Genomic DNA, 72,089 nt, shown 5'->3' on the forward strand with positions numbered 1-72,089 from the left:
CTGGAGCTTTCTCTTTCTCCCTGGTTCCTGTCTGCAGTGTGACTGCAGCCATTGCATGTGACTGCAGAGTTCTGAGAAAACTCAAGGTAGAAGTCACACAGTGGCCTAGACCCGGATGCCGAAATTTGTACCATGTTTCCTTGGCCACATTTTACTGGCCACAGGAAACCCCCAGGCCATCCTCTTTTCTGGAGGGTGGAGAAACGGGCTCCACCTTTAAAGAGAGGAGCAGCAATGCTGTGTTACAAAGCGGCAGGGACACAGAGAAGCATGAGTCGTTAAAGGCAGACTTGTCAGATTTGGTAAATAAAAACACAGAAAACAAACATCAGGGGGAAAAACAGGTTTTTTTTTAAAGTGTAAGTATGTCCCAAATATTGCTTAGGACATACATAGAGTGACAGAAGACTGTAATTTTCCTAATTATAAATATAATAGGGCATTTATCTTGAAACCTTAATTGATGGACATTACTAGAATGGTTTATTGCAAACACAAAATGTGAACCTGTACATGACAGTCATAGCTTGATTTTGGAAATCTTAATCTATAACTATGGCCAACAAAAAGTGAACCAAGAGGCACTTTAAAAGTGTAGGCGTGAAGGAGTTCCAGGCTCTTTCTGAGCAGTGATAGCTCACACATGGAAAAGTGTCCAGGCCAGGGCTGAGATTTCTATTTTACAGTTTTGTTATCTTTGAAGACCTGGCTCTTCCATTTAGCAGACCAACAAGTTCACAGACAAGATGTGCCCATTCATTCAGCATCACTCCCATTCTCATTTCTCTTCCCAGTGCATTCAGGCTAAAAGAGGCAAGGCCAGAGCTGCTGTGGTGAACAGATATTCCCATAAACTCTCCCTGTTTACTCCCCACGACGTTCTCCTTCCAGTCACATCCTCCAGGCTGCAAGGGAGCTATTTGGCTCCCATTCATGAGAGGAAAACCATAGCGCTTCTGATAGAGAACAGAGCTCGTCAACCCATTCACTGGTAGACTTGTGGAAGCCGGGCAGAGCGGCTTTCCAGGAAGATCGGATAGATTTTATGATATTTCTAAGAGAACTTCATTCTAGTAAGAAGGAGTGCTTCATTTTATCTCTGCTAAATATGTATTTGTTTAATTATGTAGGTCTCTGATTTCTGTAGCTCTTTTAGTCATGGTATTATTGAATCCCTTCAGGGTGTATAATTGTTTACCAGGCTTGAGACGCCCTTGGGAGACCCCTGTTCTTTTGTTTTTAAGATTTACTTTATTTCTTTTTAAGGCAGAGTTGCAGAGAGAGGGAAAGACACAGAAAGAAAAAGAATCTCCCATCTGCTGATTCACTCTCCAAATATCTGTAACAGCCAAGGCTAAGCCAGGCTGGAGCCAGGAGCCAGGAACCTCACTGGAGTCTCCCATATGAATGGCGGGGCCCAAGCGCTTGAGCCAACTTCTGCTGCTTTTCCAGATGAATGAGCATGGAGCTAGATGAGAAGTGGAGAAGCCAGGACTCAAACCAGCATTCATATGGGATGCTGGCATGGTAGGCAACAGCTAAACCCACTGTGCCATCACCACAGTCCCCAAGACCCTTACTACTTTTTTTTTAAAGATTTATTTATTTATTTGAAAGTCAGGAGGCCGGCGCTGTGACGCAGTGGGTTAACACCCTGGCCTGAAGCACCAGCATCCCACATGGACGCCGGTTCAAGTTCCGGCTGCTCCTCTTCCAGTCCAGCTCTCTGCTGTGGCCCAGGAGTGCAGTGGAGGATGGCCCAAGTGCTTGGGCCCCTGCACCCGCATGGGAGACCCAGAAGAAGCTCCTGGCTCCTGGCTTCAGATCAGCGCAGCTCCGGTCATTGCGGCCATCTGGGGAGTGAACCAGCAGATGGAAGAGCTCGCTCTCTGTCTCTACCTCTCTCTGTAACTCTGTCTTTCAAATAAATAAAATAAATATTAAAAAAAAGAAAGTCAAAGTTACGCAGAGAGAAGGCAAGGCAGAGAGAGAGAGAGGTCTTCCATCCTCTGGTTCACTCCTCAATTGGCCACAATGGCCGAAGCTTCGCCAATCCGCAGCTAGGAGCCAGGAGCTTCTTCCAGATCTCCCATGCAGGTGCAAGGGGCCCAAGGTCTTGGGCCATCTCCCACTGCTTTCCCAGGCCATAGCAGAGAGCTGGATCAGAAGTGGAGCAGCCAGGTCTCAAACCAGCGCCCATATGGGATACTGGCACTTCAGGCAGCAGCTTCACCTGCTATGCCACAGAATTGGCCTCAACCCTTATTCTTAAGAAATAATATTTCACAGACAGGGAAAACATTCACAAACCTAGATATAAATATATAAAGACAATAGCATAGAAATCATTTTTCTAAATGCCAAAGGAAAAGAGTGGCTGAAATCCAAACGGCCTTTGGTGAAGTGAGTGGTTCACAAACTGAGACTTAATGGGGGGGATCCCTGGGCAGACTGAGCAGGAAGAGGAGTCCAGTGGAAGGGAGGACGGGTTGTTCTCCAGCTCCAGTCTCTCCTTCCTTCCTTAAAGAATCCTCTGGGTTTAGCTGGATATGTCGTCACGTGGAATAAAAAATACCACTCCCAGACTCCACTGCCGCCAGATGTGCACCTTTGGTTTACGTTTAGCTGACAGAACACAAATGAAAATGTTGTGTACGATTTCCTGGAAACGTCCATAGAGGGAGGAGGGTCTTTCTTCAGCCCTTCCGATGTCTCGATGACTGGAACACTGACAAAATGGCGGCCGCGGCAGCAACAACAGACATCCTGAAACAAGAAGTAGAAATGGTGTACTGAGGCCAGTGGGTACCAGAACTGAAGGCGCTGAGGGCAGTGGGTACCAAAACTGAACGCGTCTGGGTCTCTGACACCACACAGTGCATATGCACCTGAAATGTGCACCCCCGGAGTTCATTCCCACGAGAGAGAAATGGATACCTGTTTTCTTGAAACCCCCCCCCCCCTTTGGAGGTTTCCTACCAGTGGAAATAGCATCTACTCATAATAGACATGTAAGTTCATAACAAAATCAACTGCCTAATAAGAAATCAAAACGGCAGATACCAGAACGTATTTCCAAAGGAGTGATCAGGTAACGCAGTTAGAGGCTTGTTACTCCTCAGGGCCAGGCAGACAGGTTTCCAACTGGAGACCAAGGGGATGGGGAGAATATCTGAGACCAGCTCTGAATGAGGCTGTCATGCTTTGCAGAGATTTATTTTCAAGCAGAGGTCGCAGGGTCGAAAAAGAAAAATAAGGATCGTTTCCATGAAATAGCTCCAGCCAATTCCCACCAAACTGGGCTAAAAATAACTACAAGCCAAAGTTGCAGGGAAATTAAACATAACTCCTGGTCCATTTTCTTAACCCTTAACGACTGCTATCATTGAGTTGTAAAATAAGCCAACAAAATATCAAGCATGTGAGAAGTCACCACCCCTGTTACTATTGCATTTTGGAAAAAAATGATAGGCAGACAAGATAAAAGACATCAAGTTTGTTTTTTAAAAATATGAGATTGCTGTTATTTTTCCTGTGTCTCAAAAGAGATATTTGAATTTTTGGAAAAAAAAAAGCACATCTAGTATGAAACAGTATTTTCTTAAATATCAGTCTGTACAATGATGGTAATTAAATTACTGTACATTTAGTAAATATGATTTCCTGGATATTTAACTCATTCTTTCTCCCCCCAACTGATGAAGATCAGTAGATAATCCCCATTTAACTTTTTTACTCTTTCTTATGTCTTGCGTTTTAAAGTTCCATTTGGGATGGGCATTTAGCGAAGTGGTTAAGCTGCCACTGAGGACATTTGCATTCCATGTCAGAGTTCTGGGGTTCAAGTCCCAGCTCCACTTCCAATACAGATCCTGCTTATGTATATCCTGGGAGGCAGCAGAAAATGGCTCGAGTAGTTGGGTCCATGCCACCCACCTGGAAGACCTAGATGGAGTTCCTGGCTCCCAGCTCCACCTAGCTATGCCCCAGCTGTTTTGGGTATTTGGGAGGTAATCACCAAGTGGAAGATCTCTCTCTCTCACTCTCTCTAGCTCTTTCTCTGTTTTTCAAAGAAATAAATAAAACTCTAAGAAAAAAAATTTTTAAAAAGAAAGATGCATACATTTGCTAGAGTGGTGTTCCCATCAATATATAAATCTTCTTAGCAGGTACAGCATTGGGACATACAGGTAAAGCTGCTGCCTGCATCACCGGCATAGCATACCAGCACTGGTTTGTGTTCTGGTTGCTCCACTTCTATTCCAGCTCCCAGCTAATGCCTGGGAAAAGCAACAGAAGATGGACCAAGTGCTTGGCCTCTGCAACCCATGTGAGAGACCAAGATGAAGATCCTGGCTTCTGGCCTCAGCCCTGGCTGTGGCAGGCATCTGGGGAGTGAACCAGGGAATGAAAGATCTCTCTCTCTCTCTCTCTCTGTAATTCTGACTTTCAAGTAAATAAATAAATGAATCTTTAAAAAAATCTTCTTAGGGTCCTTTATAGTTTGACTTAAATAATATATTCTAACTCAATCACCATCTATAATACAACATCTCTGTGCTTTTTTTTTTTTTTTTCAATCATCCCAACTATTCACTCTGGATTACGGGTTATCAGTAGTCACTTCATCAAGAGATCCACCAGAAGTTTATCTGTCCTTGCTTAACCTGACCTTTCTGTGCTCTCTGACAATGATCAATACTGCCTACTTCCAGAACTTTCCTTCTTTCCTGGTCACTGTATCCTTACTTTCTCTCTGCGTGTTCCTCTTACCTCTGAGCAATTCTTCTAACTCACCTTCGCTGGTCCCCTCTTACAACAGTCTCTAAAGTGGTAACCTTCCCCCGAGCCTTGATCTTGGCATTTTCTTGCATTACACATTTCCAGTGTTCAAGGACCACTCACGTGTTAATGATTCCCAATTATACAACATCACTGTCTCTGGACTCTGTCCAGATAGTCACTGCTGTCCACCTGTAGTATTCTGCATGTTTCACCCTGAAGATCCCCAAAGAAGTAAAACTTGTTCAAAATCAAACTTACTCCTGAAAGCTCTTCCTTCCTCTTCCCCACACTTATCCACACAACTCCTATTTGTCCTACATCTAAACATCTCCACATTCACCTTGAACTCTTAATCCCGGTTCCCGCTGTTCAACAATCCGCTGCACCATTGCAAACATTACAACAGAAACAAACAAAATGGGTGTTCTTCCTGCCTTTCATTTCACCCCATTTCCATTAAACATACCACTGCTTGGGGAGTTCTTCCAAGACTATGAAGAGAGCCACTTTCCTATCCATACCTTACAAGGGCCACTTCTCCTCTGGTTCAGCATACTCATCCTCAGCAGGGTATAGGACGCCGTTCACAAGCTGAGCACCTGCCATTCTGACTCCTCCACCACCTTCCACATATTCACGCATGCATGTTGCACCCTCCTGGGATACCATGTTCACTAAGTACATTAGGGTCTTTGTCTCTTTACTCACGCATATCCCTCTGACTACAAAATTTTTCCCTTCTTTTTCTGGTTGGCAAATTCCCCCTTGAGAATTCAGTCTAGTAGCCTCCCTGCTGTGGCTATGTGGAAGCCCGCTTTTCCATGCAGTATTCCATATGCTCTTTCTTGCATTTCCTTGGGCATTCTGTACATGCTTTCATTACAGCAATTGCCACCATGATCTATAGGCATTTTTTCACAGGATTCCTTTCTGAGGAAAGTCACCATGCCTTAATCACTTCTCTTTAACAACCACCAGGCACAATGCCTCAATGTTTCTGTTATGGATACTAAGCAGAGAAGATGGGTAGGCAGATGAAAGATATATGGTCCTGAGTTTCTAAGAAATAATATTAAAGATCAAAAGATTTATTTTGTAGGCAATATAAAATAAATTTGCTAGCATTACACCATATGGTAGAACCACAAAAATTTACAAAGAAGCAAATTTTCGTTTAATAAAATAATATGCTCTCTGATCCTTGGAGTTATCCAACTGGCAAATAGGAACTCTCAAGAGTTAATGAAATTCCCATTGCCAGATTCTGGCCAAAAAAAGATGGCCTAAGTATTCAATGAGAAGGGTGGGCTGTATTTAATTCTTGTATTGAATGGGGATTTAGATCACTATAAACTCCACTGGCCTGCTGCCATTCTCTGAAAAAAAAAAAAAAAAGGAAAACACAATTGAATGATTCTGAAATAATTTTTCAGTAAATAAGATTATTTGTATCTCTGCTCAATTTTGTATTTAAAAGCTAACTTGAATTAATTATAATGTGTTCAAAATAATAGTTCACTGAAATTTCCTAATTCTCTTATGTTCTGGGAGTGTGCACTGAGAGACTTCATTTATTTGAGCAGAAAACAGTAAATCACACTCTTTTCTCCTTACCTGAATTTGATCTACTAAGGAAGATGGACGTAGATTAGATAAATGATGCTCAAATATCACTTTTGTTACCAATAAATATAGATAAATCAAGGAACTACACTCTCACCAACACTAGCTATCTCTCTATTCATTCATTTATATTTTTGAAAGGCAAAGACAAAGACAGAGACAGACAAAGACTTGCCATCCTCTGAGTCACTCAGATGCCCCTTAACAGCCAGGGCTGAGCTCAGGCACAGCAAGGAGCCAGGGAACTCAGTCCAGTGTTCCCACAACTACTTGAGTCACGGTGTTTTTCATGTATGTATTGGCTATTTGGATGTCTTTTTTTGAGAAAATGCCTATTGTCACTTTGAGAAAATGCCATTTTGCCATCTCTCTCTCTCTTGATTTACTTAGTTACCTGAAAGGCAGAGTAGAAAGAGAGCAGGAGAGACAGAGAGATCTTCCATCTGCTGATTAACTCCCCAAATGGCCACAGTGGCCAGGTCTGGGCCAGGAACTGCATCTGGGTCTCCTACATGGCTGGCAGGGGCCCAGGATCTTGGACTGTATCTTCTGCCGCTTTCCCAGGATCATTAGTAGGGAGCTGCATCAGAAGTGTAGCAACTGAGACTTGAACTGGTGCTCACACAGGATGTCAGCATCGCAGGCAACAGTTTAACAGGCTGCACCACAATGTTGGCTCTGATTTGCCTACTTCTTTTAATAGGGTTATTTGTTTTCTTGCTATTGAGCAATATTCTTGTATACTTTGGATAATAGTCCCTTATATGTTGTATGATATGCAAATATTTTCTGCCAAAATATGGGCTGTCTTTTTATTGTGTTGTTTCCCATGCTGTGCACAAGTTTTTTTTAGTGTGATGCAATCTCATTTGTTGCTTGGTAACTATAGTTAATAATCATTGTGTCTTTCAAAAATAGCAAAAAGAATGGATTTTAAATGTTACCACCAAAAAAAGGATATTTGAGATAATGAATATATCAACTCACCTAACTTGATAGTTCCACAGTGTACACATGCGTCTCAACATAGTATGTCATCAAACATACATTTGTTATTTGCTAATTTAAAATAAAACAAGCAAAAAATGAACAGTTGTGTTACTGACAAAGCTACACTCTTCTGCAAGCCTAGTACATACCTCACGCCCTGAAAATACTCACCCACCCAAAGCTCTATGTTTTGTCTGTTGAGCTGGCCTCGAGATAAAGGCTAGAGCTGAATAAACGCTAGGAGGACTCAGAGGACCTGTAGCCAACTCTGCTTTGCTGCTTCTCCCATTTCCAGCAATTAATGGAGGGAGACTGAGTGAGCGATGGAGAGAAGCTACAAATGCTGCTCTTCTAAAAACTCTTCCTGAGAATTAAAACCATAGGAAGAAGCGTTCTAATATCTTCTTAAAGCAATGCCATCTTTCAGTTTGCCTGCCAGTCTACAGCTGGCTTTATGTATCAGAGGACACAATCTTGCTTCTTTGCTATTTGGAAGATTAACAAGTTAGGTGCTGCACGACAGACTAACATTTTTGTTTAGAATTGCTTATTTTGTGGTTTACTTATGCACCTGTGTGCTTAACGAACACTTATTAGATGCCTATCATTCTTCCGCTCTTCTGTGCAAGTGATCAAAGCCGCCAGCAGTGTCCTTAAAGGCCCAGGTGTGTACATGCAGCGTGTCGGAAAGTGTTTCTGAATGGCAAGCATGGCAGAACACTTGATATCCGTAAAATATTTTCACCTGCAACAAAGTCGATTAACACAAAGAAGCATTTGCAGAGTAGAATGGAGGAGTTTCCAGGACCTGGAGTGAGGCATTTTGAGCTGGTTAAGAACTAAATGATTTAGGGAGCTGTCCATTAACCATTCACAATACCCCCTGCATCCCTCATCTTGGAGTAATTCCAACCATCAGATCCTAGAGGTCTCGCCGCTTTGGAACCTGCATCCAAGCATTTACGTCTATAACACAAGGACCAAAAATATTTTACTTCTGAGTCATTAGAATCTGTACAAAAACGAGGCATTCCCCAGCAGCCGTTGTATTTGGTAGCACGCCATGCAGGAATGTGTTCTGTATCTGAATTCACAGGGGAAATAAAGCAGTGCTCATATTAAGGAAATCCATTTCCTCCAAAAAAGACAAAGTATGACAAAGATTGTTTTTCCACCTTAATGTAAATTTCATCACATCAGCAGTGTGCTGTGCAAACTACCACATGGGAAGGCTCTCACGGGTCCCATCCACGGAATACACAGGCCCAGGAGGGGTGGACATTATCACCTCCACGAAGGCACTTCCTCCACGCAGCTCTGCAAGCCTACTCTGGTGAATCAACTCCTTTCTCTTGAAGTTTTGATTAGTTGCCCTCTTTCGGGACAAGCCAACATCAGGAGAGTTTTTGTTTTCTTTTGCTTTTGTTTGCTTTTCCCTTTCCTGTCTTTTTCTCTTCCCAGATTTCATCCCAGTAATTGAAAAGTCTGACCTGCAAATCTGACAGTTCAACTTATCTAGGGCTATCTCTGAGTACAAGGTCAGCGTTGTTGCAGCCTGCATCCTGTGCAATTATACTCTTTGGCTGGCACTGCTGAACAGGGGCTGAAATCCATCAGGTTCTAGTTAATCTGCCTTGAGTAACCACAGCTGGCTGGCCGGAAGAAAATGATTATGAAATAAAGTTTTTGTGTCTCAATAATAGAGATTGCTGATAGGCAGGGCAAGATCTATCTCAGGTTAACCTTTCTCTACAAGGGAAGGCAGTGTTAAATGTGAGGAACGAGGAACTGTTTCCTGAACGTCTTCTGCATTTCCTAGTTTATCTCCTTTTTTTCACCCTTAACCCAGTTCCTCCCCACCCCCCAGTTCCTGAATTTTCATCACACTTCATGAAATACACCTTTTAACCAGTAGGATGATTTCTAGACAGATCAGCTAGAAGGTTAAGGGACATGAAATGAACTTCCTTACTCTAATTAGTCTTCTAACAGAATGTTGTTTTAAGAATCCATTTATCATATTAATGTTGAGGCTGTGAGTTCCACTACGGAGAGGATAACAATGCATTTACATGGTGAGCTTGGATAGGGAGACAGGTGGCATGTGTTGTGGTACAAGCTGTATACTCAACAGGTAAAACGGACCTACAGAGCTGAGGAAAACTCAGCTCAGCACACTTCCAATCCAACAATGTTGACCTTTTCTACTAACCAGACATGATCAGAAAATGGTTTACCTGGCAACTATGAAAAGGCACAGATACTGGTCTGGAAGTTCAGAGCATAGATTCTGGAGTCAGACCTAGCTCTACTATTCAGCAGCTGTGTGACCTTGGGAAAATTACTTGACCTCCCTGCACCTGTTTTTCAATTGTAAAACGGAGATAGTAATAATAGTATCTGCCTTGTGTGGATCTCCTGAGAATGAAATGAGTTAACATAGCTACAATACTTAGAACAGTGCCTGACATTTAATAAGCGCTGTAAGTGTTTACTGTTGAAGATCTGAAAACAGCTGAAGAAACAAGATGGGCTGGATCCTGATCCTGTTGGATAGTCAGTACAGCTTGCGAGGTCTTTAGCTCTAAATTCTTGTGTTTGATACTTGACTTCAGGCTGTTAACATTTAACCAGAGGCTCATAAATAAAACGAACCATGGTTAAACTCATCCCGTTAATGTGTCTACTCATGAGAAATTAAGAATGCACATAAAAACGGTATGCCATGGATTTTGTCAGTCAGGATAAGAGGAGAGCAAGAGAGGGCAAGAGAGAAGGGTTTTCTAGAAGCTGCTGAGACTGGACACGGGGGTTCCACCATATCATTGTCCGTAGAGCACATGGCCAAGATGATGGAAGAAGACCTTCCTGAGGAGGAACGCATGTAATTTCTGGGTTTCTAGGCTCGCTCCAGCGTTCATGCCCTAGCTATTGCACTGACTCTTCTTTCTTCATAATTACATCCCTAACGTAAATGCATCCAGCAATGATCCTGAATTACATCCTCTTAATTACATACCTTCTGCAAATGCATGCCAACTCCCCCTTGTCAGCATTAAAGTCACTTGGCTGGCGCTAAACAAAACAAATGCACAAGAAAACACTCACAAAAGAAAACTGCCAGTGGGAGCTTTTGAAACAAAAGCCAAGCTCAGGAATAGGTATCTCTAATAATTTATTTTAATTTGGGGTTTTGTTTGAAATTGGGGGGAATTGCTTCTGAGTCATGTAGTCATGTTACCACTCTTCTTTTTCATTTCTGTAACCTTCTCTGAGTTTTTAAAACATAACACCAGCAGAAGGTGCAGGACAGAGTCTAGATGTCCCTTGTATGTTTGTTTATAAGGTTTTCAGACACAGTACATACATTTATGTGTTTTTGCTGATCTTGGAATAACTTCTTTTATTTAAGCCAAAGCTATAAAAGTCAAAACATATAGATTCTCTTTAAATAGAACAGAATTCAACAATCCATTCGTGCATCACTATGATATATATTTTATAATCTAAAATGGAAGTTTTCCATAGTATCCATTCTCACCATAACAAATCTACATAGGTCTCACTAAGGTTAAGAAAACTCATTCAGGTGTCATAATGGAAAGATAATTTAAATGTGCTCTCAAAAGTAACATCTGTCAGTTACAAGCTAAGCATCTTTGAATTTAAGTTTGATTCTTCAAGGGATAAAGTGACAGTATTTTCAATTATTGAGAAGAGACTGTTAGCCAGGCATCATCTTCAGGAATTCATAATGGGTAGAAACTTAAAATCTTCTTTTGTTCCTGCATTTTCGTCTCTCGATGTAAGGAAGAGAATATATATAATTAAATCACTTAAGTAAATATTAAAACACCAAACTATGTTAAACATACTGCTATAAAAATAGGACCTTTATAAGATCCAAACTTTCTGGTTTCATCTGTTTTTTGTATTTTTTTTTAAACAGTGGTCTTTTTTTTTCTCTTTAATAATTTTCAGTGGTGCTTGTGTTTCCATTTCTAGCGTGAGCTTCCTAACATCTGTTTTCCATTTTTCTTTAATTTCCACTCACGACCTTTGGCCTATTTGCTGTGTTTGGAAAAAAACAGGAATTAAAGTTGACATTATCTCTATGCCTTCTCCCAACTGCATAAATTCACATTTTTAGCTGGCCTTATATCTAAATACAGACTTTCTAACCACAAAACTCATCTTTTGTTTGGAGGGAGTTTCATAATGTTCACAGCAGAGATCTGAAGCGCAGTGCTTAGGGTGCTGCGATGCTGCCAGGGACGCAGGTGTGCCGAATATTTGTTCTGGGCCTGGGGTCACTGGGGAAAATGCTCCAGACTAGTCCAGTGCTGCAGAGAATACTCGAGCTGTCACACAATGTGAAGTTCTTTTGAGAAATATACCATTTAGTTTCTCACGTGAAACTCAAAAATGTGATGCTTAAATATAATGAAAATCATCTTACAAATATACGGATTTTTTAATGAGGCAGGGAGCAAGCAGTTAGCCTAGTGATGAAGATGCCTACCTCCCGTTTCAGAGTAATTGGGTTTTGATTCCTGACTCAGGTTCCTGCCTCCATTTTCCTGTCAATGCAGACCCTGGGAAGCGGCAGTGAAGGCTCATGGAACTAAGTTCCTGCCACCCACATGAGAGACCAGGATTCCATTCCCAGCTCCTGGCAATGGTCCTGGCCTTGTCTCGGCCACTGTGGGAATTTGGTGAGTGAACCAGCAGATCAGAGCTCTCTCTCTCTCTCTTTCCATGTCTCTCTTTCTGTCTCTCTGCCTCTCAAATAATTTTTCAAAACCATTAAGCAAATGAGCAAGTACTTAATAATGTTATATAAGAAACAAAAAAATTACTTAGCAAAAGTAATGAAAAGGTGGAAAGGAATTTATTGTTATATTAATGCACACTATACATTAAAAATTGGAAATCTTGAACCACATGGAACTCATAGAAACAACCATTTTAAATAAGAGGCCGCGGCTCACTAGGCTAATCCTCCCCCTTGCGGCGCCGGCACACCAGGTTCTAGTCCCGGTCGGGGTGCCGGATTCTGTCCTGGTTGCCCCTCTTCCAGGCAAGCTCTCTGCTGTGGCCAGGGAGTGCAGTGGAGGATGGCCCAAGACCTTGGGCCCTGCACCCCATGGGAGACCAGGATAAGTACCTGGCTCCTGCCATCGGATCAGCGCAGTGCGCCGGCCGCAGCGCGCCGGCAGTGGCGGCCATTGGAGGGTGAAATAAAGGCAAAGGAAGACCTTTCTCTCTGTCTCTCTCTCTCACTGTCCGCTCTCCCTGTCAAAAAAAAAAAAAAGAGAGAGAGAGAATGAATAGTTGAGAGATTATCCAAAGGAGCCCCATATTTTTAATGACATTGAATGTAATGTATACTTTCATACCTCTTTTCATTTTATTGAGTTGTAATTTGTACCAAAAAAGAACATAGATCTTTTGTATACAACTTAATTAATTTTCCATATGTGCATGCTGTGTCCTATGCCTTTATAAACAAAATATGGCTAAAAGATTATAGTTTTCTTGATACCCCTGACTCGGAAACTGTTGCATGAGAACAAAATAATGCCTCAAGGGCTGATGGTGTGATGAGAACTCTTCACCCCTACAATGAGAACTTGGCTGTGTTCTATCTTGTTTGGGTTCTTTTTAGTTTCCAGTAGATTTATTTCTACAACTTTTATTGTTTTAACTTAGTTATCTTTACATCCCTGGGGTAAAGCATGGCAAATAAGATGTTCAACAAATTTTTATAGTGAAAAGTTCAATATCGGATACCCATGCTTGTGAGCATTGTAGCTATAATGAGGGTGAATATTTTTCAGCATTCTGTCCTAAAGAGATACATATTAGTAATGTTGATGAGCCTTTTGAGAGTGACAATTTTTTACATATCCAAATTGAAGTAAGACTTGCTACGTTGGCTTTCTGTCAGTTCTACTGACTGTAGAACTGCTTATGCCACCAACACAGGCTCTAGATCTACAACAATGTCTGGAAGGTTTCAGCCCGTCAGAACTTAACAGACAGAAAGCCAGTTGATGGAGAATGGCTAACGCTGCATTACGGAATGAAGTCCTGGGTAAAACGATTCCATAAACAGCCTTCTGCAGCCACCCGGAGGGCACATGTGGACTGTCTTATCTCTTTGAAAGGTTCAGAGTCATTTAGATTTCTTAAACTTCTCCACCATAATCAGACCTGGCAAAGAATCGTGCTGTACGATTTTGAAGAGTTTCTTTGATTTTTACAACAAACACGAGTATGCTCAGTTGGGATGAGTTGGAAGGAACACACCACAAGTTCAAGGTAAAGTGAAACATGCAGTTCTAAGACTCTAAGTTGCCATCCTCAGGAGAACCCCAAATCACACTCCACTTGACCCCAGTATGTGCTATCATGTGAATGCTATGGGGACAGCAAAGGAGTTCACAATCCCTGATGTTTAGTGGCCAGTGTCATGAAGGTCATCCTGCAGACGATTCCTACGAAGTCCAGGAATCACAGAAAGAATTCCCTGAGCAGCAGATCACTTAGAGTTAGGTCATTGATTATTATCCAAAACTCAGGACAGAAAGAGAGTTCTGTCATTGCCCAACACAGATGACTACAGGCTGCAAACAAAGTAAGCCCCACACTCACTCCAACCCTGCCTCAACATGCAAGGCCATTTCATCAGAAGCAGAATTAACAAAAGTCACAGCTTTTCCATTCTTCCTGGCATCAGCAACTAGTGTGACAAGTTTCCTCTACAGAGAGAATTACTTCCCATTGTATTCACGCAAAAGCTTATGCATATTTAAGTATACTTTTCTCTCTTTTTTTTTAAGATTTTATTTATTTATTTGAGAGGTAGAGTTACAGACAGTGAGAGGGAGAAACAGAGAGAAAGGTCTTCTTTCCGTTGGTTCACTCCCCAGTGTCTGCAACGGATCTGCGCCAATCCGAAGCCAGGAGCCAGGTGCTTCTTCCTGGTCTCCCATATGGGTACAGGGGCAAGGACTTGGGCCATCTTCTACTGCTTTCCCAGGCCACAGCAGAGAGCTGGATCGGAAGATGAGCAGCCGGGACTCGAACTGATGCCCATATGGGATGCTGGCACCGCAGGCAAAGGATTAACCAATGTGCCACAGTGCCGCCCCGAGTATACTTTTCAATATCAAGCAGCCTATGAACCTTGAAAGAGCACTACACCACAGGACAGAATATAAAATTTTTCAAGAAGACAAAAGTGGACCTCAAACAAAGGGATGGACTGTGTGATTTCTTTTATGTTTGTGATTCTATGGTAACTATTATTATCTACTTGTAACACTAACTTGGTCTCTAAATCTTTTCCTGCAGATGACTTCATTCAATTCTTTGAAGCAACAATTTTTTTATCTATTAATGCCTTCTATTTCTCAGAGAACAATGAGAAAGTAAACAAAAATGTTTTCCATGATGTAGAGAACTTTATAAATATAACAGGAATCCTAACAAAAGGTAACTATTTTTGAGGCCAGCTATTTCTGTTCCCTATCATGCTTGAAAATTAGGAATTATTTTTGGCTGACTTTGTATTTTTTCTTAGGTGTCATAAGAATGATTGTCCATGTAATAAAGGAAGATTAACATCCGAATCATGAAATTGGAAATGTAAATTATTTTATCTGGCTATCCATTCGGACAACGCTTTACTTAAATATGATTAAATCCACTCTCATTTTCTATATGTGTGACCCTCTACCCTTCGTTTCCTAGTTTCATTGTTTCTTTTTGAGTATGTCTGATCCTCCATTGCAAACCTTGTGTGCCCAGTGGTTATTCCCACTTTCTTAAAAAATAAAAATAAAAAAAAAAACTAATCCTGGCACAATGTAGGCATGCATTCAATGTCTGTTTCCTCCTCTTTCTTAAAATAAAGGTTCAAAGACAGTTCTAAAAGATCTAGTGAGCTTTCAGTTCTCTGAACTCCAGAGGCACTATTTTTAACAATTGCCCAAAAGTGAATAGAATTTGCCCTGGACCGATTCCGTGCACATCTCGTATCTGCTCACCCCCGGGCTCTTCTCCTCGTTTTCGCCTCCTGTGCCTCTTTCTCAGAATCAAAAGCCCTGGAGAGACCTTCTCAGCCTCCCCTCATTTTCCAGAGGAGTGGCCCCCTCTGTTCCCGGACAGGTGGAGGTCAACCACGTCTGGTACCCAACCCCTACCAGTGGCACTCATGGGGTTATCAACTCATCAGGGCACTGCATGGCAGGGTAGGAGAGCAGAACCTGAACGTACAAGCAATTAAGAGGAGAAAGAAGGAGAGAGAGGAAGAAAAGACGAGACAGGAAGTATCTGACAAAATAACTTCTCTCAGCTCCGCTTTCCTTCCAAGGATTTCAGCATGCGATGCCCCATGGGCTGCTCCAGGGACCCCAGGTGCATGCAATCTTGTTAAGCCCTGACCAGCGCAGTGGCTCAACAGTTTGCATTTGTTCCCCCTCCTCCTCTGCCAAACATCCATTTTTCCCTCCTCCTTCCTTCCCTCGGAACTGTATTTCTCCAAGAAAACATCAGCCCACAAGCTTCACCTCTTGTTCTGTTTGTTTCAGAGAACTGGGGCCACTTTGGCTTTATTTTATTTTTTGTGGCTTAAATATCTTATATCCTTCACAGCACCTGGCACAGTATGAAATATCTGGTAGACTTTAAATACACAATTTCAATTCTTCTGCAAGATCAGTATACACACACACACACACACACACACATCTGTGTGTATATCTTAATACTTTATGGAGACCTCAGAACTGAAGCTTATCTTTTCTCCTTTGTCTTTATGGGAAGTGTAAGTATTTGCTTTCACTCATTATTTATCAGGCGATAGTCATCAGATATATAACGTTTATATATTATCATTGAAATATTTTCAAAATGGGAGAATTAATATTTGTGGTTCAAAGCAGCAACATCTACTTGTATAACCTCCATTCTTAACTCTTGATTGTTCCAGAGTTTTCCATGCCGCTTTCTCCAGGCTATGAAATGTTGAGCAGAATGAAATGGTTGCAAGTAAGATGCAGATCTATGTAAAGCGTATCGTAGTGGAGCGCTTTTAATGTGGACTCTATCATCAACAGCTGTCTCATGTGCCAAGTTCCTGCGCACTGTGCTACTCCTCATTCCCTGGGTTCGAACTGTGCTGGTTCTCCCCACAGCACTATTGACAAGGTTCCCTTCAGTTCAGTGTCTCTAAGTGCTTGCCTTTACCTATCTCTTTACCTAGATTTTGTTTCAGTTTGGTTTTGTTTTGTCAAAGATGGAAACTGAGATTCAGAGGTTGCTTTCTGTAATGTCCGGCTTTTAGATTTTAATATGATACCTAGTACTAAAGCTCTCATAATCCAAGAAAGTTGTATTTATTCTCCAACATAATAGTGATATAAAGATATTTGCACTGTATTTAGTGATGCATGTTGTTTATTGGGAGTGGGGACTTGTGTCTACCCACTCATTTTCCCACGAATTTAAATTCAACCTAGTCGTTCCTATTTTATGCACTGTCACCTAATGAAAAGTGCTTGAGTGACATTTAAAAAATCATATTTTATTGTGAGTAGAAATAAGTACAGCCACTATGGAAAATATTAAAGAGATTCCTTAAAAAATTAGAAATAGAACACAATACAACCCAGGAATCACACTACTGGGTATACATCCAAAAGAAATGAAATTATTATATATATCAAAAAATACTTGCACTAACATATTTATTGCAGCACTTTTCACAATAGCCAAGACACAGAATCAGCTAAGATGCCATCAACAGATAAAAGGATAAAGAAAATGTGGTATATATGGAATAGAGAAGAGTATTCAGTCACACACAAAAAGAAAGAAGTCTATCATTTGCAGCAAAATGGGTGGACTAATGTTAAATGAAATAAGCCAGACACAGATTCTGCATGTTATTCCTCACATGTGGAAGCTAAGAAACATTCAATATGAGCATAGAATAATAATTACTAGAGGCTTGGAAAGGAAGGAGAGAGTTTGATTAATGGGGACCAAGTTGGAATCAGAAAGTAGGAATAAGTTTCTGGGGTTACACAGCACACAGCAGTGACTATAGTTCACAATTATCTATTATAAATTTTCTGATCAAGTTAAAGGGGAGGAGCCCCAAGACTCCTAGCATAAAGCAACCATGAAGAGAGGGGAATATTAATGAATCAGGTCTTATTATAAATGTAAACTAGAAAATTAGTACTCTGATCAGGTATAATGTATAGATGTATTAAAATGTCAAATTGTCCCCCATTAATATGTACAGTTAATATTAATCAAACTTTTTGATGTTTTGAAAAAATACAGTAATTTTTTGAAGTTTGGGGCTAAAAAATCCAAGATATATTACCACTAACTTTATCATGCTTTTAAATTAGCATTTATAAGTACATTATCTGAAATTCAAGATGAAATGTACTAAATCAAAACTCCTGTATTTGAACATACTCACAATTCACTGTGTTATGGTGGTTTGTACAAAATAAAGTGAAATTTCTTCAAAATTTGAGAGGAAGAGTTACAGACAGAGAGAGGGAGAGATAGGAAGAGAGGTCTTCCATCCGCTGGTTCACTCCCCAAATGGCCACAATGGCTGCAGCTGGCCTGATCCAAAGCCAGGAGCCAGGAGCCAGGAGCTTCTTCCAGGTCTCTCACATGGATGCAGAAAGCCCAGCACTTAGGCCATCTTCCACTACTTTCCCAGGCCATCATCAGGGAGATAGATAGGAAGAAGAGCAGCCGGGACTTGAACCAGTTCCCATATGGGATGCCAGTGCTACATTCACAGACTTAACTTGCTTAACTTAACTTGCAACGCCAGCCCCAAAGTGAATATATCAGATTTTTGGGATCTGCATCGTGATACAATAAGTTAAGCCACTGCTTTCAACGCTGGCATCCCATAGCAAAGTGCCAGTTTGAGTTCCAGCTGCTCTGCTTCCAATCCGGCTTCCTGCTCATGCACCTGGGAAGGCGGAAGATGATGGTCCCAGTGCTTAGACCCCTGCCTGCCACGTAAGAGACCAGGATACAGTTTCTGTTTTCTCTGCTTTTTCCTGGCCTTGGCCGGGCTGTTGCAGCCATTTGGAAAGGGAACCAACTGAAAGATCTCTCTCTCTCTCTCTCTCTCTCTCTCTCATTCCTTCTCCCCTTCTCAATCATTCTGCCTTTCATACTAATAAATAAATCTTTTTTTTTAACTTTTATTTACTAAATATGAATTTCCAAAGTACAGCTTATGGATTACAATGGCTTTTCCCCCCGATAACTTCCCTCCCACCCACAACCCTCCCATCTCCCGCTCCCTCTTCCATTCCATTCACATCAAAATTCATTTTCAATTATCTTTATATACAGAAGATCAATTTAGTTTATATTAAGTAAAGATTTCATCAGTTTGCACCCACACAGAAACATAAAGTGTAAAATACTGTTTGAGTACTAGTTATAGCATTAATTCACATTGTACAGCACATTAAGGACAGAGATCCTAGATGAGGAGTAAGTGCACAATGACTACTGTTGTTGACTTAACAAATTGACACTGTTGTTTATGGCATCAGTAATCTCCCTAGGCTCTTGTCATGAGCTGCCAAGGCTACGGAAGCCTTTTGAGTTCGCCGACTCCGATCTTATTTAGACAAGGTCATAGTCAAAGTGGAAGATCACTCCTCCCTTCAGAGAAAGGTACCTCCTTCTTTGATGGCCCTGTTCTTTCTACTGGGATCTCACTCGCAGAGATCTTTCATTTAGGTTTTTTTTTTTTTTCCAGAGTGTCTTGGCTTTCCATGCCTGAAATACTCTCATGGGCTTCTCAGCCAGATCCGCATGCCTTAAGGGCTGATTCTGAGACCAGAGTGCTGTTTAGGACATCTGCCATTCTATGAGTCTGCTGTGTATCCCACTTCCCATGTTGGATCGTTCTCTCCCTTTTTTATTCTATCAGTTAGTATTAGCAGACACTAGTCTTGTTTATGTGATCCCTTTGACTCTTAGACCTATCAGTGTGATCAATTGTGAACTGAAATTGATCAAGTGAGATGGCATTGGTACACACCACCTTGATGGGATTGAATTGGAATCCCTTCTTATTAAAAATCAGATTTTATGTACTTACCCCATTAAATAAGCTTATTATGACTTTTCTTCCCCTTTTTTAATTGCTACAATGCTATCTCCTTTACAATGTCTTCCTTCTCTGCCACTTAAAATGTGATTTATTTAACAGATGTTGGCAACATCAAAGTGCAATTATTGACCGTAAAACAACTTTAACACCTTCATGGGCTAATTACCAAAATGGCCTTTATTTAATTCTCCAAGGACTGATCTCTGAGAAAATTACAACATGGTGACAACATGAACAGAAAACTTAAAGTTAAGCCCTCATAGTAACAGACCAACAAAGAGGGGGCTGCTTGGCTGCTCCTAAGAAATCTGAACCAAATTAATATTTATACAGTTCAATTACAGCATTTGCCTAAAAACTGCTTTAGTGCTGTGAAATTGAGTGGTTTAACCCAATTTTTCCAGCCCAAAGAAAATAATTTTATTATATTGGCACTTGATCAATTCTTTAAAGAGACTACTGAATAGAGACTGACTCTCAGAAAAAAAGTTGAATTATTAAATAGCTGCTATGTAATTGAGAAGACTCTAGTATACCATTGGCTTTGGTGTTTTGATAGGAAAATTTGTGAAGATAACTAAATATTAATAATGCCTTCTGGTTCTTCAAATATAATTTGAGAAAAAAAAAGAACTTCTAAAGGAAAATATGCAATCAATGAACTAAATTCAGTTTGCACAAAAGTGACTCTTAACCCTTCGGAAATAGGATATACTCTACACAAACTGAGCACTGTCAAAACAGGAAATCTGGCTTCAGGTATACAATGACAATTTTATTCAAGAGAACGGTAATTAGTTTTCTATATTAGGAAAAAGCTTCAATTTTCAGACCATCTTCAACCATCAAGAACAACTTTAAAACAAGGAAAGATGAAGACAAACCCAATTACTTATTAGTAGTATCTGTGAAAACATCCTCAAAGTAACTCTAGTTATTAGTTCAAACTTTTATCAAAGACCTCATTTTTCCCGAACGTAGCAGACAACAGTCTCCTTGATTTATTACTTTCCAAGTACAGTTATCTAATGTTGTTTTTTAAATATTTAAATCTTGAAACAAAAGCCGAATACAATTGTTAAATTCCCTTTGCTTCTCTTCTAAGTATAATAGTACGTGATTCCTAAGTGTGAAAACAGATTTCCTCTCTTTGTGGGTTACTTGGGTAACAAATTTTTACAGATACGGTTTGTCCTTACATACAAATGATCACGCTTACTGATACATTTACATAACTAAAATACTGACTTCGCCTTTAGACTGTAAACAGAATTTGCAAAGTTTGTAGCAACTGGAAAAGACTGAATATCGATGGAGAGTGAGTTTAGCCCACAGGGCTGCAAAAGTCTCAAAACATCCTTCTAGGTCCATTGGAGCAGGCAAGAAAAGCGAGGCTCATCAAGGCAGGAAGAATCCCTGAGCATCTTCAACAGTTCTTTGATTCGCACTTGGGAAGGAGTCCTCTTTATGGGCTTCTTTTTTGAAAACCATTTATTTTACTGAAGTCTGATTGATATAGAAAAAGTTGTTCATATTTAATCCATGAGTTTGGGTGAGCGAAACCATCACTACAATAGGTAACATAAACCTATGTGTCGCCTCCAAGAGTTTACTTCTACCTTCATAGTTATTACTACTTTTGCATGTATGTGTGATAAGAACATTTAACACAAGTACTGCCTTCTTGGCATCTTTTAAGTCTATAAATACATCGTGTTAACTATAGACAACACTCTACACAAGAGCTCTCTGGGACTGATTTTGCGTAACTGAGATCTTGTGCTTTTTGACTGATACTTCCAGCTCCCCACTCCCTTCAATCTCTGGAAGCCACCATTCCACTTTCTGCTTCTATGAGTTTGACTGTCTTAGTCTCATCCTGTAAGTAGTCTCACGTAAGTTAGTCTTCTTGTACTGGCTTCTCTCACTTTACATAATGTGCACCACTTTCAGCAATGTTGTTGCAAGCAGGAGCATTTCCTTCTTAAATCGTGTTCCATTGTCTGTTTGTACCTCATTTCCTTATCAGCTTGTCTGTAGATAAATATTTAGGTTGCTTCTTTGACTTTTTCAAAGAATCTACTTATTTATTGGAGAGGTAGAGTTACAGACAGAGAGATGGAGAGACAGAGAGAAAGTTCCTCCATCCGCTCGCTGGTTCACTCCCCAAATGGCCAAAACGTCCGGAACTGGGCCAATCCAAAGCCAGGAGCTTCTTCCAGGTCTCCCACACAGGTGCAGGGACCCAAGAACTTGGGCCATCTTCTACTGCTTTTCCCATACCACAAGCAGGGAGCAGGTTCAGAAGACAAGCACTTGGGGTACAACTGGCACCCTTATGGGATGCTGGAGCCACAGGCAGAGGCTTAGCTGACTATACCACAGCGCCAACTCCTCTTTGTTTTGACTATAGCAAGTCAAGTCACAGTGAACTTGGGAGTACAGGTATCTCTTTGAGACCCTTATTTTAATTCTTTTTAATATATATCCAGTAGTGGAATCACTGGACCGTACATTCTAATTTTTTAAGAAGTTTCTATACTTTCTCCATAACAGCTGAACTAATTTGCATTCCCACTGTGTAAGGACTCTCTTTGCTACACATCCTGATCAATCTTCATTATTTTTGTATTGTTTATACTAACCACATTTGTGGAATTCTTGGTGTGTTTGCTGTATGTGTCCCCTATGGAAATCATGAGGAAATGGACTGGATAAAATTAATACATGACTTTGTTAGCCTGTTTGAACTGATATAAGAAAATATGGCAGGCTCTCTGTACTGACAGGTACTGTATCTATGGATTCAACCAACCAGAGATGGAAAATATTTGGGAGGGAAAATATAGCATCTTTACTGAACATGTATAGACTTTGTATTCTAGTCAATATCTCCCAAACAATACAGCAAAATAACAATTACATTGCACATAGGATTATGAGCAAACCCTATGCCATTTCACACAACAGACTTGAGCATCAGTAGATTTGGTATGTAAGGAAGGTCCTAGAATTAATTCCCTTTGAAGGTGCAACTGTACAATAAGCGGGAGAAAATGTTTATTTCTCACCATTCTGGAGGCTGGAAAATCTACTATCAGAGCGCTGATAAATTTGATGTTCCGTAAGAGCCCACTTTCTGGTTTGTAGACGGTGCCTTTTCGCTGTGCTCTCCCGTGGTGGGAGGGGTGAACGGTCTCTCCTGGGCTGCTTGTACAAGGACGCTCATTCCATTGGTGAAGATTCCTCCCACATGACCTAATCCTCTCCCCAAGGCCTCATCTCTAACACCACCCTGGGGATGAGGATTTCAAAACAGGAATTCGGGGAAGGAGGGGTTTCATAAAGCGTTCAAACCACAGCAGAAAAATCAGATGGCAAGTCAGCAAAGCATGTTAAAAATAAACAGGGTGGTTTCACTTGGCATTTTGATCTCCAGTTGCAATTGCTTTGTTGCAAATGTCAGGATTTCATTCTCTTTTGGGAGGGGCTAAGTAATATTCCATTGTGTGTAGAGACCACATTTTCTTTAAGCATCAGTTGATGCCCGCCTAGGTTTATCCTGTATCTTTGCTATTGTCAAGTAAATAGCTAAACACATGGGAATGCAGGTCCTCTTTCAGGTGTTCACATCCTTTGTATGTATTTCATTTCCTTTGTATACACTGCCAGTTGTGAGTAGCCGGGTCCCAAAGTAGATCTACTTTTAGTTTTCAGAGGAATCACTGAATTATATTACCTGCATGACAGTATACCTTTCTTTCTCCACTTTATGATCCTTGTCATGAATCCCTCACTTTGTGAGATTACAATTTCTGTTTTCAAGAAAAAAATAGCAAAGTGTGTGTGTGTATGATGATGTCTACCTTTGAAGTAAATTTGGCAAATGATAAAAAATTGTTACATTTTAAAATTTAAAAACAGAATTTAAAAATAAATAACAGAAATTCATGATATGTAACAGAGTTTTTTTTACGATTTATTTTATTTATTTGAAAGGCAGAGTTACACTGAGAAAGGAGAGGCAAAGAGAGAGAGAGAGGTCTTTCATCCGATGGTTCATGCACCCAATTGGCCGCACCGTCAGAGCTGCGCCGATCCGAGGCCAGGAGCCAGGAGCTTCTTCCAGGTCTCCCACGTGGGTGCAGGGGCCCAAGGACTCGGGCCATCTTCTCCTGCTTTCCCAGGCCATAACAGAGAGCTGGATCAGAAGTGGAGCAGCCAGGACTCGAACCGGCACCCATATGGGATGCCTGCACTTCAGGTCAGGGTGTTAACCCACTGTGCCACAGCACCAGCCCCAACAGAGATTTTTAGAAGATGAAGCAAATGAGTTTTACTTTTTATTCAAAAGTGAATAAAAAGACACAACAAATGTTAAAATATTCATACGGCACAGCTCACGGCACCTCAAATCACAGCTGTGTTATCCTGGACACAACCACCAATTGATCCCCCAGATGTCCTGCTCATTTGCAAAAGGCAGACAGACATTACAACTGCACAGCACGCTACAGCTCACTGTGGCCAGGCTGTGGCCAGATCTCTGCAGATGCACGTTGGCCCTGTCACACCTCCTTGTTTCATTTCCTACATGACTTTCTGATTTTGGCTATAAAAATTGCCACAGTGACTTAAAACAACATGAATGTATGATCTGACCATACTGTAGGTTAGAAGTTTGAATTCCACTGAGAAAAAAATCAAGTTGTAACCTGTACTGCTCTTCTTTCTGGAGGTTGCAAGGGAAGAAATCCATTTCCTTGCTTTTTGTGGCTTCTGGGGGTGGCCCACATCCCTTCACACGGGCCCCGTTCCTTCATCTTCAAGTCAACAACATCACATCTCCCTGATGCTCCACCTTTGCTTGCATCTCTATCTGATTGCAGCCAGGGAATATTCTTCAACTCTGAAGGACTAGTGCGATTACAGAGTCAGACCACCTGAATGGCGGAGGATAATCTCCCCTATTTTGAGGCCATCAACATAATCACACCTCCGGAGACCCTCTTGCCATGCAAGGCAACATATTCTCAGGTTCCAGGGATTGGGGTGTGCACATCCCACTCAGGCTACCACACCTTTACTCTGATTCTTGTAACCAGACTGTCAGCAGGGAAGACATTGACAGGTAAATGACATAACCAGGAATTTGCCCTTCATGCCTCTTGCTCCCTTTTCCAAATGTGTTACTCTCCGGTCTCCTTTCCCATGCTCTCACTGTGTGTTTACAGTTGATTGAATAGGCTTTGCAATGCACGCATCCTAATCTGGGCTGTCAGGCTTCCTGTTTCATGATCACTGATAGTCTTGCCTAGTATTATACCTGGGAGCAATGGATGAATCAAGACAATTTCCCCCAAAATAGGATTTTAGTCTTAATTGGCTCCCACGTGGATCCTCATAAGACTCTCAAACTCATAGGTAAGATATGATTCATTGCAAATGAAAGAATAAATAATTAATCTTATGTTTTTCCTAGAATAAAATACCAAATCAATCAGAAAAATTTTTTAAAAAAACTTGAGGGATAAGTAAGGTGAAATGGATATGTTTACTAAAGACACAGGTTTAATTCAGTAGAAACTAGGACTCAACATAAGATAATGCTTGGGTTGTCAGGACCAGTAACTGTAACTTCAGCATTGAGTAGAAATTGAAGTCAAAGATGGAATTAAAATGGGATAGAAAGAAAAGGCAGCCTCTAAGCAGGAAAAATTTTGAACTAGAAAAGTAATTCTAAAATTTTAATGCAGTGTGCCAAAAAAGCATGGTTTAGGCATTTGGGGCCTGATTTCCTAGATGAAGTTCTTCGTGAGATTTTATTTAATTCTTTCACTATTGAGGGAACACTGAGATGCTATAAAGGACTTGAAATATGTAATTTTTGTAGCTGAATCAATAATGCTAAAATGAATGCACAAACAGATGGAAATTGGTTAATATCCAAAGGACAACAATTAATTGCATTTCATTGAACACATTTTTATTTCTATGAACAAGAATCATTTGTGTTATTATCAGTTTTCGGTAAAACAGTTTCAAAGAGAATGAAAGGCTCGAACTCTACAGAATCAGAAACACAGAAGGGAGGGCTGCAAAATAATGCAATTTTCCACTGAAGACAACAAATAATCTTTTAGTTTATTTCAAAGTCTTTTACAATTGTCCCCTATTATCCACTGTCCTTCTGACAAAGCAACGAACTCAAAGAAAGAATATTCTTAAGTTTTTTAATGTCTTGTCTTTAAAGTTGAATCCTGTATCTCTGTCAGGTACCCATCCACTGCTTGTCTACATTAATTCAACAAACATTTACTTTTCCACATGCAATGAAATTGGAAAATATTAATGTAATACTTTGAATATTTTATACATCTCAAGTATTTAATTCAGACTAACCATGCTTTCCTTACCCAACAATCACAGCCAGAAACTGTGTCAAATGGTGCTGACCTACAGTCATAAAATACAACACCAGATGGGTCGCTCAGCACAAAATACTTTACTATTTGTTTAATCTCAGGATGATAAAGGTGTCTTTATCTTACTGGATCTTACTGCAAACCAAACTGCACAAACCAAAACTGAGCAAACTTAAAATTAGCCAGGATAAAATCCTGTCAACCATATTATGAAATAACAATCTCTAGAAGATTTCATATTTAATTACCTTATGTAATGGCACACTTTCAATGCTATAATTTGTTTAAAACACATGCATAGTACCTGAAATGCCATAAATGTTGAAAAGTATTAGCTAGCATTATTAATGCCAATGATGACATACCCATGTCTCAGTATCTATAAACATGACCAAGAAGAAGCATAAGACTACAAAGCACTCATTAATTAATTTTTAGACTCTTTTTGGCAAAAAAGAATAATTACAAATATGGATAATTACAAAAATGGATTCGGAAATTTGATACAGAAGGTGAAGAGTAAATTAAGGCTTTCTTAAATATTTGAAAAACATTCACGTTTCTGGGCTTTACTGTATTTGGTTCTTTATGTCTCCAATAGAAACCCAAAATATATCTTTTACGGTTTTGATCAAAATTACTCTGTGTTCCAATCAGGAATCTGTAAGAGTTTGCTATTATTTATATTTCCTTTACTTTTGTTCAGTTCAAGGCAAAAAAAAAAGGAAAAAAAAAATTCTGCACCTATGTTTTATTTCTAGATCTGTATTAGGAAACCCTTCCAACTACCCTATACTCTTCCCTCCCACTTAGGCAGGAAAGTGTAGATGTGGCCATCACTACCCTGGTTAAAGTAGGCATTCCCTTCAAGCACGAGTTAATACTAACCCTCACAAGGACTTATTTAACCTCAGCAAAATCCTTTCGTTTCTAAAATATTCCTTGTACTGAAATCAATAAATCACGGAAATCCCTAGTGGGAGAGAAACTTCCTGAGGTCTCAAAGGCCAGGCCAGAGTGGAACTAGTAAACACCAGTTTCTCACAGACATGCAATTAGAACATCTGTTTGTGTCTTCTACGCCTATTAAGATGTTTACTCTGTTAATTGTAGGCATAACATGGATATCCATCAGTATTTTTGTTTTTACTCGACTGTAGGAGCTCTGTAACAGGGTTCTAACTCTGGGTGACTACCTTGACAGTCCATTAGCAAGTTGTCTTTTGAAAGAGAATATGAGAAACGGCACTCGGTCGGAAGCAAACGATGAGCGGTGAAAGACAATCGTGAGAAAAATTTGGAAGGTTGTGATATGAACAAATGCAGTTCACTAGTGTGCTGCTTAACTAGTTCTGAAGTTTCCTGATTAGATTGATTATGTCAAAGAGAGCCACCTCTGGGATCCAGAGAGAGATTTTGAGCCTGGAAAACATTTTCAAATGTGAAGTTCACTAGCCTTTCCAGCTGTGCTGTTAATTTTCCAGCTTAGGTTTTTCTACTTGGAAAGAGAATAATCTTCTGTAATTTTCTTCAAACTTATATGCGGAAGACTTCCAAACATTCGAAAAACTATTCAAGGATTTAAAAATCCTTTAGCACCAAAATTAGCTTATGTCTTAGTTCTATTTTCCACAAACATTTTAAGTACTCCTGTGCTAGTGTGAAAAACTTAGAATTATCAGTTGAATTTTAATAAATGATCTACACTGTTACATTACATGATATAAATATAACAACCATAAATCCATAAAATTAAACTGTCTGAAATTTTTGAAGTACCAGTTGTGAAAATCAAAGATTATATTCTAGTGGTATCATAACTCTTCAGGGATATTTAAGACACAATATTTGAATTTCAGCTGCCTACATGTAAAAATACTTATATTTAATATAATCATTGTTTGATATTTACCCAGTAACTGATACTTGTTCCCGTTCACAGAAAAATGATTACATTATAGTAAGCGTGTGTATTTATTAAGCATACTTAATATTTAAGCTACACAAATTTATCAGCATTAAATAAACATTCTAACATCTGAACAATGAGTAAAAATACAATATTAACTCATCTTCACCTCTACTCACTATTTCTGACATTGAGGAATAATGGCAATGGCCATGAATAATTAAAATAAAGTGGAAGTAAAACATTTGGAATATTTATCAACACAATTGCCTGCTGTGGCCAACTCAGTCTCTGAAATGTACAACTGTTTGAGGAGTGGATTTCTATGTTGCCAGTCCTTTAAAAGAGGAAATGAAAAAGAACATAATACTCACCTGAAATTGAACCTCAGGTTGGACTTCACAACCACTCTTTAAGTTGAAATTTCTGAACTTCCTCAAAGGTAAGCACAAGTAACATAAAAATTCATTTGCTAAGTATTCTGCCTAAAATGATTATTTTTCAAACATCTGGAAACACTCTCTTGCCTTCCTCCTAAAACTTTAAGAACTGCAAGTTGCTGAAGCTTGATGAAGAAATTTAATGTCCTGGCTGTTGAACAGATAGTCTCCACATTGAAATTTTATCACTACAGGGCTTTCCGGTTCATAAAACGCCTTGGGATGGTCATGGTTAAAAAGTGCAACTTTAACAAGTTCCATGGAAACTCACTTTAATTATCCCTACCTTAGCTCCGAGAATCAACCTTCTCAACATACAGCTTCCACATAGCTTCATTGTCATCTAATCTATTGTCACCAAGTACAAGTGGCCTTACGACCTTCAGTGCTCTCATAAATCTCTTATCCTTAGTGATATATTGAAATTCTGTTTCTAAGTATAACCAGGACCGTGACTTCACCGAGGGTTGGATCCAAGCTAAGGTGATTTCCACATTCCTGTGCTCCTTATCCCCATCACAGATGGGATGGGAGAAAGCAAAGTTTGCATGTGATGCTTTTGTTCATGTATCCTGACATGCAGCAATCATGACAATGGGAAGCGAATAGTTAACAGTCTGTACTTCAGTATAGTTCCCACACTCTTGGTCTCTATGACATATAACCTCTTCATAAACAAGAAACACCTACTTCAAATAACCATTAAGGAACATTTTTATTAAAACTATGACCAGAAAGAAAACAATTTTTTGCTTAAAAAAAGATTTATTTATTTATTTGAAAGGCAGAGTTACAGAGAGAAAGAGAGAGAGAAAGAGAGAGAGATCTTCCATCATTTCATTTACTCCCCAAATGGCTACAACAGCCTGGAGCCTAGAATTCCATCCAGGTCTCCCATGTGGGTGACAGTGGCCCAAGCACTTGGGCCATGTTCCTCTGCTTTCCCAGGTACATTAGCAGGGAGCCGGATTGGAAGTGAAACACTGGCAGCTCAACCCACTATGCCTCAACACTGCCCCAGAGTTTTTCTGAATAAATATTTCCTTACTAGAATGCTGTTGAAAAAGTTTCAGTGCGATGTTTGTGACATTCTTCACTTGACATGTGAATTAATTGTTTTAAGGAAAACAAACATAGATAGAGTTTATTTTAAAAGTACATCACATTGGGGCCAGCGCTGTGGTGTAGTGGGGTAAGCCTCTGCCTGCAGCACCAGCATCCCATATGGGGACCAGTTCATATCCTGTCAACTCCTCTTCCAATTCCTCTCTCTGCTCTGGGCCTGGGAAAGCAGTAGAAGATAGTCCACGTGCTTGGGCCCCTGCACTCGCATGGGAGACCTGGAAGAATCTCCTGGCTCCTGGCTTCGGATCAGCACAGCTCCAGCTGTTGTTATTTGGGGAGTGAACCAGCAGATAGAAGACCTTTTTGTCTCTCCCTCTCTCTGTCTGTAACTCTACCTCTCCAGTAAATAAATTCTTTAAAAGAAAAAAAGTTACATCCTATAGTTTTAGGTTAAAAATTAACATGCAGGGAGGGCATCCAGCACTGTAGTTAAATTGCCATGTGGGATGCCCACATCCCAGATCAGAATGCCTGGTTCCACTCATAGCTCCTCCTCTTCTGACTCAGCTTCTTCCTGCTGTGCACCCCAGGAGCCAACAGGCGATGGCTCAAGTACTTGGCTCCCTGCTAAACACTTGGAAGACCCAAATTGAGTTCCTGGCTCTTGGCTTCAGCCTGGCCCCAACCCTAGCTGTTGTGGGCATTTGGAGAATGAATCAGCCAATGGAAGATCATACTCTGTCTCTTTGTCTCCCTGTCTGTCTGATTCTCCTTCTTTGCCTTTAAATAAAATAGAAAAAAATTAATTAATTTGCATATAATATTAGTAAATGAGTATGCATAGAAAAAAGTCTGAGTATAAATCATATTTATTGGAGTATATTTCCTTGACACAAACCTACAAGTAAAACCATAGCCCTCAGAGAACACGCCAGACCTTACAGCTGTGTGACTGAATTATGCAATATATAGCTGAGTAAATTCATCATGAAAATTGGCCAGATTTCCTGCAGGCTAATCTAGAATGCCTTAAAAACTAAAATATAAGATAAGACATGTAATAATTCAGGTTGCTATAATCCAAACGTAATGAAACTCAGTTGTTTTGAAAACATTAATTAATGTAACAATCATTAAGTCCACATTGAGCACCAAATTAACAATCTATCAATGGTTCCCAAAATTTGTGAAACTGTCTCTAATATACACAAGGATAAGTTCTATGAAATTTATCAAAGTCAACAAAAAATAAAATAAGGAAAGGAGTAAAGATGGGATTGTTTATTCTTAAATTTTTTTTCTTTTTTTTTAACTTTTATTTAATGAATATAAATTTCCAAAGTACGATTTATGGATTACAATGGCTTCCCCCACATACCGTCCCTCCCACCCACTACCCTCCCCTTTCCCACTCCCTCTCCCCTTCCATTCACATCAAGATTCATTTTCGATTATCTTAATATACAGAAGATCAGCTTAGTATACATTAAGTAAGGATTTCAACAGTTTGCTCTCACACAGAAACATAAAGTGAAAAATAATAGATGATTTTTTTTAAATGATGATGAAATCAGATCAGACCTATTGTCATGTTTAATCCCAGTGAGAGTCAAGTTGGGAGTTGATAATTTTTTTTTTTTTTTACAGAGGATCAGTTTAGTATACATTAAGTAAAGATTTCAACAGTTTGCACCCCCATAGAAACACAAAGTGAAATATATTGTTTGAGTACTCGTTATAGCATTAAATCTCAATACACAGCACATTAAGGACAGAGATCCTACATGAGGAGTAAGTGCACAGTGACTCCTGTTGTTGACTTTACCGATTGACACTCCTGTCTATGGCATCAGTAGTCTCCCTATGCTCCGGTCATGAGTTTCCAAGGCTATGGAAGCCCTCTGAGTTCTCCGATTCTTATCTTGTTTAGACAAGGTCATAGTCAAAGTGGAGGTTCTCTCCTCCCTTCAGAGAAAGGTACCTCCTTCTTTGAAGACCTGTTCTTTCCACTGGGATCTCACTCACAGAGATCTTTTTGCCAGAGTGTCTTGGCTTTCCATGCCTGAAATACTCTCATGGGCTTTTCAGCCAGATCCAAATGCTTTAGGGCTGATTCTGAGGCCAGAGTGCTATTTAGGACATCTGCCATTCTATGAGTCTGCTGAGTATCTCACTTCCCATGTTGGATCACTCTCCCCTTTATTTATTCCATCGGTTAGTGTTAGCAGGTACTAGACTTGTTTATGTGCTCCCTTTGACTCTTAGTCCTTTCATTATGATCAATTGTGAACTGAAATTGATCACTTGGAATAGTGAGATGGCATTGGTACCTGCCACTTTGATGGGATTGAATTGGAATCCCCTGGTATATTTTTAACTCTTGTACTTACGAAATGTTACTAGTCACAGAAGAACAAAATATCAGAATTGGAAGGGGAAAGCATGGATCCAGTCAGAGATAAATAATTAAGAAAAACAATTTAGGGTTTTAAGGTTCTTGTATAAATTTGGTGATAATCCATAAGGAGAAGCTCAAATCAAGAGGCAGACTTCTGGATGGAATTTTCTTTCCCATTTCTCTGTACATGTTGTCTCCCCAGGCAGCTTGCACACAGGTGGTGCTTTGTGCCTTGGAGCACTATGATCATAGCATTGCTGCGGTTCAGGTTTATTGATTTATTTGAAAGGCAGAGTGACAGAGAGAAAGAGAGGGACAGACAGAAACAGAAATATCTTCCATCTGCTAGTGCACCCCCAAATGGCCACAAGGGCTAGTGCTGGGCCAGGCTGAAGCCAGGAGCCTGGATCTCCATTCGAGTCTCCCACACGGGTGGCAGGGACCCAAGCACTTGGGCCATTACCTGCTGTGGTCCCAGGAACATAACCAGGGAGGTAGATAGAAGTGGAGCAATCAGAACTTGAATTGCATTCATATGGGATGCTTGTGTTGAAGGCAGCACTTTAACCCCCTATACCAATTTGTCTTTTCAAACAATAAAATGTCATGTTCATCTTTTCTAGACTCCAAAATTATACTGTAAGCACCTTCAGGACAAAATACTTATCTTATTTTCTCTCTGTTGCTAACACTTAATATACAAGGATACTTCAAAATTTTGCTGGAAAAATGGAATTCAAAGATGGCGCACATTTTCCACAAATGTTTTGAGTTCCCTTGTATTTGCAGAGCAACTACTACATGAGGGGACTTCAAGAAGTCTGTGGAAGATATAATTGAAATAAGTTTGTTTTGGTAACAAAAGGTTTTTGAAATTCATACACATAAGGGATCTTCCAAAAGTACATGGCAATACCTATTATGAGGAAACCATAAATACAGTGAGCATAGTAACTTTCAAGTACATGCAAATCTATCTCACTCTGTTTCTTGTATTCTATATGTATACACCCAGGGAAAGTGTGTGTACAAGAGTTCTTGAAAAACTGCAAAAAATGGAATTAAAAGTATGAGCTTATTTTGGGATTTTTGCATAGGCATTTCATTATATGCATTTCCAGTTACTATTAAAAATATTTTTGCACCAAAATAAACTTATATTTTTAACTTTTTACATGAATTCTTCAAGTATCCTTATATTTGCGTGTCATCTATTTATTACATGTATGTCTTCATATGTAATGACATATGGCTACACACATAATTTTATATGTACATTCATACCCACATATGTACATGATTGTTTTGTTGTTAAACACTCAAGTTTCCATTCTTGACGAGGGTGGTTTGCACTAAAGATATTATTTCACATTATTGATAGATATTTTGGTGTTGTCTATGATCAGCCATACAAGTTCAGAATTTCAATTTCAGACTCCAAACCACAAAAATATTTCAAAGAACTCTTCCACTCTATAGCTCAGCACTTCCACAAATCTCAGTGCAGTATACTGGAACACAGTCCAGGTATTCAGGCACTGGTGGGGAGCAAGCTACACCTGTTTCTATTATTAACACTATAAAGAAAGAGGGCAGTGTAAACAAAAGTGAACATAAAAGAAAGGCAGCTAAGCTCTCATTCAAACTAAAAATGGAGCCTGGTGATGTACCATAGCTGATAAAGCCACCACCAGAATCCCATATAGGAGCCAGTCCCTGTCTCAGGTGCTCCACTTCCAATCCAGCTCCCTGCTCGTACCCTGGGAAAAGCAGTAGAAGATGGCCCAAGTGTCTGGGTGTCTGCCACCCATGTGGGAGACCTGGAAGAAGCTCCCATCTCCTAGATTCTGTCTGTCTCTGCCTTGGCCATTGCAGCCACTTGGGGAGTGAACCAGCGATAGAAGATCTGTATCTGTGTGTGTCTTTGTGTATGTGCATGTGTGTGTGTGTGTGTATCTGAAACTCTTACAGATAATAAAATAAATCTATAAAAATAAAAAGGTGTATGCTCTTACTTTCTGTAATTCTGCTGATGTTGCCCAAGACATTCATATAAACTGATGTGGGACGTCTCCACTGAAAATCTTCCAAAACCAGTTCCTTTATTTTGTAATTTAAGCAGGACTCAGTCACAAATATTTAATAAAAACAACCAATTGCCAAGGCCACGCTGCATTCTTTCTCAGTGGCTTCTTTATCCTGAAGCCCCTTTTCTGCTCGCCCACAGTATTGCCTGTCACAGCTATGAAGCCCACTGCCCCACAAGCAAAGGTCCCCTCCTCAGGGCTTCAGAGCCTGGCACGCAGGCCTGACAGTTCTCTGGGGCTGCTGAGCCTCCAGAACCGCCATGGCCACTTTCCTGGGCTCAGCAGTAGCCACCGCCCCTTGTGTTCTAACAGCATCCTGCAGGTTAACAGAACGTGAGACAAGGTAAGAGGTGAGCCCTTTTAATAAAAGTTACATGGCAGAAAGAGCCCAAGAGATGAGCATTTTTCTCTATGATAATTCATGCTTGACCATAGATTTAATTTGCTTTTCAAACCTCCTGACAGGATGAAGAAAGCAACAGACTAACACAACCAGCTCTGTCACAACCCCCATCCTGATCCAGAATTTTCTCTGACTCCTGAAAAACTGCCTTGGATGATTCAAGTAGGAGTGTTTTACTGGTTAACTCTTATTTCACTTTGTTCGAGAAAAGATATACACAAATAAAATATGACTGAATGTTACCAAATATTTATTACTTACGACACCACTGTGAAAATCACTTGTTGCAATTTTCTGGAAAATTTTAAATTTTAAACAGTTCTGTTCTGTGCTTCCCATTAGACAGTGCTAATGCTTTATAATACATGGGGAAATGTTCCAAGACCCCCAGGGAATGCCTGAAAGTGAGGAAAACATCGTCATGCCTAGACCATGTTTTACGTATATAGATACGTAAATTTCAATTTCAGACTCCAAACCACAAAAATATTTCATATACACACATGTGTACATATATGTACAAATGATAAAATTTAATTGATAAACTGGAAACAGTAAGAGACTAATAATAAAATATTACAGTTACAGTCATATACTGTAACAAAAGTGCCAGCAGCAGTAGTCATGTGCTTTGGAGCTATTATTAAGAAAATAGGGACAGGCATTTTGCCTAGAGAATTTGGCCCAGTTCCAATGTCCATGTCCCACCCCGGGTGCCTGGGTTAGACTCTCCAGCTCTGGCTCCTGATTGCATCTTGCTGCTAATGCAAATCCTGGGATAACTCAAATGGTTGGATTCCTGCTATTCCATGTGGGAGACCAAGATGAAGTTGCTGGCTCTGGGCTTCAACCCCCCCAGAACTGACCATCATAGGATTTTGGTGGAATGAGACAATAGATGAGGTCTCTCTCTCTCCCTCTCCATCTCCCTCTCCCTCTCCCCTCTCTCCCTCAAATAAATAAGCAAAGTTTAAAAAAAAAGAAAAGAGAAAGAACAGAAAATACAGAAGCACTGCATACCAAGATAGTCTACCAAAACAGCTACTAAGTGATTATAGTTGCCAGGTAGCAGATACCTGTTGTATACACAGGACAAAGAATTGATTCATGTTTCTTTGGGATGGAGTAAGATTTATCATGCCACTCAAAACTGCATGAAATTTGTTTTTAGCTTTTTTTTTTTTAATTTGCACTTATTTTCATTTTATTTTAAAGGCCACAACCCAGAATTAACAGAGATCTTCCATTCACTAGTTCATTCCCCAAATGCCCACAACAGCCAGGTCTCAGCTACATTGGAGCCAGGAGCCAGGAACTCCCTCCTGGTCTCCCAGGAGAGCAGCAGAGGCCAAAGCACTTGAGCTGTCATCTGCTTCCTCCCAGGGTGCACGTTAGCTGGAAACTTGATGGAAGTGGACCCTGGCCTCAAATAAGGGATGCAAGTGTCCCAGGTGGCATCTTAGCCACTGTGCCAAATGCCCACCCCTGCTTGCAATGTAAAACTTATGAATTATTTATTTCCTGAATTTGCCGTTTCCTATTTTCAGGCCATGGTTGACCACCAGTAACTGATACTGTGGCAAGCAAAGCCACAGGTAAGCAGGGACTACTCTGTATTCTGGTTTTGGATTTAGAATAAGTGGTCATACAATCTTCTACTTCCTAATGGTGTTAAAAGCTTCTGTGCCGCATTCCCAAAAATAAAGGTAACTTTTAAAATGACTAAGTAGTTTCTATATAGACATCCCCATGCCCTTTCAAGGGAGATTTTAAATAAATTAAGGAAAAGATTCCATATAGTAGTTTTATGATCTATCAGCTGTTCACATGGAGCAATATTTGTGCTATCAAAGGGTGTTTTAATGGAATCTCATCCAAGAAAATTCAGGTGTTGCCGAAAGCAGTAAGGGCAATGAGTTGCCCTTGCAAGCCCATCAGAGTCCCCAGCAGCAAGGCGACAAGAGTGGTTGAGCACTGTGATGAGGCACAGCCAGGAGGTGACGGTGAGGCCTTCCCAGCCATTGTGCAATCATCCAACAGAGAGCAATTGTCTGGTGCAAGGAACCACGTGTTTCCTTTGCCTAGGGTATAACAGGTGCCCTGTTTCTGTGCCACCGATGAGGAGCAGTCACCCGTGCAAACACTGAGAACTGCAGAGAGAATGAGGATTGACATCTAACTGTGGGTGATGTGAAGGTCACCACAAACACCCTCTTACCACGCACACAAGCTCCTCCCAGCCACCTCAGTCCAGAGAGCACGCACCAGTAAAGTCCCTGAACCACAGAGCTGTATGCTGAGTGCTCTGTTTCTGTGTGGTTAGCTATGTAAACATATGTCTGTCTCAGTCAGTATCCTTCTCCTAGACTATTTCATCACAAAGTAAGAACTTCATATAAAGATACTACTTAAAAACACCGACAGTCCCTGTGTAATCATACGACTAGTCCATAGAATCAGATAATGTGCGAAATTGAATACGGAGCCACAGGAAATAATGGGAAAACTCATATCTGGTTGCACACTTCCAACTGCCTTATTTTACAATTTCATTTTATTTTATTTTGCTTGTTTCACTTTTGTGTGTCAACATAAATCAATGGAATTGTTGTCTTCCACTTCCCACACAAAGGCAGGAAGACTAAAAGGAGAGTCTCTGTTCACGGCTGCATGGATTCCTACGTGAAGACCGACTAGAATAAAACAAAAGTATGGAAAAGTCAGTGACCTCAAAGATTCGTATCTCATCAAACCTCTAACCTTACAGCTTCCTTTCCATCCTCAAGTATTTATTTTAACTCTGAGTTTTAGTTTTTGGTCTTCGGTGCCAGAAATATTCTTCCATGTTCTGATAGGGCACTTTCATCCAGTTCCAAAAATGCTAGGGTGCGGTCAGATCTGAATCCCTGCTTACCCTGATGCAAAAGTCTCCAACTGGACAAGAACCTGGGAGGCCTTGACTGCCATCCCTGCAGCTGACAAAAGCCTGTTTATGGTCTTGGTTCATTTTGTTGTTTTGTTGTTTGTTGTTTATGGTCTTGGTTCATTTTGTTGTTTTGTTGTTTGTTTTGTTTTGGTTTGGTTTGGTTTTTGTTTTTGTTTTCCTTTAACTCCATCATCTCCTTCTGAATTTACATGGCAGCAAAAATAATAATTGCTTCTCGATTCTTCCCAGCTCCTCCAAAGCTGAACCCATCAGTTTTTCCACTTGACCCTACCTGTGCTTGACTTTGGCCACTGGGCCACCGTGTCACCATCCCAGGACCCTGAGCGACCCAACAAGAAAAGCAGGAAGCCGAACACTGACCTCACCTGACAGATGGGCTTCTCAAGTGGGAAACTTTACACAAGATTTTTTTTTTTGTTTGTTTTTGTTTTTGTTTTTTTTTTTCAAGGAAATCATCGAAACAGAAAAGGAATTAAAGACCAAAAACGAGTGGGAGACGGAAAGTCAGGGCCATGATGGGCATGTTTTGCACCCCATAAAAAAAGGAATTAAAATGACTCAACCTCACCTCCCTTCCTCAGCACCCCCCTGCTCACCCATCCTTTCCGTCTGGAAGTAAATGTTTCTGAAACACTATAGCTACCAGCAGAGCAGCAACACATAATAACATAGTAGCAACACATAAAACTGTCAGTCTTCAAGGAAAATAGATGGTTGGGTTGAGGGGTAAATGGACTAAATCAATTTGAACACGCATGTTAAGACTGTGAAAGGGCAGGGCTTGCTGCTGGTAGGCTGGAACACATTTGTCTCTGTCTTCTTGTATTTCCACAGCACTGGGCCGAATCCACCCACAGGCTTCTCACTTGGCTCCAGTCTGACTCTGCGGCTGATTAACGACAGCTGGAGGTGTCCAGTAATTTCCTCACCTAATAATAAACTACAACCCGAAATGCAGGCTCCCTCCGGCCCACCGTTAACATACCTACCCTCACGACCAGGAGGCGGCCAATTACACTCACCTCAGTGCCCACGACTTAGAAAATGCAGGCCAGGGCAAGGAGACCCAACTTCTGCCTATAGCACACAGGCAGTTGTTTTTTTATTTTTTAACGTGGTGAGCACATATTAAGCTCATTTCAGAGACAAAAAAAAAAAACAACCACTTAGAAAATGTTTCTAGCAGTTCTACAAAATACAGTTAAAAGTAATTCTTTCTTGTTCCCAAAATGTACAAGAAAAAAATGTCCAAGAATGAATTCAGTCTTAAGACATTTTTGGAAATTCAATTGTGAATTACCAGTACTAAAACACTGGGTTGTAATTGCAAAGCCTGAAGCCGAAGTAATCCGTCTGACTCCCTGCCTCCTGAGGCTTCCATTAAAGCTGCCCATGTCCAGGCACTTCTTCCTCTCGAATTCATCACACAGTGGGAATTGGTCCATGCCACATATGATAAGTGGTTATGGGGAAGAATTCTGCAACATTAATTAAGAGGTTAGCCTCAATATTTGTAACTTACAGTAACAAACACAACTCATTATAAGCCGAGGAATTATATTATATACCACGACGAGATACAGACGTGTATGTGTGTGGGTGTGTGTCTGTGTGTGCACACATGTTGTGTCCACATGAGTAGCTGAGGTGTGGAGCCATGGGGAGACAACACTGACTTGGATTCTGACTTCATTTCTGCTCTTAATTGCATAACCTCATGAAAGAATCTCCCTTCCTATGAATTTCCGTCTTCTTGTTTCCTTTGAGAATAATACTTACCAGGAAGACTCTATGTAAAGTACCTTCCTAACATCTGGCATATTGTGGACAACTGATCATCAGTTTCACGTGTGGGAAATATACTCTAAAAGTAGTATTTTCGCATAACATGAAACTTACCATCTTTTTTTTTTTTTAATTTTTTTTTTTTTTTTTTGATAGGCAGAGTGGACAGTGAGAGAGAGAGACAGAGAGAGAAAGGTCTTCCTTTGCCGTTGGTTCACCCTCCAATGGCCGCCGCTGCAGCCGGCGCACCGCACTGATCCGATGGCAGGAGCCAGGAGCCAGGTGCTTTTCCTGGTCTCCCATGGGGTGCAGGGCCCAAGCACTTGGGCCATCCTCCACTGCACTCCCTGGCCACAGCAGAGAGCTGGCCTGGAAGAGGGGCAACCGGGACAGAATCCGGCGCCCCGACCGGGACTAGAACCCGGTGTGCCGGCGCCGCAAGGTGGAGGATTAGCCTATTGAGCCACGGCGCCGGCTGAAACTTACCATCTTAACCATTGTCAGCACACAGCTCAGTGGGAAGTACACTTACACCGTTGTGCTGCCATCATCACTGTCAATATGCAGAAGTCTTCATCTTACAAAACAGAACCCCTATATGCACTAAACAGTAACTCCTCATTCCCTCATCCTTCCAGCCCTTGGCAGCACCATTCTCCTCTCTGTCACCATGAATTTGACCACTCTAGGTACCTCATACATTAGGATCATACAGTATTTTTCCTTTGGTGTATGGCTTTGTTCACATGGCATAATATTCTCAAGGTCCATACATGTTATAGCACATGTCAGAATTTCCAAAGTTGAGTATTATTCCATGTTATATATACCGTATTTTGTTGACCCACCCACCATCAATAAGCCCTTGGGATGTTTCGACCTTTTGGCTTTTTCTGATGGTGCTGCCATGATCAAAGGGTGTATAACATCCCTTTGAATCTCTGCTTTCATTTCTTTGGGGCATAAACCCAGTATATGTTTATATGATCACAAAATTCCATATTATAGTTAATAATCATACTATTCCTTTGCCTGGAACCAATGAGAAAAGAAACTCACAGTAAAGATGCTTAAAGAATTGTTTGACCTCTTTATTGTTAGAAATAGAGGGGAAAAGTGTTTCTCACTGTCATGGGGCATCAGAATGAGCCACTGGAAGCTACAAAGCAAAAGAGAAAGAGAAAATCATTTGACACTAGCACAGAAATACCTTGAACCCATGATAATGAAAATCCTCTTTATATCATCTTTCTTTTATATTTATAGAAAAGTATACAAGAATTACAGCCTGGTACATCCTTTGTCCCTATTCAGAAACCAAGATATAAAATAGAATGCATTGAATAGTGCTTCCACATGTAAAAGCCCTGATTCCATGGTATTTACACATAGGAAAACTGTCTACAATATACCCCTCTCTCAGCAAGATAAAGAGGCTACATCTCCAAAAATAAGTGTAGTGTCACACGTGTTTTTAAATAATGACATATGTATTTCATCAAATTGCTCTAATATTTTATGTTACAATGAAGAAAGTGTTGTTTTAAAAAGCATCATCAAGGCAATGCTATAGCTAGTACTCAAACAGTACTTTACACTTTATGTTCTGTGCGGGTGCAAACTGTTGAAACCTTTACTTAATATATACTAAATTGATCTTCTGTATATAAAGATAATTGAAAATGAATTTTGATGTGAATGGGATGGGAGAGGAAGCGGGAGATGGGAGGGTTGCGGGTGGGAGGGAAGTTATGGGGAGGAAAAAGCCATTGTAATCCAAAAGCTGTACTTTGGAAGTTTATATTTATTAAATAAAAGTTTAAAAAAAGCACCATCAAATCCTGGCCAAGGATGAGCAAGAGACAGGAAGCAAAGCTGGATGAGTTTAGCGCTATGGTGGCATAGCAGGTGAATCTTCCACCTGAAGTGCCAGCCTCCCTTCTAGCCACTAGTTTGTGTCCTGGCTGCTCCACTTCTGATCCAACTACCTGCTAATGGCCTGGTGAAAGCAGAAGAAGATGGCCCCACTGTTTGGGTCCTTTCTACCTACATGGGAGACCTGGAAGAACCTTCTGGCTCCTGGCTTCAACCTGGCCCAGTGCTGGCCATTGCTGGCATCTGGAGAGTGAAACAGTGGATGGAAGATCTCCCTCTATGTGTCTCTCCCTTCCTCTCTGTAACTCTGAATAATTTTTTTTTAAAAAAAGATGGTTAAGTCTATGCTGAGTGACAAGGAGACTGGCTGGCACAGTGCCACCAAAGACAATATTAGGGAAAAGGAGAAAGCATAAGGAATAATGAAAGCATATATCAGACAGCAATAGCAGCATAGTTAATCAAAAACATAAGAACAAAATTGTAGTTTCATAATGTATGTGTTAAACCTCTGCCAATAGACCCTAAAATGTCACCTCTAATAGGCAAATAATTGCCACTTTTTGTTTGCATGCTACTTTTCTCTTTTAATCATCACTAACATAGCTATAATTTTCTTTTTTCTTTTTTTTTCAACTTTTATTTAATAAATATAAATTTTCAAAGTACAACTCTTGGATTATAGTGATCCCCCACCATAACTTCCCTCCCACCCATAACCATCCCATCTCCCACTCCCTCTCCCGTCCCATTCTTCATCAAGATTCATTTTCAATTATCTTTATATACAGAAGATCAACTTAGTATATATTAAGTAAAGATTGCAACAGTTTACATCCACACAGACACATAAAGTATAGAGTACTGTTTGAGCAATAGTTTTACCGTTAATTCACATAGTACAACACATTGACAGAGGTCCTACATGGGGAGCAGGTGCACAGTGACTCCTGTTGTTGATTTAACAATTGACACTCTTATTTATGACATCAGTAATCAACCGAGGCTCTTGTCATGTGCTGCCAAGGCTATGGAAGCCTCCTGAGTTCACAAACTCCAATCTTATTTAGACAAAGCCATAGTCAAAGTGGAAGTTCTCTCCTCCCTTCAGAGAAAGGTACCTCCTTCTTTGATGGCCTGTTCTTTCCACTGGGATCTCACTCACAGAGATCTTTCATTTAGGTCATTTTTTTCCACAGTGTCTTGGCTTTCTATGCCTGAAAAACTCACATGGGCTTTTTAGCCAGATCCGAATGCCTTAAGGGCTGATTCTGAGGCCAGAGTGCTGTTTGGGGCATTTGCCATTCTGTGAGTCTGCTGTGTATCCTGCTTCCCATGTAGGATCATTCTCTCCTGTGTAATTCTCTCAATTATTATTATTTGCAGGCACTGGCCATATTTATGTAGCTATTATTTTCAAAGATCTAAGAACAGAAGCTCTCCCTCCCCCACCACACACACACACACACACACACACACAGTCCTATCTTTATCAGAAAACCTGGGAAACATGTTTTTTTTCTTTTTTTTTTTGTTTCATTTTGTTTTTTAAGTAGAAATCTTATATGGCTATCCATAAAGCAAGACTAGAAAGCAACCCAATAACAAAGAATGAAGATCCTTAATAGAATCCTACTAAGAATAAATTTAAAAGAAAGGAAAGGGGTTAGGAAAATATAGACGTGAGTGTCCCAGGCTCCCCTGATGAGCATACAATAACACAAGAAGAGTGTATGTACTGCCTAAGTGAGGCCCGTCATTCCTAGGCTTACAGAAAGTACTTTGTCATTTCTTCCACTTGGTCCAAAAGCTGCTATTCATTGAAGCAAAGAAAAAATAATAATACCTACAGAGAAAAGCAGACTTCAGGAAATAAAGGCTTACTAAAGTGATGGGGTTAGTGAAACACAGGCCCACCTCTAAGCTTCATTGATGGTTAAGTGCAGAAACAACAGCTTTGTGAAAACTTAAAAGGAAGTGTGAAGACTGGAGTCGCTCATGGTACTGGAGCTGTTGGCATGAGCTTCCTGGAAGTGGTGCGTCTAGTGCAGACATACCCATGGGCTGCTTTCTAGTGTCTGAGTACTACCTCGTGGTGTCACGATGGCTACAATGACCTCTTTGACTTCCTCACATCACTGTCTCTGACTCTATACAACAAACAGATGCCTCCTCTTATCAAAACCAAAGACATTTCTGCCCTATTTATGTCATCTCAGTTGCACCAACTGCTGCTGAGTTACTTAATGTTAATGTATACCTGAATAGTCGGAAATCTAAGAAGTTTGCTGGGTATGTACCATAAACCCAGGAAATGTGCTAGGTGCTAGGGTAAGCAAAATGACTAAACAAAGCAATGATAAACAATAATAAACAAGAACAGAGCCTTGGGACATTATGCCAAGAGACTCACATCAACCCTAACAGAGGCAGAGGTGCACCTCCCTTCAGAGGATGGGGACTGATGATAAAATCAGTGGAAGCAGGGGAGATCATCTGGCCACTGCCCACAGAGCAGACCTCCAACAAGACAGCAGGAGTGACAGCAGGTAGGGCAAAGGGGATGGTGCAAGGTGGGGATTTAGGATGAGGAGGTGATATTCTGACCGGAAGAAATAACATACCTGGAGCTTTAGGGTGGAGGGAAACACAGCCTTTCCCTAAACTTTGAAAGATCAGTGCAGCTGGAGATCAGAGAGCAGTCAAGGAGCCAACCTAGGAAGAATCTGAGGAAGCAGGACTCAGAAAATCCAAAATTGATTAGAGTAGGTTAAGGACTCTGATCTGTTCCCTAAGCCTCCTGGGAGACGTTGGGAGTGCCACTTAAGAAGCATTAAGAAGTCTGTAAAATGGGCTGGATACTAGTTAATTAAGGCCCAGAAGTAAAGAAACTTGAACTCACATCCGGTCGTCCAGCTTACTGGCACTTTGACCTTGGGAGAACTCAACTTCTCCACTCACTCACTGTAACAATTTACTTACCCTTAATGCAACCGTGAAGCTCATGTAATAGCATATACTTGAGAGGCAGAAAGAGCACAAACTTAGCGCTCCCAGCACTAGGTCACTCCCCAGTTCCCCCACATGGACCCCTAGCTGGGGTCAAAGTAGGAAGCTGGGCGCACAATCCAGGTCTCCAAGGTGGGTGGTGAAAATCAATCATCTGAGCTCTCACTGCTGCCTCCCAGGTTCTACATGATCAGGAAGCTGGAGTCAGGTCCAGAGGTTGGTATCCAACCCAGGCCCTCCGACACCGGACACAGGCATCGTAACCACTAAGCCCAATGTCCACCCCAGCTTGTGCTCTTTAATATTGTAAAATGTAACCTGCCAAGGATTGCTATGAGCCTTATAAAGTCATTGTTGTGGTAGTTGTACTAAAATCTTTTATTAGATGATTTTCGCTCTAATAATTAGCAACCCCAAAGACTCAGAGCTAAGGAAGGCAAGCAGTGTTTCTAGCTCTCATTAAATGAGGACAGTACAACTCCACAACAAGCTATGGGTTGGCAGAGTCCGCTCCGTTTGTCTTCTCATTCCAGGATGCGGGCTGAAGGAGCAGCATCCCTTACTTGTTGGTCTCATGACAGGAGACAGAAGTGAAAAGACCTGCTCAAGAGGTGGCATATCCCTCCACCTCCGTGAGCCACCTGGCCAAGCTTCCAATCAATAGAGCAAGAATGGTCAACTCGGAGATGAAGAAAAAATGAATAATTAAGAACAATAGTTCAGGGACCAGTATCCTAGTGGCATAGCAGGGTAAGCGGCTGCCTGAAATGCCAGCATCACAAATGATTGTCAGTTCCAGACCTGGCTGCTCCACTTTTGATCCAACTCCCTGCTAAAGCACGTGGGAAGACAGCAACAAATGGCCCAAGTGTTTGGGCCCCTGCCAACCATGTCAGACACCTGGCTGGAATGCCCGGATCCTGACTTCAGCCTGGCCCAGTCCCAGCCATTTCAGCCATTTGGGGAGTCAACCAGCAAATGGAAGGTCTTTCTCTCTTTCTCTCCTTCTCCCTGTACCTCTGCCTTTAAAACAAATAAATATTTTTTAAATAAAAGAACAATAGTACAATATACCATAAATATATGTGTCTATATGTATCTAAAACTTCCTTAAACTGAAATAGAATAGACATTTTATATTGGAGCCATTATGATAAGCAGAGAGTGATGTGATAAAAGGTGATCATCTCTAGGATCTTTTGTGAGACTTATACAAACAAAAATTGTAAGAATGAAGGGCCAGCATTGTGGCGCAGCAGGTTAAGCCACCGCCTATGATGCCAGCATCCCATGCCAGAGCACCAGTTCAAGTTTCTGCTGCTTTGCTTGCAATCTACCTTTCTGCTAATTAACCTGGGAAAACAGCGGATGATGGCCCAAGTACTTGGTGCCCTGCCTCCCACATGAGAGACCAACATGGAGTTCCTGACTCCTTCCTGGCTTCAGCCTGGTCCAGCACTGGCTATTGCAGCCAATTGGGAAGTGAACAAGTTGATGGAAGATCTCTCTCTCTCTCTCTCTCTCTCTCTCTGTCTTTAAAGTAAATGATGAATACAATTAAATCTTTAAAAAATGTAGAAGTGAAATATGAGCACATCCCAAAAACTTCATGGAAAATTGAGTTAAAATATTTTTTTGTTGCAAAGAATTTTGAAATCCATGAATACTTTCTTAAAAAAAGATTTATTTATTTGAAAGGCAGGTATTCAGAAAAAGAAAGAGAGAGAGAGAGAGAGAGAGAGAGAGAGAGATCTTCTATCTGCTGGTTTACTCCCCAAATGGCTGCAATCACCAGGGCTAATCCAGGTCAAAGCCAGGAGCCGGGAGCTTCTTCTAGGTCTCCCACTTGGGTGCAGGGGCTCAAGCACTTGGGCTATCTTCCGCTGCTTTCCCAGGTGCACTAGCAGGTAGCTGGATGGGAAGTAGAGCAGCTGGAAATCACACCAGAGCCCATATGGGATGCTGGCACTGCAGGCAGAGGCCTAAACTTCTATGCCACAGCGCCAGTCTGCGCATGCTTTCTTATAATGTACATTTTTCATGGCTTTTTTTTTTTTGAAGACTCCTCTTGTGTTTTAACTGTTTAATGCCTTCAATTTTTGGATATTTATTTATTTATTTTAAAATCCAAGTGGCAGAGAGAGAGAGAGAGAGACACAGACTCAGAGAGATCTTCCATCCATCAGCCCTTCCCCTAAATGTCCTCATTAGTCAGGACTAGGCCCAGCTGAAGCTAGGAACCTGGAGCTCCATCTGAGTAACACATGTGAGTGGCAGGGACCCAGGTACTTGGTATGAATTACTTTCTCCCAGGTGCACATTAACAGGAAATTGCATCAGAAGTAGAGATGGGATTGTATCTCCGGCTCTCTGGCAAAGGATGTAGGTATCCCCAGAGCTGGTTTACCCTTCTGAGCCACAATGCCTATCTTTCAGTGCATTCTTAAACATTATGTAATATAAATCACTGGAGAGAGTGTTATTTAAAGAAATCATTTTACGCATTTCTGTGAAGCAAATAAACTTCCAAAATGAAAGTAACCACTCCTACTTCACATTAGCATATTGAATCCAAAAGATACATGCAGTACGCTTTCAAAAATACAAACAAAACCAGGTAGAATGCTATCAAGCTGTCTAACCTTCAGGAAGCTGAGTGCAACCAGAGCCAGTGGTGCGCAATCAGTCCACTAAATATTGGCACCAATCCCAAATAGGACAGGCCAAAGCCAGCCTCTGGTCTGCTCACCAAGTCAGAGGGCGTGGTGCCAGGCTGAGTGCTCAAGAGAAGCAGCAGGATGCTCCAACTTGCACAGATCTATCCTTTCGTCTTACACAAAGTTTCATTGGAGGAGATACTCAAAATTCTGGATCTAGTTCATAATGTTTAGTGTAATGATAGCATCAATGTCAAAAATGATCAGCACTCTTAATTAAAATTGCATACCCAAATCCAAAATCCCTGTACCTACAGCTGATTTTGATTTTTGACAAAGGTGCCAAGAACATACATTGGAGGAAATGTAATCTTTTCAGTAAATGATGCTAGGGAAACTGGACATGTACCTGTAGAATGAGATTGGATCCTTACCTTTCAAAAAATCAGTTAAAGATGGATCAAAGATGTACATGTAAGATCAGAAACTATGAAATTGCTGGAATAAAACATAGGGGAGATACATGAAGACTTGGCTTAGGTGATGACTTATTGGATAAGACTCTGAAAACACAGGCAGCAAAAGCAACACTGGACAAATGGGATAATATCAAAATCAGAAGCTTCTATAGTGCAGGGGAAATAAGCAAGAGAGTGAAGAGTGACATCCGATAGAATGAGAGAAAATACTTGCAAGCTATTCATCTGACAAAGGATTAATATTCAGCATATGCCAGCAATTCATAAAGACAGCAACAACAAAAATAACCAATCCACTTAAGAAAGAGGAAAGGAACTTGAACATATAATACTCAAAAGAAATGAAAAGTGGCTAACATGTATTTTTTTAAATGCTCAATGCCACTAGCCATCAAGGGAATGCATATCAAAAGCACAATGAAATATCACCTCACCCCTACTGGAATGGATATTATCAAAAAGACAAAGAGTAACAAATTCTACTGAGGAAGTAGAGAAATGGGAACTCTTACATGCTATTGGTGGGAATGTAATTTAGCCCAGCAACTGTGGAAAACAGATTGGGAATGTGTCAAAAAACTAGAAATGGAAACTTCCATATGATCCAGCAATCCCACTACAGGATATATACCCAAAAGACATGAACATATTTTATAAATGAGATACCTGCACCACCATGTTTATAGCAGCGCTATTCACAATAGGCAAAATATGGAACCAACCAAGGTGTCTATCATCAGATGAATGGACAAAGAAAATGTGGTAGATATGCCCAATGGAAGAGTATTAATCTATAAAAAGAGTGAAATGCTGTCATTTGTAGCAAAATGGGTGAAATTGGAGGATATCATGTTTAGTGAAATAAGCCAGACACAAAGACAAATATCACATATTCTCCCTTATATGTGAGAGATAAAATCTTAAATAAATTTTAAAATGAAAACATAATTTGAATACAGAATGTTGAGTGCTAGAGGCTAGAAGAAATGGAAGGGATAAAAGTGGTTTGGATTTTTAGAAACAGGAGAATAGGGGGCCGGCACTGTGGTGTAGCAGATAAAGCTGCAGCCTGCAGTGTCAGCATCCCATATGGGCGCTGTTCGAGTCCCTGCTGCTCCACTTCTGATCCAGCTCCCTGCTATGGCCTGGGCAAGCAGTAGAGATGGCCCAAGTGCTTGGGCCCCAGAACCCACGTGGGAGACCCAGAAGAAGCTCCTGGCTCCTGGTTTCAGATCAGTGCAGCTCTGGCCATTGCAGTCAATTGGGGAGTGATGGAAGACCTCTCTGTCTTTCTCTCTATCTCCCTCTCTGCCTCTCCTTATCTCTCTGTGTAACTCTGACTTTAAAATAAATGAATAAAATTAAAAAAAAAAAAAACAGGAATTCAAGTGTGATTCTCTGTGACAAATATACTAATATGAGATGCTTCTGGGGAAGTGGGACTACAGTTCTCTGACAATTCTGTATTACTACCTCACAATTTTCATTTTGTAAATTTAAAACTATTCTAAAATATTTTTTAAATAGCTTAAAGCACAGGTGTTTACCAAGTAGTTAAGATGCATGCTTCCATACTGGAATACCTGGGCTTGATACTCAGCTCTGGCTTCTGACTCCAATTTCCAGATAATGCAGGCCCTGGGAGGCACTGGTGATGGCTTAAGTAGTTGGGTCCCAGAAACACATTGGGAGACACAGTGTGACACAGCCCCAGGTGTAGTAGGCATTTAGAGAGTGCACCAAAAGATGAGAGTTCTCTCTCTCTCTCTCTCTCCCCCCCCCCCGCCTTCAAAGAAATAAAAATAAAGCATTTGAGAGGTAGAGTTACAGAAAGTGAGAGGGAGAGACAGAGAGAGAGGTCTTCCATCCTCTGGTTCACTCCCCAGTTGGCCGCAATGGCTGGAGCTGCGCCAATCCGAAGCCAGGAGCCAGGAGCTTCTTCCAGGGGTTCAGGGGCCCGAGTGCTTGGGTCATCTTCCACTGCTTTTCCAGTGGAAAAGAGAGCTGGATGGGAAGAGGAGCAACTGGGACATGAACCAGCGCCCATATGGGATGCCAGAGTTGCAGGTGGAGGATTAACCTACCGTGTCACAGCACCAGCCCCAAAAATAAAGTTTTAAATGTTCATGGGAAAATGGATACAATGAACAAGTTGTTGGTATTTCCTATTTTTATTTGGTCCCCAATAAACTTATCTTTGATTTCCATTTTTCTATGAGTGTTTTGAAATTCCCTGAAATGATTTTCATATTAATGACAACAACCTTTTTCTTCCACGTGTGTGATAACATATCCCCTGGGCAGAAGCATCCTCTCTCATGCTTGGAACTCTCTCATAGATTCTGTTAACCTACCACTCCCTTGTTGCCATCAGTCTGTCATGGATCAATGCTATTATGATGGACACATTCTTTCTTTAGTGTCAGTAATCAGAGCCTTTCGCTAAGTCATACATCAACTACATTTTTAACTACAAAACAAGAATCCTTGAGCCTTGAGCTCCTAACCACAATCCATCACAGGTGTAGAATTCCTTTCTTGGGTCAGTTGAGATGATTTCAAATATCTGAACTTCACCTTTAGCTTTGACTCTTTTCATGTGTAATGTTTTCCTCATATATGATCTCTCCAATATCTGTGGATGCCTATTGTCTAAGAATTCTACACATTGAATATCTGCAGTAGTTTTACTCACGGAATATCTCTAACTAATGGTATCTTATGATTTGTAATTGTGAAGTCTCCTAACTTTAGCAAGACCAAAAGGGTTCTTCTTGGTACCTCTCACACAGCTATCTCAAAGAAATGGCTCTTGACTCTGGAGCTTCTGTGTAATTTTTTGGCTTTTGCTGTTGGGATAACTCTTCCTATATAAGACTCCCCTCTCAAGACTGGGAGTTATTTGAGTCTTTTTTGTTTTGTTTTTGCTTGATGTGTTTTGTTTTTAGTGAGATCTGAGTCACTGGGGACACCACAGTAGACTTTTCCCACAGACAATTAGCTGGAGTAACAGTGCCTGGGCACTGTATACCTGGGAACCTTGGCATTTTAAGTCCCAGGCCTTCCTCCCTAACTCATGCAAGAGTCTATATCCAGAAGTCCAGCTGAAGTTTTCCTGACCCCAGCAGTGCTACTAATCCTGGGGTCCGCTCCCTGGGATGATCTCATATCAGGAATGGAGAACCTTTTTTCTGCTAATTTGGATATTTATGACTTCATTCACTGGCCATGCAAATTATCAACTTAAAAATGACCCTGCTATTGTTGCTTGCATTTCGAGTCCCACCTGCAGTTGCCTTGGCAACTGGTTGATCAACTTGGTTGATTTCATGGGCTCTGTAAGGCCAGCAGGCAGGACATTCCCCGCCCCTGAAATGCTCATGGAGCTCATTCTCAAATATCTCGGAGCCCGGCCCCTCTGAGCAAGAACGTTCTTCCACTGCTGAATGCAAAATCACCTTACCATGGCCACTCCCATCAGTCCTCTGTAGAGATTCGTATTAGAATTATTTGAGCTTCTCCACATCCATCTACTCCCCAGAAAAACGTGCGAAAATCTGATAATTCAAATACTATACCATTAAGAACAAGAGCACCCGAAGACAAGAGAAGAACCAAGACATGATGAGTAAAGCTAACATAGAGAAACAGTTACAGATCTAGAAGTATATGTGCAGATCATTCTAGAACTGTGGGGTCCAATAGAGTGGCTGCTTTTATGATCCCTTTACATCTTTTTCTGCAGAAGGTTCAGTCCCTTAATAGAACCCATTTCAGTACATGGATTTGCTATAATAATGACAGTGTCTTTCTTTTTCTTCCTTGGAAAGCTACCACCTGAGTTATCCTCAATATCTAGCGCATCTGCTTAATCGGCAATTTTAGAATAAATTTTTGTTCATAGATGATCTAGCAGGAAAAATAATAAGCTATTCCATGACTAAAATTGCATACAAGATACTTACTGAACCTTAAAATAAGCAATAAAATGTATGATATGCGCCACATAACTACACCATAACACATGATGAGTTGTAGTTCTAGTATATTTAGATAGGAAACTATTCCACAAAAGTCAAGGTAAATAGATGAAGTATACACCGCGTGTTGTTTTAATACTCAAACTCTTTCCCCTGCTCTCTTTGAAGGCCACGGGCAGGTCTCTTGTTCTTCAGTGGATCTGAGGAGACCTGAGAGGGATGACACGGCAAAGCCGGGCTGTGCCCTGCCTGACATGGAGCAGCCTGCAGATAGATACCGTGCAGCCTGTGTGCCCACTCACAGGGTGGCTTTACAGGACACTGCTGAGTTTTGCAGTCGATACAGAACAATCTCATGAGGATGAAGATGAAATGGTTTCTCGTTGCCCTTCTCAGCTTTTTAGAGCGAGTGGGGGAGAGCTTGTTTTATAAAATACCCTGACAACTGTGAGATAAAAAGTCCTTTGCCCAGCCCCAAACGCTGCAATGTCTGGTCTGATCTGATCCTTAAACAACCTAGGTAAAGCCAAACTAGAGCCTACAATCTCACATCCCAGCAAAGGGAAAGAGGTGAACAGGAAAGCAAAACTGAAGAGCAGGAGAGGAGAGGAGAGGAGATGCATGGCACACCGCACCGTGTTGGAAAGATGTTTTCCGCTGTAATCACTCAATGCTGCCAAGCTTCTCCTTTGTCACTCTTCCTCCTGAGTTTTTAACAGCTTCCTTGTTACAGTCGGCAGAATGATCACCCAGTCACCAGCTCTAGAGGATGTCTAATACCCTATTTCAGTGCCTTTATACTTGCCCCCAAATGCTCAAAGCACATTCGTATTTACATAAAAGCTATTTGCTAGATGTGTAGAAAAAAAATAGTGAAGCAACACAGGTAACTTTTTATTTAAGTTGGCCCTAAGTACTCATGTATAATAGTTTTTGTACCTGAAGTCATAAAACCAGCAAATTTAGAACTAGCCCTCTCAATAAAAGAAAATTGAGTCTAGTACTCAATATTACTTCCTGAATAGTAACATTTAAAATTAATAAATAAATGTCTACATCACATGTGACTGTGTTTGTGTGCATTCGCTGAGTTCAAGAGAGCTGCTGATCCTTTGGTGGTTTCAGGACGAGTGACCTTACCAAAATGAATTATTGAAGGAAACTGAAAAAAATAGCACCCATTTCTCCTACGATCCTTTGAAAGCATAGGAGCCCATGGATTTGTTTGACAGTATTGCAAAAACTATATTCCATATTTTTTATGAACTCTTGTAACTCCATTACCACCTTAAGACAGTGATTAAAAAAAAAAAAAAAAAAAAAAAACACCTTAGTGCAGGGCGACAAGAATGTTTGAGTGGCAGATCAAGGTGCTAAGGGCATCAGAAAACACAACACCAAGTTCAGAAAAAGCTCTCAGTTGGGCTTTGAGGATGAAGAAGCCCCTGCAGAGACACTGTCTCCATTCTGGAGACATGGATAAGAGCATTGATTCAACTGTTTGTACCATAAAATACGGTCTGAGGAAGCCACAACATTGTGTTTGCAGGAATGGAAGCTACTTGGCAATGTTCAAACACAGATACAGGGACAATTTATAAGGTTTCCTATTTTCAAAGCTTAGAAGCTTTATTTTGAAAATGAGGCAACTAGCTTTAAAAATATGAACACCATGAAAAATCCAAAAACATAAAGTGGTGCACTTAACACAGGTCAGTGTGCATAGCACGTAAGTTCTTGCACGACTGGACCCGTGCCTCGGTCTGTGAGATCCACCAACCTCCACTTTCAGACCAGCTCCTCCCAGCCCACCTCCCCCTTAATCATGCTGCCCAGCCCCTGGTGCGCCAGCCCAGCCCAACTGTGTCCCGTGCAGCCTCAGGAACTCTCCTAACTCGCTGCTGAGCTAAAATCCACCTACACAGATTCCTCTGTCATAAATCTCACCCCCACTCCTCACTGTACAAATTTATTCCTCTAATTCTTCCCTAAACTAATTCATCTTTGTCCCTCCAAAATACACGCGGCTTCCCAAGCCGCCAAGAACGAACGTAGCATGACAACAAACATGTGTTTAGCCTCTTTCGTGACACTCTCAGATCCAGTTTTACATTGCAGGATTTGGCTCAGTGTGGATCTTTCTTTGGATAAAGTAATAAAGAAACGGTTGGGCCTCCTGGCAGAGAATTTCATTAACCACCAAGACCGAGGGGCAGAAATGTGGGCCAGTGGTTAAGACTCCACCATGTCTCACATCAGAGCGCCTCGGCTCAACATCTGGCTCCAGCTTCCTGCTAATGAAAACCCTAAGAAGCAACGGTGATGGCCCCAGCGATTGGGTCCCTGCCACCCACACGGGAGACTGGGATTAAGTTCCCACTTCCTGGCTTTAGTTGCACTCAGCTGCAACCTTTGTAAGGATTTGGGGAATGAATCAGTGAATGTTAAATTTCTCTTGCTACCTGCTTCTCTCAAATAAGTTCATGTAGAAATTAATTAAATTCCCAAGACTTCTTCAAGTACATTACATTTCATACTAAATACTCCATACGGAGACTTATGTTGATATTCTGCTATCATGGTCACTGTATATCTACTGTCTAGATTACATTTCATTTCGGACTAAATCTCTGATTTCATGGCTTGGAGCAGATTTCATTTGTTGCTTAAGCAAACCATAATGAAAATCATCAGCTCCCTATGTCACAAGATTGATAACAACCATGTTAATCAAAATTCTTAGGGAAAGTATAACAACAACAACAAAAAAGACACAGATTATACATCTTATGCTTTTGTTTTTAATAGGTAGTCAAATTTAAGAAAACACTAAACCATGGTAAGAAATACAAATAATTTTTAAAAAGAGACATTTTGTATTCTGGCTTTATCCCTACAATCATCATCATCTAATTGCAATTTTAATTGTACTATTGCTCTTTAATATTGGGTTTGTTATCATAACTCTTTTTCCCACTAAAAGTTTATGGTCCTGGTTTCAAAACCGTTCTTGGAAGGATGAGCTTGAAGACTGTGTAACATGTGCATATTTAAGAAGCAAAGGCTGCTTGTTTATGCTAAAAGAAAATAATGTTCCTTAAAAATGTAACCTTGAAATGGTGACCTGGTTTCAGGAAGTCGAACTCTTCCCTAACTCTTCTTCACCTTTAAACTTTTTGCACTCTAAGCATACTCTAATTCCCGCACACCATCCCTCTGTACCGTGATCCTGCATTCCCATGCCGAAAGCAAGACAACAAAGTTGGGAACTTAAAAAAAAATAATACTAAAAGGAAAGGAAAGGCCCTTCCCTCACTGTGAGGACCCCAGCTTATCTCAGCAGCTCCTATTTTTAACCAGATTGCAAATGGTATCCATGATCAAAGGCCCCCGGCCCTGGAGGAACTTGGGCAAACAGCTCGCAGCAGAATGCTTCCTGATGATCTGTAAGCAGGAAAGGACTTTTGACATGAAAGACAGTTTAAACGGCACAAGAATAGCAATAAACCAGCTGTAAAATGCTTCACGTTGCCCTTGAACGAAAACAAATTGTTCCAAATAATTTTTCCCTTTTTTGGAGCCTCTGGATGTCCCGCTGGGGCATTTAAACAGCCACATGCTCAGCGTACAAAAGCTTCTCTAAGTGGGAAAATACAGTGTTCTGATGTGTTCAGAATCAGGGAAGCCGACACATCCAGAGTTCAGATTTGATGCTTCCTTTTCCTTTTGTTGGCGAATGAGTTCATTAATGGCAGGCTTGTTTTGGATGTTAACTAAGCTTCCAGTCAGAGATGTTGAACGGTAATTTATTGGCTTAGGAATACTCAATTAACCATTGAAGTGGTTGCTAATTTAAAAAGTAAATGGGTTGTTGAGCTTTTACATAGCACTGTTGCTGCAACTGAAATGTATATTCACCTAAAGATTAAGAAGCACAGAGCCTTATTTTTCTTTATTATTTTCTACCAGACAGCACACACTAAAAATACTATGCATAGTATGGAGTTTACATGTTCTTCCACTACAAGTCATGAGAATAATATTGTTATATAATATTTAATGCTTACAAAATTTCACATATGTGGTTTCATTAAATTCACACAAAAAGCTCTTAAATACATTAATGCTTCCTAACATAATCTTTTGAATAAATACATAAACACCATTTCCTCTCTCAGAAGTAATATTTATCCTGATCAGTTAGATCAATTCTGCATTTTGTTTTTGGAAATCTTTTCATCTGGTATTATTTGCAAAATCATATGAAATGCATTAAATAATTTAGAAAACAACATGCTGACAAAAAGTATATTTTATTCCACAAAAGAAAACTTACCTTCAAATAATTTCAAAACTTGACATGTGGATTTTTTGAAAAGAAAATATATGCAGCATTTATAATAAAGTTTATAAACTGAATTTATAAAAGCTGGGCAAAAATTTTTGAAGTCTATGATTAGCATAGAGTTGGTCCCCTGAATTTAAAGTAAAACTAAAAATGAACCATAATGAGGAAGGAGATGGGAGAGGGAGAGGGAGGTGGGATGGGAGCTGTGGGGGGGTATGGGGGAAAGAGCCACTATATTCCTAAAGTTGTATCTATGAAAAATGCATGAATTAAGTAAAAACTAAAAAAAATCAGGCAAAAATATTTAGTTAAGGATCAAACAAGTAATCAAAAAATCTTTAGATACACCTAGGCATTGCTTAATAGAGATGTGTTGCTTTAATATTAAATTTTAAGTAAAGTGTTTATGAGTCAAAACATATAAGAACATTTAGGATTAAATAATCTATTTAACCAATAGACCAATATCAAATTCTTCTGTAAAGAATATTTTCCTCTAACAAATTATTTTCTGGTCCATATTTATGCTTTTATATAAAATTAATTAAATTATTTAAGACTTTGGGTTCTCAATTAGAAAACACATACCAACATAGCCATGAACATTGATTGTACAACTATTAAAACAAGCTCTACCTAATTACTGATGCCATAAACAGGAGTGTCAATTGGTAAAGTCAACAACAGGAGTCACTGTGCACTTACTCCTCATGTAGGATCTCTGTCCTTAATGTGCTGTGCATTGAGATTTAATGCTATAACGAGTACTCAAACAATATATTTCACTTTGTGTTTCTATGGGGGTGCAAACTGTTGAAATCTTTACTTAATGCATACTAAACTGATCCTCTGTTAAAAAAAAAAAAATTATCAACTCCCAACTTGACTCTCACTGGGATTAAACATGACAATAGGTCTGATCTGATTTCATCATCATTTAAAAAAAATCATCTATTATTTTTCACTTTATGTTTCTGTGTGGGAGCAAACTGTTGAAATCCTTACTTAATGTATAATTAGCTGATCTTCTGTATATTAAGATAATCGAAAATGAATCTTGATGTGAATGGAAGGGGAGAGGGAGTGGGAAAGGGGAGGGTTGTGGGTGGGAGGGACGGTATGGGGGGGAAGCCATTGTAATCCATAAATCATACTTTGGAAATTTATATTCATTAAAAAAAATAAAAATAAAAAAAATAAAACAAGCTCTACCTAAATAGCCCCCAAATCACTTTAAATACAAATAAGCATAGAGAAGGAATTTTCCCTAAAGTAATCCCTGACTTATAAATAGTTGTGAATGGAAGCTTACCATTGGAGACTTCTGATGGGGTCAGTTATTATATATTGAATTTCAAAGTGATTTTCTGTGAAAGCAACCAAGTTAGCAAAACTAATTCCCTTCTCAACCATTGAAAGTGCTAGGCTTCTGATCAATATTGATTTGTGTAATTGAATTCAAGTCCCCAACATTTATTAGTAAGAATATAGTCTATATTAAAATCTAAGCCCTAATCCCTCAGAGACCTATTTCATGTTGTACTTCGTTTTCACTTTTATCATAATAAACGCGGGCACACGGAACACACAAAGCCTTCTTGTGCTTGGTCAGGCCACCAGCTAGGGGACTAGCACAACTGCTCTGATTTTAAACCATGTTTTACTTAAGACTAATTTTTCATCAGTGTTAGAGGTTAATAACACTGTTATTTCCTCTATTACCTGAATTTAATAAAAGCAGTGGGGCATAGCATTCTGTTAAGCCGGCCAATAAGAGGAAATAACACAAATGTTAACCTCTAACATAAATATAATAGTAATTACTCCAGTCTAGTTTTAAAATTAATGCCTTTGGTAGTCTCCCAAGTGACCCCTCCCAAAACAAAACAAAACATAACACAAAAACCTCTCTCTCCTCAGTGTTCCAGCAATTGCCAAGATCCAAGGTCAAGGGCAAATGCCATCAGTTTCTATGCTTAACAACGTTTGTTCCCCATCACCCTTTAATTTAGAAGTACATTGTATTGGGAGTAAAACACTGTACTAAAGTAGTCAAATTATCATTGTATTTAGCTGAAGAGAAAGTACGTATTGAAAATGTTAAATACTGAACAATTTATCCACATTCTTACAAAGAAAATGAAAAACAAGTTGCATAGTTAAACACTTAAAAAGAGAGGAGCATGGAAAACTGTTTCATTTCCATCTACCCAGTACTTTGAAGGAGACCTTATGAAATTTCCATCATTTAGTTTGCTTCCATTCTTGGTAAAAATCCATTGTGTATATTTCTACATTTATACTGATCGTTTCTATTGGTAAGCGTGCTTTCTAATGTTTAGCAGGTGGAATTCACTTCAGTTTTATTATATGTCAACTCTGTCTTTCATAGCACCAAGTCATGTCAGCAGCCTCTTCAGAAATTGATGTCAGTGAGGTTAAGACTAATTTCTATTAATTATCTCAGACCCCTAGACCATGCTGCCAGTGCACTAAGAACCAAATTTCAGATGTGATTTTTGTGAACCTACTAGGACCTTCAGCGTTTTGTGGGTATATCAAAGTAAATATATTCCAAGCCCTTACCTTTCACACATCACCACTCATTACAAATTTAATCCATATATTATTACAGTCTTCTTTTCATATTCCACTTACAAAAGTAGAAACCCTCCTGCTGCTGAGGGTCCAAAGTTTGTTAGACTCTATTTTTTAGTGTTTATTACGTTCATCTACCTGAAAGGCAGAACAACACAGAGGAAGACAACAGAGAGTTCTTCCAACCACAGGTTCACTCCCCAAATGCCTACAACAGCCATGGTTGAGTCAGGAACCCAGAACTTGATGCAGGGTCCCAACATTTGAACCATCTTATGCTACCTCATCAGATACATTACCATGAAGCTGGATTGGAGGCAGTGGTGTCGGGCCTCAAACTGGCTCTCTGATAGGGGATGCAGGCATCGCAAGTGGTAGCTTAGCCCACTGCACCACAATGTTTGCCCAAGAATCTTTTTTTAATAAGTTCCCTGTGTGCATAGATCTCATCACTCATTTATTATATTCATCAAAGTGTAGGCAGTTGGTGAGCACCCAAAACTATTTGCTGATTGATATCTGTGCAGCAGTAGAACTAAGAAGGAAAACATGCTTGCTTAATTTAATTGAGCCCGGCTGAGCTTTCACTGTGCGTCAGAAATACTCTCCATGATCGGCTTCCTATTGCATAAACTGTGGTGTCAAAGCCTAAACCCTGGGAGCCAGCGCCATGGCTCACTTGGTTAATCCTCCGCCTGCGGTGCCGACATCCCATATGGGTGCAGGGTTCTAGTTCCGGTTGCTCCTCTTCCAGGCCAGCTCTGTGCTATGGCCCAGGAGGGCAGTGGAGGATGGCCCAAGTGCTTGGGCCCCTGTATCCATATGGGAGACCAGGAGGAAGCACCTGGCTCCTGGCTTCGGAGCGGAGCGACCATTTGGGGGGTGAAGCAATGGAAGGAAGAACTTTCTCTCTATCTCTCACTGTCCAACTCTAAATGAAAAAAAAAAAAAAAAAAAAAAAAATTCTAAACCTGAACTGATCTTGTCCTCTGGCAATTGGCAGGTAGAGGAAGAACCGCAGGGGTAACTTATGCTGTAAAAGAATCTTCTGGAACTGACATTTATCTTAGCAGTCAAGCCACCTGGTAGGATGCCAGCCTCCTATATTGCTGTGCCTGGCTGGGTTCCTGACTATTTTCCTGCTAATGCAGACCCTGGGAGACAGCTTGTGATGGTTCAAGTAAGCAGGTCCTGCTCCCAGTCAAGGAGACCCTTACTGAATTCCAGCTGCCACTTCAGCCCCCAGCCCAGTCCCAGAAATTGCAGACATCTGTGGAGTGAACCAGTGAATGGGATCTTTATCAATCTCTCTCTTTCAAATAAATATTTTTTAAAAAAGTTCTATTTTGCACAGCAAATATAGTTATGCCGACAACGGCATCAAAACTGTGCCTATCTGCTTTGTCTTTGAAGGCTCAAAATCTTTTGTCTGTCATCCCATAAAACACAGGGAGGAGAAAACTTCCAACATGACTAAAGGATGTTTCAGAAGGGGAAACTTAATATCTGACTGATGAGAAAGATAGCCAGTGGCCCAGAGCCATGAGCAAGGTCACTTAAACAGGCAGAAAGCCCTCCTCAGGTGTGGTCCCCTTGCTGTGTATTTACACTGGCTCCTGTGTTGAGAGAAGGCTTCCCGGATCCTGAAAGCTGTCAAAAACCCCTGGCTGAGTGAAGCAATAAACACAAGGTGCAGTGATGACCTGTCCGGTACTCCCCGGGTACCAGGATCTGCCAAGACCTTCACTCCACTCTGCAACGTATAGGTCAAGAAATTGGATGGAGGTGCAGGGAGTGATCCAAAGGACACAGGGGCTGGCTAAGGGAGGGGAAGCAGCATTACTCAGCGTTGAAGGAGAGGACTTGGAGTGGACAAGCAATGTCACCAGTAACCACTTAAGTCACCTGGGCTGAGTATTTAATGTCTCAGACTGTCTTAACCCATAAGAAGAATTGAAGCGATCTGCTTCCCAAAGTAGATGAAATCATTTCCGCAAGGCCACAGGAGCACCCGATAATTATTCACACACATCGAAGGCTCGCCAGTGACCAGCAGGGCAGTCAAGATTACAATGGAAAATGCAAATTCCAAGTTGTCCTTCCATCTCGGATCTCCGAAGTCTATGTTCTCAATCTTTCTAAATCAAGTAACTTGTCCTTGAATTCTCGGTGTGGGCAATCACAGATTCATATGCTCATGCTATAAAATATCAACATTGAAGACAGTCTCAAAAGACAAATATGACACTTGCTACCACTGAGAAAATGTCGTTATTCAACAGCAGATCAGCAACTACGTACATGAAGAAACAATGTAAATGACAGTTTTCTCTTAGAAAGTGTTACTATATGGGCAGACATGCGGCAAACTGGCTATGATGCTGCTTAGAGACACTCGCATCCCATACTGGAGCACAGGGGTTCTGGTCCCTCCTCCACTTCCAACCCAGCTTCCCGCTGATGTGCACCCCGGAAGCAGCAGATAAAGGCTCAAGTACCTGTGTGCCTGCCATCCTTAGGGGAGACCTGGCTGGAGTTCCTGGGTCCTGGTTTCAGCTTGGCCCAGCCTGGGTTGTTGTGGGCATTTGGGGAGTGGGTCAGCAGATGGAAGATACCTCTCTCTCTCTCTCTCTCTCTGACTTTGAAATAACTTTTTATTTTTTATCTTTATAAAGATAACAAATATTACATATTTCATATATATATATATAGTTTTAAGCCCATAATGATATTTCCCACCCTCTATCTCTTCTTCCTTCTCTCATAATTCTCTTTTAAAAAATAAATTATTGGTGCTGGGGCTGTGGCATAGTGGGTAAAGCCGCAACCTGCAGGTCCAGCATCCCATAAGGGCGCCAGTTTGAGACCCAGCTGCTCCACTTCCAATCCAGCTCTCTCCTATGGCCTGGGAAAGCAGTAGAAGATTGCCCAAGTTCTTGGGCTCCTGCACCCTCATGGGAAGGCCCAGAGGAGGCTGCTGGCTCCTGGCTTCAGATCGGTGCACCTCCGGCCATTGCAGCCATCTGGGGAGAGAACCAGTGATGGAAGACCTCTCTCTCTGCCTCTTCTCTCTCTCTTTGTAATTCTGATTTTTCAAAAGAGGAAATCCAAATGGCCAACAGGCACATGAAAAAATGTTCAAGATCACTAGCAATCAGGGAAATGCAAATCAAAACCACAATGAGGTTCCACCTCACCCCAGTTAGAATGGCTCACATTCAGAAATCTACCAACAATAGATGCTGGAGAGGATGTGGGAGAAAAGGGACACTAACCCACTGTTGGTGGGAATGCAAACTGGTTAAGCCACTATGGAAGTCAGTCTGGAGATTCCTCAGAAACCTGAATATAACCCTACCATACAACCCAGCCATCCCACTCCTTGGAATTTACCCAAAGGAAATTAAATTGGCAAACAAAAAAGCAGTCTGCACATTAATGTTTATTGTAGCTCAATTCACAATAGCTAAGACCTGGAACCAACCCAAATGCCCATCAACAGGAGACTGGATAAAGAAATTATGGGACATGTACTCTATAGAATACTATACAGCAGTCAAAAACAACAAAACCCAGTCATTTGCAACAAGGTGGAGGAATTTGGAAAACATCATGCTGAGTGAAGTAAGCCAGTCCCAAAGGGACAAATATCATATGTTCTCCCTGATCAGCAACAACTAACTGAGCACCAAAGGGGAAACTTGTTGAAGTGAAATGGACACCGTGAGAAACAGTGACTTGATCAGCTCTTGTCCTGACGGTTGATGTACAATGTAATACTTTATCCATTTTAGTATTTTCTTTTTTGTTCTAGTACCATTGATTGAACTCTGTAATTAACACACAATTATTCTTAGGTGTTTAAATTTGAACTGAAAAGTGATCCCTGTTAGGAATTTGGAAAACATTATGTTGAGTGAAATAAGCCAATCCCAAAGGGACAAATACCACTTGTTCTCCTTGATAGGTGACAACTAACTGAGTACCAAAAAGGAAACCTGTTAAAGTGAAATGAACACTATGAGAAACGGTGACTTGATCAGCCCTCACCCTGACTGTTGATGAGCAGCTTAATATGTTATCCCTCTTAGTATTTTTTTTTGTTTGTTCTACTTAATACTTTTGGTTGAATACTGTAATCAGTACACAATTCTTCTTAAGTGCTGAAACTTAACTGAAAAGTGATCCCTGTTAAATATAAGAGTGGGAATAAGAGAGGGAAGAGAGGTGCAATTCGGGACATGCTCAAGCTGACTTACCTCAAACGGTAGAGTTAGAAACATACCAGGGGATTCGAATTCAATCCCATCGAAGTGGCATGTACCAATGCCATCTCACTAGTCCCAGTGATCAATTTCTGTTCACAATTGATCATCATGATAGGACTAAGAACCAAAGGGATCACATAAACAAGAATAGTGTCTGCAAATACTAGCTGATAGAATCAAAAAGGGAGAGAATGATCCAACATGGGAAGTGAGATACACAGCAGACCCATAGAATGGCAGATGTCCTAAACAGCACTCTGGCCTCATAATCAGCCCTTAAGGCATGCGGATCTGGCTGAAATGCCCATGATTCTATTTCAGGCATGGAAAAAAAAAAAAAAAAAAAAAAACCTAAATGAAAGATCTCTGCGAGTGAGATCCCAGTGGAAAGAATGGGTCATCAAAGAAGGAGGTACCTTTCTCTGAAGGGAGGAGAGAACTTCCACTTTGACCATGGCCTTGTCTAAATATGATCAGAGTCAGTGAACTCAGGGGGCTTCCATAGCCTTGGCAGCTCATGACAAGAGCCTAGGGTGATTACTGATGCCATAAACAAGAGTGTCAATTTGTTAAGTCAACAACAGGAGTCACTGTGCACTGACTCCTCATGTAGGATCTTTGTCCTTAGTGTGCTATACATTGAGATTTAATGCTATAACTAGTACTCAAACAGTATTTTTCACTTTATGTTTCTGTGTGGGAGCAAACTGTTGAAATCTTTACTTAATGTATGCTAAACTCATCTTCTGTATATAAAGAGAATCGAAAATGAATCTTGATGTGAATGGAAGGGGAGAGGGAGTGGATAAGGGGAGGGTTGCGGGTGGGAGGGACGTTATGGGGGGAAGCAATTGTACTCCATATTCTGTACTATGGAAATTTATATTCATTAAATAAAAGTTAAAAAAATAAATAAGTAAGTAAAATCTTTTTAAAAATAAAAATAAATTTTGATAGATGGGAAGAAATTTAAACTCTGTGTTTGTTATGATGAATATTCAACTCTTGACAATATCATGAAACCAGTGAAAAGAAAATAAGACAAGTAATAGATAGTTTCAATCCCTGAGGAGTTCAGAGCTATGTGGAGGAAAAAAACACTTTCATGAATCATTTCAATACTAACTGATGAATGTAGTGACAAAGGTAATTCAAAACCTCTTGAATACAGAATCTGAAGGGTGAGGAGGAATTCATAGTAAAAGTGAAGTGTACCCTGCACCTAGAAAGATGGCATGTGGACGGCGCTGTGGCACAGCGGGTTAAAGCCCTGGCCTGCAGTGCCGGCATTCCATATGGACGCTGGTTCGAGATACAGCTGCTCCTCTTCCAATCCAGCTCTCTGCTATGGCTTGGAAAAGCAGTAGAAGATGGCCCAAGTCCTTGGGCACCTGTACCCACGTGGGAGACCCAGAGGAAGCTCTTGACTCCTGGCTTCAGATCGGTTCAGTTCTAGCTGTTGCAGCCAATTGGGAAGTGAACCAGAGGATGGAAGACCTCTCTCTCTCTCTCTCCCCGCCGCCCCTGCCTCTCCTCTCTCTGTGCAACTCTGATTTTCAAGTAAATAAATAAACATTTTTAAAAAAAGAAAGAAAGGTTACTTGGGTTGGAAGAAAAAGGAGACTTTCCATAACCTAAATGGGTATCTTTCTTGCATGCAGACTCTAAGAATGTGACTATAGCTAAATGTATGTCTGTCTTTCTCCTGGACAAGAAAACTTCTCCATATTCCAACACTGCCATGACTATCTGGGTGTCCAGGGCAGGGTTAATGCCTAGCTGCCTCCACATAATTTAAAAGCCATTTATCACAAGGATGCTTTCTTATTTAGCTTTGTGTTCTTTAGTACCTACACATTGTTGTATACACGTGAAGAGTTCGTCTGTTGGTCAGAAATGAGCTTTCACTTAGCTTCTCCTGGCACGTTCTCAAAGTCTAGAAATGTGTTCTCACCGATCAGAGCTGCCTCTGTCCTCTGGAAATACCCATCTCTTGGAATCAAGATATCCCATCATCCAACTGGTGGCTTTTGGAATAGAGCAGTTCTCCCTCTGTCGGCCCTTCATTCTCCTAATGCTTGCTCATTTTGAGGGACTTTTCTCAAAATTAACATTCTTTCTCTTAATACCCAAAGAGGATGAACTGATCATCATATCATTTAAATTCAGTTGTTCTGTATCCAATGTTACATGAACAAATTAATTTTTATACTTAAGCTAAAGAAATCAACAGGTTGATATGTCTTAATATATTATTGAGAAGGCCATGGGCCTGATAAACTGAGCTGGTTTTTCAGGTTGTGGTAGGAAAGTTGTCTCATTTAAACAGTATGGGAGATAAACTTAGATAAAGAAATCATCAATGGGCTTTGTACTACGAAGTCAGCATAAGAGCATCTCTAACCCTGGGAAACTTCTAGTTCAAGAAGAGTAAAGAACTCCCGGGCTCAATCACTATTTTAAGCATTTGGCTGCAGCTTTAGGCCTTGGAGCAGTTCACATCTCTAAACACAGTGAGCAGGACTGCTGCTGCCAGGCACAGACTCCAGTCACAGCCCACTCCTCATGAACCTGCATCTTCGAGGCTGCTTGGCAATCAACTAGAAACCAAAGGAAACAGCATAAAGGCACTTGGGGTTCCTACTTATGAATGCTAACCGAAAGATTCTACAAGCATAGCTTTTTTGAAAAATGAAGGGGCAGTGGGAGACTATGTAAAGATAAAATAGCATATTTCCAAAAGAGCTTTCTATAGACAAAATTTGTGTTAACTCTAAGACAGAAGTTTTGGGAAAATACTAACATTACTAACATTCTGACTTTAAAAAATTTAGCTATATTGAGCCTGAGGTCAATTACTCTTCCTTTAATACAGGGAAAATGTAGTTATTACTCATAAGTAACATTTATGAATCAGTAATTTACTGGGAAAAAATAGAATACTTCCCAATGAATCTAGTGTTTAAAGTTAAAATCACAATAGATTTTTAATAAACCCAAAGAGGTTGAAATTTTTATATTTATTATGGGTAATGAATAAAGATGATCTTTCATCTTCTACTTTTGATTCACTCAGAAAGCTAAATGCTTACTAGCAGTGTTCCTGTTATAAAGAAATTCATCAGATACGACCATAGAAAGCTACTGATACTAGCACAGTGTCTTTTTAAATACAATTTACAGGGCGGAGCCAAGATGGCGGAATAGTGAGGGCGTGCACCGATAGTCCGGGAAAATTTAGTTTAATAAAAGGGGAGTTACGGTAGCCGCAGAAAATAGAACCAAACAAAAATTGCAGGGGAAACCCTTCTGAATGGAGCAGGCGTGAATCGGACGACCTACTGGGAGAACAAGGTCGCCCACCGCACGGAAGCAAAGTCCCGGGACCCAGCCGCAGAAGCCCCAGGGTCTGCGCGACAGTGCTCCAAGGAGAGTGCACGCCACACAGAAAACAGCGGGGAGACTTGAGACGCTCAGGGCTCCGAGTCCACACATCGGCGCTGGAAGGGGAGGTGAGCTCAATAACCCGAGACATTGGTGGGGAAACGGGGGTCAGAATCTAGAGGGGGGCCGGAAAGTGCAGCAAACTCACTACCGGAAAGAAGGAAAAAAAAAAGCTTCGGGGTTTCTCTTCCCCCTAACCTTGCAAAGGTTACAAGGCTGCCAGACTTGAAGAATTCCCAAGAGACAAAGAGCAGGCCTCCTCTTTGGATTTACATATCAGTGGGGGAGAGTTAAGGAACTGAGTCACTACAATTCAGTAGCCTAGGCAACCCAGTGGGAGTCCAGAGGAGCCAAAGACTGGAAGCTAAATACCATCAATTCTGCACAGCCCTGCCCTGCAGTGTTACTTACCCCCTGAATAAATAAAATAAATAAATAAATAAAAAGAGAGAGATTTACCACACATAACCTGAGGGTGTCACCTTTGCACACCCTTAACCTGGAAGAACCAGGCAGAGCTCTCAGGCCGCACCCATCTCAAGCCTCCAAGGCTCCTCCAACAGCAGGCAGTCCACTTAACACGGACACAGTATAAAAAAAAAAAAAAAGAAAAAAAAAAGCGCACAGTGACGCAAGAAGAATTAACTATGCCGAGTAACAAACACAGAAATAGAGGGAGCAAGATCAACGATGACACTATGATGCCTCCAAATAAGCAAAACACCCCAAGCCAAGAGTATGAAGATGATGAGATAGAAGAAATGCAAGATACGGATTTCAAAAAATTTATGATAAGAACATTTAGAAGTTTTCAAAAGCAAATCCTTGAACTACAGAAATCCTTAATGGACAAGATTGAAAATCTTTCTCGTGAAAATGAAATTTTAAGGAAGAGTCAAAATGAAACTCAGAAACTAGTAGAACAGGAAAGTGTAATAGTCAAGAGAAATCAAAATGAAATGAAGAGCTCAATAGATCAAATGACAAACACATTAGAAAGCCTTAAAAACAGAATGGGTGAAGCAGAAGAGAGAATATCGGACTTAGAAGATAGAGCACAGGAAAACATACAGTCAAACCAAAGAAAAGAAGAGGAAATTAGAAACCTGAAAAATATTGTTGGGAATCTACAGGATACTATTAAAAAAACCAACATTCGAGTTCTAGGAGTTCCTGAAGGCATGGAGAGAGAGAAAGGATTGGAAGGCCTTTTTAGTGAGATACTAGCAGAGAACTTTCCAGGTTTGGAGAAGGACAGAGATATCCTAGTACAGGAAGCTCATAGAACCCCCAATAAACATGACCAAAAGAGATCCTCACCACGACACGTGGTAATTAAACTTACCACAGTGAAACATAAAGAAAAGATCCTAAAATGTGCAAGAGAGAAACGTCAGATTACTCTCAGAGGATCTCCAATCAGACTCACAGCTGACTTCTCATCAGAAACCCTACAAGCTAGGAGGGAATGGCGAGACATAGCACAGGTGCTAAGAGAGAAAAATTGCCAGCCCAGAATATTATATCCTGCCAAGCTCTCATTTGTGAATGAAGGTGAAATAAAGACCTTTCATAGCAAACAGAAATTGAAAGACTTTGTGGCCACTCGTCCGGCCCTGCAAAAGATACTTAAAGATGTGCTACACTCAGAAACACAGAAACACGGCCATCAATATGAAAGAAGGGAAAGGAAGAACACCTACCAGTAAAAGAGCATGGGAAGCTCAAAGCATATACTAGAAAATATTTCCGGGAAAATGGCACGGCAAAGTCACTACGTATCAATTGTCACATTGAACATTAATGGTCTGAATTCTTCAGTTAAAAGACACCGTTTAGCTGACTGGCTCACAGAACACAACCCAACTATTTGTTGCCTACAAGAAACACATCTCTCTAACAAAGAGGCATGCAGACTGAAAGTGAAAGGTTGGAAAAAGATATTCCATGCCAACAGAAACCAAAAAAAAGCAGGTGTAGCCATATTAATATCAGACAAAATAAACTTTAATACAAAAACTGTTAAGAGAGACAAAGAGGGACACTATATAATGATTAAGGGTTCAATTCAACAGGAAGATGTAACTATTATAAATGTATATGCACCTAATTACAGGACACCGGTCTATTTAAAAGATATGTTAAGGGACTTAAAGGGAGATTTAGATTCCAATACAATAGTACTGGGGGACTTCAATACTCCACTCTCAGAAATAGACAGATCATCCGGACAGAAGATCAACAAGGAAACAGCAGATTTAATTGACACTATTGCCCAAATGGATCTAACAGATATCTACAGAACTTTCAACCCTACATCTACAGACTTCACATTCTTCTCAGCAGCGCATGGAACCTTCTCTAGGATTGATCACATACTAGGACATAAAGCAAATCTCAGCAAATTTAAAAGAATTAGAATCATACCATGCAGCTTCTCAGACCACAGCGGGATGAAGCTGGAAATTAGCAACTCAGGAAACCCCAGAAAGTATGCAAACACATGGAGACTGAACAACATGCTCCTGAATGAACACTGGGTCATTCAAGAAATCAAAAGAGAAATCAAAAACTTTCTGGAAGTAAATGAAGACAACAACACAACATATCAAAACTTATGGGATACAGCAAAAGCAGTATTGAGAGGCAAATTTATAGCAATAGGTGCCTATATCAAGAAATTGGAAAGGTACCAAATAAATGAGCTTTCAGCGCACCTCAAGGACCTAGAAAAACTGCAGCAAACCAAACCCAAATCTAGTAGGAGAAGAGAAATAATTAAAACCAGAGAAGAAATTAACAGGATTGAATCCAAAAAAACATTACAAAAAATCAGCCAAGCGAGAAGCTGGTTTTTTGAAAAAATAAACAAAATTGACACCCCATTGGCCCAACTAACTAAAAAAAGAAGAGAAAAGACCCAAATCAATAAAATCAGAGATGAAAAAGGAAACGTAACAACAGACACCACAGAAATAAAAAGAATCATCAGAAATTACTACAAGGACCTGTATGCCAGCAAACAGGAAAACCTATCAGAAATGGATAGATTCCTGGACACATGCAATCTACCAAAATTGAACCATGAAGACATCGAAAACCTAAATAGACCCATAACTGAAACAGAAATTGAAACAGTAATAAAGGCCCTCCCAACAAAGAAAAGCCCAGGACCAGATGGATTCACTGCTGAATTCTACCAGACATTTAAAGAAGAATTAATCCCATTTCTTCTCAAACTATTCAGAACAATCGAAGAAGAGGGAATCCTCCCAAATTCTTTCTATGAAGCCAGCATCACCTTAATCCCTAAGCCAGAGAAAGATGCAGCACTGAAAGAAAATTACAGACCAATATCCCTGATGAACATAGATGCAAAAATCCTCAATAAAATTCTGGCCAATAGAATACAACAACACATCAGGAAAATCATCCACCCAGACCAAGTGGGATTCATCCCTGGTATGCAGGGATGGTTCAACATTCGCAAATCAATCAATGTGATTCACCACATTAACAGACTGCAGAAGAAAAACCATATGATTATCTCAATTGATGCAGAGAAAGCATTTGATAAAATTCAACACCCTTTCATGATGAAAACTCTAAGCAAATTGGGTATAGAAGGAACATTCCTCAATATAATCAAAGCAATTTATAAAAAACCCACAGCCAGCATCCTATTGAATGGGGAAAAGTTGGAAGCATTTCCACTGAAATCTGGCACCAGGCAGGGATGCCCACTCTCACCACTGCTATTTAACATAGTTCTGGAAGTTTTAGCCAGAGCCATCAGACAAGAAAAAGAAATCAAAGGAATACAAATCAAGAAGGAAGAATTCAAACTATCTCTCTTTGCAGACGATATGATTCTGTACTTAGAGGATCCAAACAACTCTACTAAGAGACTATTGGAACTCATAGAGGAGTTTGGCAAAGTAGCAGGATATAAAATCAATGCACAAAAATCAACAGCCTTTGTATACACAGACAATGCCATGGCTGAGGAAGAACTGCTAAGATCAATCCCATTCACAATAGCTACAAAAACAATCAAATACCTTGGAATAAACTTAACCAAGGACGTTAAAGATCTCTACGATGAAAATTACAAAACCTTAAAGAAAGAAATAGAAGAGGATACCAAAAAATGGAAAAATCTTCCATGCTCATGGATTGGAAGAATCAACATCATCAAAATGTCCATTCTCCCAAAAGCAATTTATAGATTCAATGCAATCCCAATCAAGATACCAAAGACATTCTTCGCAGATCTAGAAAAAATGATGCTGAAATTCATATGGAGGCACAAGAGACCTCGAATAGCTAAAGCAATCTTGTACAACAAAAACAAAGCCGGAGGCATCACAATACCAGATTTCAGGACATACTACAGGGCAGTTGTAATCAAAACAGCATGGTACTGGTACAGAAACAGATGGATAGACCAATGGAACAGAATTGAAACACCAGAAATCAATCCAAACATCTACAGCCAACTTATATTTGATCAAGGATCTAAAACTAATTCCTGGAGCAAGGACAGTCTATTCAATAAATGGTGCTGGGCAAACTGGATTTCCACGTGCAGAAGCATGAAGCAAGACCCCTACCTTACACCTTACACAAAAATCCACTCAACGTGGATTAAAGACCTAAATCTACGTCCTGACACCATTAAGTTATTAGAGAACATTGGAGAAACCCTTCAAGATATTGGCACAGGCAAAGAATTTCTGGAAAAGACCCGGGAGGCACAGACAGTCAAAGCCAAAATCAACTATTGGGATTGCATCAAATTGAAAAGTTTCTGTACTGCAAAAGAAACAGTCAGGAGAGTGAAGAGACAACCGACAGAATGGGAAAAAATATTTGCAAACTATGCAACAGATAAAGGGTTAATAACCAGAATCTACAAAGAGATCAAGAAACTCCACAAAAACAAAACCAACAACCCACTTAAGAGATGGGCCAAGGACTTCAATAGACATTTTTCAAAAGAGGAAATCCAAATGGCCAACAGGCACATGAAAAATTGTTCAAGGTCACTAGCAATCAGGGAAATGCAAATCAAAAGCACAATGAGGTTTCACCTCACCCCGGTTAGAATGGCTCACATACAGAAATCTACCAACAACAGATGCTGGCGAGGATGTGGGGAAAAAGGGACACTAACCCACTGTTGGTGGGAATGCAAACTGGTTAAGCCACTATGGAAGTCAGTCTGGAGATTCCTCAGAAACCTGAAGATAACCCTACCATTCAACCCAGCCATCCCACTCCTTGGAATTTACCCAAAGGAGTTTAAATTGATAAAGAAAAAAGCGGTCTGCACCCTAATGTTTATTGCAGCACAATTCACAATAGCTAAGACCTGGAACCAACCTAAATGCCCATCAATGGTAGACTGGATAAAGAAATTATGGGATATGTATTCTTTAGAATACTATACCGCAGTAAGAAACAACGAAATCCAGTCATTTGCAACAAAATGGAGGAATCTGGAACACATCATGCTGAGTGAAGTAAGCCAGTCCCAAAGGGACAAATACCATATGTTCTCCCTGATCGGTGACAACTGACTGAACACCAAAAAGGAAACCTCCTGAAGTGAAATGGACACTATGAGAAATGGTGACTTGATCAGCATAGCCCTGACTGCTAATGGACAACTTAATACATTATCCCTCATAGTATTTTTTTTTGTCTGTTCTACTTAATATGACTGGTTTAATTCTGTAATTATCACACAGTTATTCTTAAGTGTTGAAAATTAACTGAAATGTGATCCCTGTTAAACATAAAAGTGGGTATAAGAGAGGGAAGAGATGTATAATTTGGGGCATGCTCGGGCTGACTTGCCCCAATTGGTAGAGTTGGAAACATACTAGGGGATTCCAATTCAATCCCATCAAGGTGGCATGTGCCAATGCCATCTCACTATTCCAAGTGATCAATTTCAGTTCACAATTGATCATAATGAAAGGACTAAGAGTCAAAGGGAGCACATAAACAAGTCTAGTATCTGCTAACACTAACAGATAGAATAAATAAAGGGGAGAGTGATCCAACATGGGAAGTGAGATACTCAGCAGACTCATAGAATGGCAGATGTCCTAAATAGCACTCTGGCCTCAGAATCAGCCCTAAAGGCACTCGGATCTGGCTGAAAAGCCCATGAGAGTATTTCAGGCATGGAAAGCCAAGACACTCTGGCAAAAAGATCTCTGTGAGTGAGATCCCAGTGGAAAGAACAGGTCTTCAAAGAGGGAGGTGCCTTTCTCTGAAGGGAGGAGAGAACCTCCACTTTGACTATGACCTTGTCTAAACAAGATAAGAGTCGGAGAACTCAAGGGGCTTCCATAGCCTTGGAAACTCATGACTGGTGCATAG

General features: G+C 40.5%; 2 long non-coding RNA genes across 3 annotated transcripts; one reads left to right on the top strand and one right to left on the bottom strand.

Moving 5' to 3' along the window:
- Window positions 1-2,298: 2,298 nt before the first annotated feature.
- Window positions 2,299-28,488, bottom strand: LOC138843489 (uncharacterized). 2 transcript variants are annotated; one of them, XR_011378255.2, is made up of 2 exons: window positions 28,288-28,488; window positions 2,299-2,766 (listed from the first exon to the last, which is right to left on the bottom strand). It is a non-coding gene; the product is annotated as an uncharacterized LOC138843489 (long non-coding RNA). The 2 variants fall into 2 exon arrangements; XR_016211987.1 differs by lacking the exon at window positions 28,288-28,488 and adding an exon at window positions 3,064-3,200.
- Window positions 11,714-15,258, top strand: LOC149125044 (uncharacterized). Its single transcript, XR_016211988.1, has 3 exons — window positions 11,714-12,113; window positions 14,758-14,898; window positions 14,987-15,258. It is a non-coding gene; the product is annotated as an uncharacterized LOC149125044 (long non-coding RNA).
- Window positions 28,489-72,089: the final 43,601 nt, after the last annotated feature.

This window comes from Oryctolagus cuniculus, chromosome 8 (assembly GCF_051225735.1).
Source record: "Oryctolagus cuniculus isolate XC-2025 breed Fujian yellow rabbit chromosome 8, ASM5122573v1, whole genome shotgun sequence".
Classification (NCBI taxonomy): domain Eukaryota; kingdom Metazoa; phylum Chordata; class Mammalia; order Lagomorpha; family Leporidae; genus Oryctolagus; species Oryctolagus cuniculus.